We start from the raw sequence: 72,089 nt of genomic DNA, 5'->3' as shown, positions 1-72,089 counted from the left end.
TTCCTTCTCTTCTCTGATTGCTGTGGCTAAAACTTCCAAAACTATGTTGAATAAGAGTGGTGAGAATGGGCACCGTTGTCTTGTTCCTGATCTTAGTGGAAATGCTTTCAGTTTTTCACCATTGAGGATGATGTTTGCTGTGGGCTTGTCGTATATGGCCTTTATTATGTTGAGGAAAGTTCCCTCTATGCCTACTTTCTGCAGGGTTTTTATCATAAATGGGTGTTGAATTTTGTCAAAAGCTTTCTCTGCATCTATTGAGATGATCATATGGTTTTTCTCCTTCAATTTGTTAATATGGTTTATCACATTGATAGATTTGCGTATATTGAAGAATCCTTGCATTCCTGGAATAAACCCCACTTGATCATGGTGTATGATCCTTTTAATGTGCTGTTGGATTCTGTTTGCTAGTATTTTGTTGAGGATTTTTGCATCTATGTTCATCAGTGATATTGGTCTGTAGTTTTCTTTCTTTGTGACATCCTTGTCTGGTTTTGGTATCAAGGTGATGGTGGCCTCGTAGAAGGAGTTTGGGAGTGTTCCTCCCTCTGCTATATTTTGGAAGAGTTTGAGAAGGATAGGTGTTAGCTCTTCTCTAAATGTTTGATAGAATTCGCCTGTGAAGCCATCTGGTCCTGGGCTTTTCTTTGTTGGAAGATTTTTAATCACAGTTTCAATTTCAGTGCTTGTGATTGGTCTGTTCATATTTTCTATTTCTTCCTGATTCAGTCTTGGCAGGTTGTGCATTTCTAAGAATTTGTCCATTTCTTCCAGATTGTCCATTTTATTGGCATAGAGTTGCTTGTAGTAATCTCTCATGATCTCTTTTATTTCTGCAGTGTCAGTTGTTACCTCTCCCTTTTCATTTCTAATTCTATTGATTTGAGTCTTCTCCCTTTTTTTCTTGATGAGTCTGGCTAGTGGTTTATCTATTTTGTTTATCTTCTCAAAGAACCAGCTTTTAGTTTTATTGATCTTTGCTATTATTTCCTTCATTTCTTTTTCATTTATTTCTGATCTGATTTTTATGATTTCTTTCCTTCTGCTAGTTTTGGGGTTTTTTTGTTCTTCTTTCTCTAATTGCTTGAGGTGCAAGGTTAGGTTGTTTATTCTAGATGTTTCCTGCTTCTTAAGGTGGGCTTGTATTGCTATAAACTTCCCCCTTAGAACTGCTTTTGCTGCATCCCACAGGTTTTGGGTCGTTGTGTCTCCATTGTCATTTGTTTCTAGGTATTTTTTGATTTCCTCTTTGATTTCTTCAGTGATCACTTCATTATTAAGTAGTGTATTGTTTAGCCTCCATGTGTTTGTATTTTTTACAGATCTTTTCCTGTAATTGATATCTAGTCTCATGGCGTTGTGGTCAGAAAAGATACTTGATACAATTTCAATTTTCTTAAATTTACCAAGGCTTGATTTGTGACCCAAGATATGATCTATCCTGGAGAATGTCCCATGAGCACTTGAGAAAAATGTGTATTCTGTTGTTTTTGGATGGAGTGTCCTATAAATATCAATTAAGTCCATCTTGTTTAATGTATCATTTAAAGCTTGTGTTTCCTTATTTATTTTCATTTTGGATGATCTGTCCATGGGTGAAAGTGGGGTGTTAAAGTCCCCTACTATGAATGTGTTACTGTCGATTTCCCCTTTTATGGCTGTTAGTATTTGCCTTATGTATTGAGGTGCTCCTATGTTGGGTGCATAAATATTTACAATTGTTATATCTTCTTCTTGGATCGATCCCTTGATCATTATGTAGTGTCCTTCTTTGTCTCTTTTAATAGTCTTTATTTTAAAGTCTATTTTGTCTGATATGAGAATTGCTACTCCAGCTTTCTTTTGGTTTCCATTTGCATGGAATATCTTTTTCCATCCCCTTACTTTCAGTCTGTATGTGTCTCTAGGTCTGAAGTGGGTCTCTTGTAGACAGCAATATATAAGGGTCTTGTTTTTGTATCCATTCAGCTAATCTGTGTCTTTTGGTGGGAGCATTTAGTCCATTTACATTCAAGGTAATTATCGATATGTATGTTCCTATTCCCATTTTCTAAATTGTTTTGTGTTCGTTATTATAGGTCTTTTCCTTCTCTTGTGTTTCTTGCCTAGAGAAGATCCTTTAGCATTTGTTGTAAAGCTGGTTTGGTGGTGCTGAACTCTCTCAGCTTTTGCTTGTCTGTAAAGGTTTTAATTTCTCCATCAAATCTGAATGAGATCCTTGCTGGGTAGAGTAGTCTTGGCTGCAGGTTTTTCTCCTTCATCACTTTCAGTATGTCCTGCCACTCCCTTCTGGCTTGTAGGGTTTCTGCTGAGAGATCAGCTGTTAACCTTATGGGGATTCCCTTATGTGTTAGTTGTTGTTTTTCCCTTGCTGCTTTTAATATGCTTTCTTTGTATTTAATTTTTGACAGTTTGATTAATATGTGTCTTGGCATATTTCTCCTTGTATTTATCCTGTATGGGACTCTCTGTGCTTCCTGGACTTGATTAACTATTTCCTTTCCCATATTAGGGAAGTTTTCAACTATAATCTCTTCAAATATTTTCTCAGTCCCTTTCTTTTTCTCTTCTTCTTCTGGAACCCCTATAATTCGAATGTTGGTGTGTTTAATGTTGTCCCAGAAGTCCTTGAGACTGTCCTCAGTTCTTTTCATTCTTTTTTCTTTATTCTGCTCTGCAGTAGTTATTTCCACTATTTTATCTTCCAGGTCACTTATCCGTTCTTCTGCCTCAGTTATTCTGCTATTGATCCCATCTAGAGTATTTTTAATTTCATTTATTGTGTTGTTCATCGTTGCTTGTTTCATCTTTAGTTCTTCTAGGTCCTTGTTAACTGATTCTTGCATTTTGTCCATTCTATTGTCCATTCTATCTCCAAGATTTCGGATCAACCTTACTATCATTATTCTGAATTCTTTTTCAGGTAGGCTGCCTATTTCGTCTTCATTTGTTAGGTCTGGTGCATTTTTATCTTGCTCCTTTATCTGCTGTGTGTTTTTCTGTTTTCTCATTTTGCTTATCTTACTGTGTTTGGGGTCTCCTTTTTGCAGGCTGCAGGTTCGTAGTTCCTCCTGTTTTTGATGTCTGTCTCCAGTGGCTAAGGTTGGTTCAGTGGGTTGTGTAGGCTTCCTGGTGGTGGGGACTAGTGCCTGTGTTGTGGTGGATGAGGCTGGACCTTGTCTCTCTAGTGGGCAGGTTCACGTCTGGTGGTGTGTTTTGGGGTGTCTGTGGCCTTATTATTATTTTAGGCAGCCTCTCTGCTAATGGGTGGGGTTGTGTTCCTGTTTTGCTAGTTGTTTGGCACAGGTTGTCCAGCACTGTGGCTTGCTGGTCATTGAGTGAAGCTGGGTGCTGGTGTTAAGATGGAGGTCTCTGGGAGATTTTCGCCGTTTGATATTATGTGGAGCTGGGAGGTCTCTTGTGGACCAGTGTCCTGAAGTTGGCTCTCCTACCTCAGAGGCAGAGCCCTGACTCCTGGCTGGAGCACCAAGAGCCTTTCATCCACACGGCTCAGAATAAAAGGGAGAAAAAGTAGAGGGAATTAGTAGAAGTATGAGGAAAGAAAGAAGGAAAGGAGGGAAGGAAGGAGGGAAGGAAGGAAGGAAGGAAGGAAGAAAGAAAGAAGCAAAGAAGGCAAGAAGGAAAGAAAGGAGGGAGGGAGGGAGGGAGGAAGGAAGGGAGGGAAAGAAGGAAAAACAGAAAGAAAGAAGATACAGTAAAAATAAAATAAAGTATAATAAAGTTATTGAATTAAAAAATTCTTATTTAGGAAAAAAAAAAAGGGACGGATAGAACCTTAGGACAAATGTTGGAAGCAAAGCTATACAGACAAAATCTTACACAGAAGCGTACACATACACCCTCACTAAAAGAGGTAAAGGGGGAAAAATCATAAATCTTGCTGTCAGAGACCACCTCCTCAATTTGGGATGATTCGTTGTCTAAAGGAGGGAAGGAAGGAAGGAAAGAAAGAAAGAAAAAGAAAGAAAGGACGAAGGTAAAGTATAATAACGTTCTTAAAATTAAAATTGATTATTAAGAAAAAAATTTTAAGAAAAAACCATAGACGGATAGAACCCTAGGACAAATGGTGGAAGCAAGACTATACAGACAAGATCTCACACAGAAGCATACACATACACATTCACAAAAAGAGGAATAGGGAAAAAAATCATAGATCTTGCTCCCAAAGTCCACTTCCTTAATTTGGGATGATTGGCTGTCTATTCATGTATTCCACAGATGCAGGTACATCAAGTTGATTGTGGAGCTTTAATCCGCTGCTTCTGAGGCTGCTGGCAGAGATTTCTCTTTCTCTTCTTTGTTCTCACAGCTCACAGGGGCTCAGCTTTGGATTTGGCCCTGCCTCTGCGTGTAGGTCGCTGGAGGGCGTCTGTTTTTTGCTCAGACAGGACGGGGTTAAAGGAGCCGCTGATTCGGGGGTTCTGGCGTACTGAGGCCGGCGGGGAGGGAGGGGCACGGAATGCGGTGCGGGCCTGCGGCGGCAAAGTCCGGCGTGACCCTGCACCAGCCCGAGGCCCGCCGTGCGCTCTCCCGGGGAAGTCGTCCCCGGATCCCAGGAACCCGGCAGTGGCGGGCTGCACAGGCTCCGCGGAAGAGGGGCGTGGAGAGCAACCTGCGCTCGCACACAGGCCCCTTGGTGGCGGCAGCAGCAGCCCCAACGTCTCCCGCCCGCCTCTGGGGTCTGCGCTTTTAGCCGCAGCTCACGCCCGTCTCTGGAGTTCCTTTAAGCAGCGTTCTTAAACCCCTCTCCTCACGCACCAGGAAACAAAGAGGGAAGAAAAAGTCTCTTGCCTCTTCGGCAGGTGCAGACTTTTCCCCGGGCTCCCTCCCGGCTAGCTGTGGTGCACTAACCCCTTCAGGCTATGTTCAAGCCGCCAACCCCAGTCCTCTCCCTGCGCTCCGTCCGAAACCGAAACCCGAGCCTCAGAGCCTCAGCTCGCAGCCCCGCCCGCCCCGGCGGGTGAGCAGACAAGCCTCTCTGGGCTGGTGAGTGCCGGTCGGCACCGATCCTCTGTGCGGGAATCTCCCCGCTTTGCCCTCCGCACCCGCTGCTGTGCACTCCTCCGCGGCTTCGAAGCTCCCCCCTCCGCCTCCCGCAGTCTCCGCCCGCGAAGGGGCTTCCTAGTGTGTGGAAACTTTTCCTGCTTCACAGCTCCCTCCCACTGGTGCAGGTGCCGTCCCTATCCTTTTGTCTCTGTTTATTCTTTTTTTTCTTTTGCCCTACCCAGGTACGTGGGGAGTTTCTTGCCTTTTGGGAGGTCTGAGGTCTTCTGCCAGCCTTCAGTAGGCGTTCTGTAGGAGTTGTTCCACGTGTAGATGTATTTCTGGTGTATCTGTGGGGAGGAAGGTGATCTCCGCGTCTTACTCTTCCGCCATCTTCCTGCTCTCTCTATCATTGATTTTTGACAGTTTCATTTAGTGTGTCTTGGAGAAGGTCTTTTTGCATTGAGATGAGGGTGATTTATTAGCTTCATGAACTTGATTGTCTAAGTTTCTCCCCAGGTTTGGGACGTTCTCATCTATTATTTCTTTAAGTAAACTTTCTGCCCCTTCTCCCCCTCTTTTTCTTCTGGAGTCCCACTTATTTTAATATTTTATATTTGGTTTTCTTTGCTTTTTAAAATTCTTATTTCTTTGTTCTCTAATTCTGTTATTTCAAATTTCCTATCCTTCAGATCACTTATTATATCTTTCATTTGGTCTACTCTGTTGTAGATACAGTTTATTGCATTTTTCATTTCATTTATTGAATTCTTCAGCTCCAGAATTTCTGTTTGGTTCTTTTTAATGATTTCTGTTCCTTTGTTAAATTTCTCATTTTGTTTATGTATTGTTTTCCTGTTTCATTGAATTGTCTTTCTGTGCTTTCTTTGAGTTTCCTCGAAACTGCTATTATGAATTCTTTATCAGCTAGATCTGTGTCATTGAGTTTGGTTATTGGAAGATTCATTATTATCTTTTGGTGATGACATGATTTCTTTATTCTTCATGTTCCTTGAGGTTTTCTGTTACTGCTTTCACATTTGAAGTAGCAGTCACCTCTTACAAACTTTATTAGCTGTCTTCAAGTGGGGGATATTTTTCATTGGTCTTTCTTATACCTCGGGTTTTCCCAAATCTTGTATGGATACACCTGCTCTGCACTTCCAACTCCCTCTTGTAGCAGAATTTTTAACTTTTATGTCCTCTCTGGTTCTTACAAATTGCCAGGCTATTTGCTGGAAACCTCTCTTTTGTTTTCCAAAAGGTGGCACTATAGCTCAAGTGTGTGTTTTTTCCCCTGCCTAGAACCGTGGCCTGTTTTTCTGAAAACACTCTGTTTACCTCTGCACTTGGGGGTGCACACATGGAGCCAGCCACAGAATGGGGGAAGTGTGGGTTTAACACTCAGAGTTTTGGGAGTGCCCATGGGCCCAGTGGGAGGATCTTCCAGTGAAGTTCTCTCAGAGGCTTGTGGTCCAACTTCCTGTTGAAGTCCTGGGTACAGTGAGCAAGTAATGTCCCTTTAATGCCCTTCAATATTCTTATCTGCCTCTTTCCCAAAATACTCCCTTTCCCAAGTCATCGAGTTCTTGCCTCAGTCCTTTGGGTGCTTCTGGAGAGAAATGAGTCCAGCAGCATCCCACAAAGCTGGAGTAGCCAGGTACTCACTCACTGCTCTCCTTTTCCCCTATGGGAGAGGTCACCAGCTCGGTCACCCCCAAGGTTTTTTGCCTTAGGGGATGGGCAGCATTGGTAAAGTTCCTCTGACCCTCTTGAATGCATCCAAACTCAAGGAAAAATATAATTATTTAGAATGGTAAATAGCTTCTAAGCAGAGTATTCCTTATACAAAAAACTATTGTTCACTAACCTAGAAACTCACGTGGTAGATAAGAATTGTTCTAACGCTGAAAGTTTTATTACTGTTTTATTCATGGTCATTAAAGATTTTTTTGTTGCATTTATTTCAAGTTGAAACATTTTCCATATGATAACACTAGTTGCAAACAATGGTGATTGTAAAAATTATTGGTGCTTTAAAACATGTAACAGTTAATGTAACATATCTAGTTAAAAGCTTAATAAGATTTTTATTAAAGAAAGAATTTTGTTCATCCCCTATGAAAGCCAGATTGTCTTGATAAAATCAGGAAGGATTATTTTAAAATTTTCTTCCAATTGAGACAGAAACAAAAGTGAGTGTGATAGTTTTCCTAAATTTTAAATACAATGCAAAAGATTGTGTTTTATTTACATCTCCATCATGCAGAATCACATATAAATTATATGCATACATAGAAGCATCTCACTCCTTTCAATGGCTGCGTAGCATTCCACCATATTGGTGTACTCAAAATTGTTTAACAACAAGTGTTGTTGATGCCTCACAAGAAGATTGACCCCTCCCCACTAAAACACCAATGTTGCTCCTGTTGAAAAACATTGGGGGTTTTGGATTCATAACAAAATTCCACAATCATCAAATCACTCCCATGAAGCTCCATGAATGTTATTTGTTCTCCAGAAAGATTGTGAAATTTAGATATTACAGTAGCTGTTTGCCCACACTTTCACCAAGTTATTTTTAAATTTAAATGCAATATGGCAAACATATATATATGTGTGCAACGAAGTGCAGAGAGTAATTTTACAAACACAAAAGTACCCATTACCCAGATTTGCCACCTGCTGGTGTTTAGCATTCTCTTTATAGTCCTTACACTAACTGCATTAGAGCAACATACTAGAAAGTTAAGTGACATGCTGTGGATGACAGCGTATGGGTGGTTCCTGCCAATAGTGGGATTGGGGTTTGTAAGTGAAGCCTCAAGAAGGAAGTGCCATTTGAGCTGAGAAAGGATGAGTAGTCAAGGAAAAGTTTCCAGGGGGGCATTCCAGGTATGATCCATGGTACAGAAGAAAGAATGTGCAAAGGTATATACTTGGTAGTTATGATGAACAGTTCAGTGTTGCTTCAGTGTAAGGTACTTTGATGGATGATGTGAGAACTAATGAAGGGATAGGACCAGACAAGTGTCTGAGAGCCTAGAACCTGTGACCAGTCTATTCTTTGACTTTACTAAATTTATCTATTCTTGTTGATGGGCATTGTTTTGTTTTCAGCATTGGGTTATTATGAATGATGCTGCTATGAACATTTTGTATATTTATTTTTGGCGTACATACAAATTAATTGTTGTTAAGTATTATATATTTGCCTATGGGTACAATACAGGCTATCAGGATAACCTGTAGGCTATCAGGTATGTGTAAGTTCAGCCCTAGTAGATGCTGCTTAACAGTTTTTCAAAATGGCTGTACCGATTCACACCCCACTTACGCTACATCTTCACCAACTGTATTGTTAGTTTTACTTTCAGCCATTCCAGAAGGCATTGCATTATGTTTTTAGTCTGGATTTTCCCAATAAATAATTATGTTGAGCAGCATTTTATATACTAAGTAGTCATTTGGATAAAGTAGGGTCATATCTTTTTCTCACAGCATATGCTATATTTGGCTAAAACATATATATGAAATTTATGTATGTGTGCACTTATACACACTTATATGAAGAATATGGACCTGACTATTATTAGTGGCAATATTAAGCATTTGTTCTGTGCCATGTATACTTCTAAAGTGCCTCATTTATATGAACTCATTTAATCCTTATAAAACTTTAAAGGGTACATTTTCAAGCCAGTGAAGGATTCAAAATGCAGAAATATTAATATCACACCTATTTGTTATACTGGTTGTCAGTGGTTAATGGGATCCCTGATTATATGCATTTTCTTCTTTATGCTTGCTTGAAATATTGAACGTTACCAGCACCTCAGAGGACTTCTTATGCATGTAAAGGGATGAATATGTTACCTTCCCAGTGGTCACTAAAATTCCTCTTAGGACTGGTGTGGCAAACAAATTATGTGGCATTAATCCCTTGCACTCTGAGTCTTTGTATATTTCATAGATCATAAAGGTGTTATCTGATATAAGTGCAGAGACAAATGTTCCTAGGTCATTTGGTAAAGTATTTAGAAAAGAACAAAGTTATACTCCAGCACCTGCAGTATAGTTCCATTTAATTTTTTTATTGTATGCATAATGTATACATATGTGCATCTATGGGCATATACAGAAAAATAATGTAACTGAAAAATAGTCAAAGATAATGATAATAAGTATCAGGGCATCTTCTCCGAACTTCTGCCCTTCAAAATCTAGCTCCTTTGTCACATGACAAAGTCCTCTGAAAGTGCAGACACCTTTCCAGTCCTAAAGATGAAGTGGATGTGAAACAAGCATTATTTTGGTCTCCAGAAGAGCCTTCTGCCCCCTATAGAAAAACCTGCAAGGGGAAATATTGCACAATGTTAACAGCAATTGCCAGCAGGTGGTGGGTCTATTGGCTGCCTGTGCTTCCATTATATTTTCATGTGTCCACAATTTTAAGAAATTGTAAATGGTCACCAATGGAACAGAAATGAGACAGGCTGGGCACTGAGGTAATACATTAATTAGGAAATGGTTCAGACAACAGATAACGGGTTGGGGTAGATTGAAAGTATGTATGCCAGCAAGAATGTACCTTTTATCTGCAATTATATGGTTAAGAAGATGGACTTCACTAGAGGGACAAATGTTCCCAGAACATTAATAGTTATTTGGTGCTTTAATAGATATTTGGCTTAACATCTTTGTACTTAATGGTCTAGTTTTTGCTTTGCTTTGTTATAGATTTCTGTGGAGAGGGACAAATTTAGAGCATCGAGTGAGTGTATTTGTATGTATTAATTTTCATTAAACAAAGCAGATTGAACGACATTATATTGTGACATGTTTCTTAAAAGAATAATTACTACATAAATTGCTAAAATATGCATAGACAAAATACAAACACTACATTGAAACTGTAACAGCAGTTGTCATTGGAAGAGAGGAATACCAAAGAATTTCACTTTCCATGCCCTATACTTGTGTACTTATTTTTGTTTTTTACAAATGGAGCTTATGTTCTTTTTTTCATTTATTTTATTTTGGTAAAATACATAGAACATAAAATTTACCATATTCACCATTTTTAAGTGTACAATTCAGTGATATTAAAAATTCATAATGTTGTGCAACCATCATCACCATCCATCTCCAATTTTTTTCATCTTATAAAACTGAAACACTATACCCATTAAAAAATAACTCCTCATTTCCCTTCCTCCAGTTCCTGGCAACCACCATTCTACTTGCCATCTACTCTAAATACCTCATATAAATGAACTCATATAGTATTTGTCTTTTTATGACTGGCTTATTTCACATAGCATAATGTCCTAAAGGTTCATTCATGCTGTAGCATATGACAGAATTTCATCCATTTTACAGGCTGAATAATATCCCATTGTATGTATATACCACATTATCCATTCATCTGTCAGTGGACACATGTTGTCCCCAAATTTTAGCTATTGTGAATAATGCTGCTCTCTATGAATGTGGGTATACAAATATTTCTTCAAGACCCTGCTTTCAAAGTTTTTGGATAAATATCCAGATTTGCATCATATGGCAATTTCCTTTTTAATTTTCATGGAACCACCATACTGTTTTCCACAGTGGCTGTATCATTTTACATTCCCATCAACAATGCACAGGGTTCCAGTTTCTTCACATCCTCACAAACACTTGTTGTTTTCTGGGTTTTTTTCTTTCTGATATTAGTTATCCTAATGAGTATGAGGTGGTATCTCATTGTAGTTTTAATTTGCATTTCCCTAATAATGATGTTCAGCATTAGTGATGCTGAGCATCTTTTCATGTACTTATTGGACATTTGTATATTTTTTAGAGAAATGTCTATTCATGTCCTTTGCTCTGCTTATTTTTGAATCAGGTTGTTTGGTTTTTGTTTTTTAGGATATTAATTTCTTATTATATATGATTTGCAAATATTTTCTCTCATTCTGTGGGTTGCCTCTGTGGGTTTACTCTGCTGATACTATCTTTTGATGTACAAATTTAAAAATTTTCATGAAGTCCAATTTTTTAATTTTTTTCTTTTGTTATCTGTGTCTTTGGTGTCATATCGTAGAAATCACTGCCAAATCCAATGCTGTGAAGCTTTTGTTTTCTTTTTAGAGTTTTATTGTTTTAGATATTACATTTAGGTCGTTGATCCATTTTTAGTTAACATTTCCATATGTTGTTAGGTAAGGGTCCAACTTCATTCTTTTGCATGTGAATATCTAGTTTTCCCAGCACCATTTGTTGAAAAGACTTTTCTTTTCCCATTGAATAGTCTTGGCACCCTTGTCAAAAATCATTTGACTAGGGCTTCCCTGGTGGCGCAGTGGCTGAGAGTCCGCCTGCCGATGCAGGGGACATGGGTTCGTGCCCCAGTCCGGGAAGATACCACATGCCGTGGAGCGGCTAGGCCCGTGAGCCATGGCCGCTGAGCCTGCGCGTCTGGAGCCTGTGCTCCCCGACGGGAGAGACCACAACAGTGTGAGGCCCGTGTACTGCAAAAAAAAAAAAAAAATCATTTGACTAGATATATGAGTGTTTATTTCTGGGATCTCTATTCTTTTCCTTTTGTCTATATGTCTGTCTTTATACCATTACCACACTGGTTACTGTAGCTTTGTAGTAAGTTTTGAAATCAGGAAGTGTGAGTCCTCCAAATTTGTTCTTTCATTTCAAGGTTGTTTGGGCTATTTATGGTCCCTTGAGATTCTGTATTAATTTAAAGATAGATTTTTCTATACTTGTGGAAAACATCATTGGGATTTTGATAAGGATCACATTGAATCTATAAATTGTTTTGGATAGTGTTGACATTTGAACAATGTTATATCTTCCAATCCATGAATATGGGGTGTGTTTTCATTTGTCTATGTCTTCTTTCCTTTCTTTCAGCAATGTTCTGTTTTTATTGTTCAAGTCTTTAACATCCTTAATTTCTATTTTCTCATTCTTTTGATACTATCATAAATGAAATCATTCTCATAATTTCCTTTTCAGATTATTCATTGTTATAGTGTATAAACACAATTAATTTTTGCATGTTGACTTTGTATTCTGCTAATTTTCTGGATTCATTTATTAGTTCTAACAGTTTTCTGTAGAATCTTTAGCGTTTCTACATATAAGATCATATCATCTACAAACGGATAATTTTACTCCTTCCTTTCCAATTTGGATGCCTTTATTTATTTATTTTTCTTGCCTCATTGCTCTGGCTAGAACTTCTAGTACAATGTTGAATAGATGTGGTGAAAATAGACATACTTGCTTTGTTCCTTGCCTTAGAAAGAAAGCTTTCATTCTTTCACCATTGAGTATGATGCTTACCATGAGTTTCTCATATATGTCTTTTATTATGTTGAGGTAGATTCCTTCTATTCCTAGTTTATTGAGTATTTTTTATCATGAAATGATGTTGAATTTTGTAAAATGCTTTTCCTGCATCAATTGAAATAACTGTGTGGGGGTTTTTTTCTTTCATTATGTTGATGTGGTGAATTACATTGATCAATTTTTGTATGTTGAACAATACTTGAATTCCTGGATCTAATATAAACTGGATCGAGCTTCCTCAATTTGTGTTTCTCTGAGAAAGTCTTTATCTCTCCACTTCTGAAGGATAATTTCATTGGATACAGAATTCTAAACTAGTGATTTTTTCTTTTTAACCCTTCAAATGATTTACTTCACTCTCTTCTTGCTTTCATGGTTTTTGAAGAGAAGTCTGATGTAATTCTTATCCTTGCTCCTCTATAGGTTTTTTTCCCCTTCTTTGCATTCTTTCAATATTTTCTCTTTGACTTTGATTTCCTGAAGTTCAAATATGATATACATTGGTGTACATTGTTTGATATTTATACTGCTTGGTATTCCTGAGCTTTCTTGATCTGTGGTTTAATATCTGTCATTAATTTTGGAAAACTCTTATCCATTATTACTCAACTATTTCTTCTGTTCCTTTCTTCCTTTTAATTCTGGTATTCCTATTACATATATGTTACACCTTTTGTAATTGTCCCACAGTTCTTGGATATTCTATTCTATCATTTTCTTTCTTTTTTTCTTTTTACTTTTCAGTTTGGGAAGATTCTACTGACATATCTTTAATCTCACTGATTGTTTCCTCACCCATGCCCAGTCTATGGGCATGAGCCTATGAAAGACATTCTTCATTTCTCTTACAATGTTTTTGTTTTTAGCATTTACTTTTTTTTTTTCACATGGGCCCAGCTGCTCCACAACAAGTGGGATCCTCCCGGACCAGGGCATGAACCCGTGTCCCCTGCATCAGCAGGCGGACTCTCAACCACGGCACCACCAGGGAAGCCCTAGCATTTACTTTTGACTCTTTCAATCTCCATGCTTACATTACCAAACTGTTCTTGCATGTTGTCTACTTTACCTATTAGAGCTCTCACCATAAGTTCTTGGTCTGATAATTCCAAAGTCTATCATATCTGAGTCTGGTTCTAATACTTGCTCTCTCTCTCTCTCTTCAAACTATGTTTTTTTATATTTGTTATGACATAAGTTTTTGTTAAAAGCCAAACATAATGTACTGAGGAAAAAGAATTGAGATACATAGGCTTTTAGTGTGAGGCATATGTTTATCTGACTAGAAGTACACTGTTTTCACTGTTTGCTGTAGCTGTAGGTATCAGAGGTTAAAATTTCCTCTGGTGTCCTTGCTTTTGTCTTTCCTGTTGACTTTGGATTTTACTAGAGACTTCTTTTTAAGTAAGTGCTTATACATGCAATGTGCAATTTTTTTCCATTGTATCCCTCTCTTATTTTACAGGAAGCTTATTGGTGTGATGGTAAGATGTGGGGGGAAGGGAAGTGTTCTACTATCTTATGATTAAGTTTCAGTCTTCTAGTATGACTGTGCCATGGGCTGTGACCTTCAAAATTGCTCCTCAGTCCTGCCTGCGCAATTAGGTGAGTCAGGAATGCTAGAGGGGGATATTTCCCTTCCCCCACTTGAAAAACTGGAGAGAACAAGAGTTGGGTATTTTCCTTCCCCCACTTTAATTAGTTTCTTATGAGGGCAGGTCTTTTTAAGAAAAACAAATTCTTTGGGTGTATTTCAAAATGGCTACTTTTTCCCTCCCCTTGCTAGAAGCCTGAGGGTACTTTACTCTGATCTTCACTGTGAGGAACTGTATGGCTCTTGGAGATAAAACTCAAGAAAATGAGGAGGGACCCATAGACTGGGTCCACCAGAGTTTTTAACTCTTAAGCTTGTCCACACTGAGCCCCCAGAAGTTAATTATAGATTGTTTTCCTATCATGGTTCTGGCTCCAGCAGTGGTCTGCTCCTGAGTTTCTGCTCCAGTAAGTTGTAATTCTCTATATACACCTGTTTATCTCTCCAATTTGTGAGGACAGTAGTTTGCCCTGTGATCTCAATTCTCTGATGGTCTAAGAATTGTTGATTTTAAATTTGTAAGCTTTTTATTGTGTGAGAATGGGCATGGTGGCTTTCAAGCTCCTTACATGCTGAACTGGAAACCAAAAAGTGAAAGGTATACTTTTAATAAGGAAAGGCAAAAACAACAACATCAACAGCAAAGCAGTCTGCTTTATTTTATAACATAAGATTTTGCCACAGTATATATCAAATGAACCTACTTCTGTTTGAAATATACATAGAGATGAAAAAAGACTGTGGGAGGTTATACTTTAATGGTTTTCATTGGCTGATGTTTCCTAAAACAACTCATTTATTCATTCATTCACTGTGTATTTATGCAGTACCTCCTGTGTATCAAACACTGGTAGCCCAAATCAATACCCCAACATTAGATCTTCTTCTTGGACTTAAGTTCTATCTTTTCAAGACACCCAGGAAATACATGATTTTTGTTCCAATACCTGATTTTTGGTTTTGTTCTATACAATAATTTTCAAACTTTATTCAGAACTCTGGTAGATTCTGTGACCCTCCCCTTCTCTCAATTGCCCTGCTGATGAGTCAAGGGTCACACCACTGCTGTAGTTGCTGTCTCCTGGATATGAGAGGGAAGGAAAAGTGGAATTGTGAAGTGGAGGCAACCCTGAAATTTCTTAGGTTCTTTCTGCCTTCAATACCTCACAGATACTCCACTCCAATGCTGTAATTCTCCAGGGTAAGAAGTTTCTTCCTTCATCATTCAATACAGCCACTGATTCTTCTTTTTAGTCTCTCAGTTGGATAAATCAAATATTATTATGAACTGGCAAAGAATATTGGGGAACTTATCAGCAAAAGGGAGTAAAAAAACATCATATAGAATTCCTTATGCCCTTGATGAGTTAGTTGCCAAAAATAGCTGTGAAAAGGGAGGAAAACATGAAAGAGCATGGGAGGAGATAGAGCTTAAGCAGGAACACAAAACCTGGGAGTGTGAAGCATGGACTTTGAGGAATTCAGTGGGGAGAGACACTCATGACAAGGATCAGAGGTGCTCCTTCCTTTAGAGGGAAGGACTCAGGGTCAGCAACTCAGCCAGATTCCTGAGAGTAAAACATATTCCTCAGCCTCCTTTCTCATTCTCTTTGCTTAATAATTCACCTGTCTCATCTTTCATTAATTCAAAAAGTATTATGTTGCACTTTATGAAGTTGCTGATATGTGCCTGGTTTTTACTTAAAAATGGCAATTTAGTAGGACTGAATCTACTATCTCGTGGGACTTACCATGTGTCAGGCACTGGGCTAAATGTTGGATATGCCCTGGTGAATAAGACAGACATGGTCCCTCAGAGCATGAAATGTACAATCTAGTGGGGAAGAGAAACATTAAACAAACGTGTAATCCCAAATTATGAAAAAGAATGAGAACAAGGTTCTGTGAGGTATAATATGAGGAACTAGACCAGGGAATGATAGTAGGCATGCTATTTAAGTTGAATTCTAAAGGGCAAATGAGGAAATGAGTTAGTCGGGTGGGGGTGGGAAGAGGTGGCGGGGGAGTGATTAGCCTTTCAGGAGTCATAGCACATGCATGGGCTCTAGGGCAGGAAAGTCCTTGGCCCAGTTATAACCAAAGGAGGCCAGTGTAGCTGGATCTTATCAATAGAGGGGGAGAATGGCCTGGCTGAGTGGGAGAGGTGGCCAGGAACCAAGTCTTGCAGGACCTGAAGGCCATGGTAAGGATTCGTTTTGTTTTATTTTGTTTGAAAGTATTTAAATGTAATGGAGGCATTTAAGGTATGTAATTGAAAGGAGGAGCTTGTTCTAATTCTTCTTTAAAATATTCCTTGAATTCCCATATAGAGGCTGGATTGGAGAAGGGCAAGAGGAGAAACAGGACAGTTCACTGATCACTCAGTGCTCTAAAGTCTATGAAAGATACAAAAAAAATTATAAACCACAGTCTAAGATATCACAGCGGAAGCAGAACAAGAGGTGCCTGGACAGGTCTGCTATTGCACATAACAACTTCTGGTAAAAAAAAAAAATTGAAAAACTATGGGGTTCTCTCAGCTTAACAGGAGTACAAGAAGGGAGGTACTCACAGAGCCAAGGAAGCTGTCATGAGGGAGAAGGATCTGGGTTGAGCCTTGAAAGGTGGGTAGGATTGGAACATTTTTCCAGGAGAAGGAGTTCTGGAAAGAAATAATGAGAGAGAGAGAGTAGTCTAGCTCGGGTAGAGGTCATGAGCCTGCCAAGTAAGCAAGCAATGCCCAGTGGAAGTCCCTTCAAACCCCAATAAGATTAAAAGCTGAGACAACCAAAGCTTTTGCTTTTTAGAGGTGTTGTTAAACGACATTCAAGGCTGACTTTCTAACTACTTCTGGAGGAAGGGATGTCCGCAACACATTTGGAACTGGTTCACAGAGCAGGGCACAGAAGGGAGGTGTTATGTACGTGATGAAAGTGGAAACTCTGTGAAGAATTAATCTTCTTGGAATTCTCCCCACTGGGTTGTTCCTTGGGTATCTGTGGGCACAGACCCACATGACTTCCACTTAGCCTTGGTAACTGGTCTTACTGGACCTGGTACCTTGGAGAAACTGCCCCTTGTTTTGGTTTTTAATCGCAGGACTCCAGGGACGCCTCAGATTTCTATCAATTGGGGAGATTTTGCAAGTCACATTCAAGATTTCCTCTCTCTTCCTTTCTCTTTCTCCTCCTCCCTCCCCTCCCCCCCACCCTCTCTCTTTTTCCTTCCCCTGCATGTTGGCATGTTTGGGAAACTTCCGTTTTTTATGCTCTACCTCCTTTCCTTCCAAAGTTTATTCAGTGTGTCTTCTGGCTGTTTCATCTACCACTCAAGGCCTCTTGGAGGTCAGAGTGTTCTGAGCCATTCTTATTTTTAAGGCATCCAGTGTAGTATATGCTTACATAACATCAATTTCCCACTTCCTCACTAACAGAACTCCAAACATCAGGATGTCCTATCCACCTCATCTCACTGATAGCTTCTGGGGGCAAGTCCTAATTATTCTGAACCTATCAGGATCTGGAATTTCTCTGACAACTGTTACTGGTTGAGGGTGGCCAACAATCTTAAAATGGCCCAGTCAGATTGAAAAGGCCTTATATTCCATGGTTTGAAGAGAAGTTTTTTCCTTTTCTCCTGAGTGACAGAAACAGAGAAGAATGTACCCTCAGTCACCATAAGCAGCCTTCTAGTTGCATCAGGGGTAACCATCAGCCTTAGGAAGAAGCTAACACTTGGCAAGGCAGAAGCTGACCCGAAAATAATATCAAATATATTTTCTGACCACAGTGTTATGAAACTAGAAATCAAGAACAAGAGAAAAACTGGAAGACACACAGATATGTGGAAATTATACAACACATTCCTTAACAACCAATGGGTCAAAGAAGAAATCAGAAGCAAAATGAAAAACTATTTCAAAATAAATTAAAAAGGAAGCACAGCATACGAAATCATGTGAGATGCTGCAAAAGCAGTTTGAGAGGGAAGTTTATGCATATATTAAGAAACTAGAAAGAACTCAAATAAATCACCTAACTTTACATCTCAAGGAACTAAAAAAGAAGAACAAAGTAAGTCCAAAGTTAGCAGAAGAAAGGAAATAACAAAGACCAGAGCAGAGGTAAATGACACAGAGATGAGAAAAACAATAGAAAAAAATCAATGAAACTAAGAGTTAATTTTTGAAAACAGAAGCAAAATTGACAAACCTTTACCTAGACTAAAAAAAAAGAGAGAGAGAGAGAGAGAGAGAAGACCCAAATAAAATCAGAAACAAAAGAGGAGACATTACAACTGATACTACAGAAATGCATAAGATCAAGAGACTACTGTGAGGGGCTTCCCTGGTGGCACAGTGGTTGAGAGTCCGCCTGCCGATGCAGGGGACATGGGTTCATGCCCCGGTCCGGGAAGATCCCACATGCCGTGGAGCCATGGGAGGGAGACACAAGAGGGAGGGGATATGGGGATATATGTATACATATAGCTGATTCACTTTGTTATACAGCAGAAACTAATACAACATTGTAAAGCAATTATACTCCAATAAAGATGTTAAAAAAAAAAAGACAAGAGATAGCAAGTTTTGGCAAGAATGTGGAGAAAAGGGATCACTTGTACATTATTGGTGGGAATGTAACTTGGTTCAGCCACTGTGGAAATCAGTATGGATTTTCCTCATAAAATTAAAAATATAACTACTATGTCATCAGCAATCCCATTTTAGGTATATAACTAAAGGAAATGAAAACAGAATGTCAAAATGATATCGGCACTCCCATGTTTATTGCAGCATTATTCACAATAACCAAAATGTGGAAACAACCTAAGTGTCTGTCAAAGGATGTGTGCCTAGTGAGATAAGCCAGACAGAGAAAGACAAATACTGTATGATATCACTTATAGGTGGACTCTAAAAAAGCCAAACTCGTAGAAACAGAGAGTAGAATGATAGTTACCAGGGGCTACGGGTGGAGAAATTGGGGAGATGTTGTTAAAGGGTACAGGCTTGCATCCAGTAAATGAATAAATTTTGGAAATCTAATGCACAGCATAGTGATTATGTCAACAGTACGGTATTATCCTTCAAAATTGCTGAGAGATTAGATCTTATATGTACTCACCACAAAAGAGAAATGATAATTATGTGATGTGATAGAGGTTATAACTAAAACTATGGTGGTAATCATATTGCCAAATATAAATGTATCAAATCAACATGTTGTACACCTTAAAGTTAAACAACGTTATATATAAATTCTATCTCATTTTTTTTAAAAAAGAATGAATACTTGTATGTTTACTGACATGAATAATTATCCAAGGAATATTTTTAAAGGGGGGGAAAAAAGCAAGTGGAAGAACCATATACAGCTGTCTTTGCAGGGAGTTTGTTCCAGGACCCCCGCAGATACTAAATTCTGCAGATGCCCAAGTCCCTTATATAAAATAGTGTAGTATTTCCATATAACTTATGCACATCCTCCCATATACTTTAAATGTCATCAAGATAACTTATAATAACTAATACAATGTAAATGGTAAGTAAATAGCTGTGAATAAGATGTAAATGTTATGTAAATAGTTGCTGGAATGCGACAAATTCAAGATTTGCTCTTTGGAAGTTTCTGGAATTTTTTTCCCTGGATATTTTCTATCTGCAGTTGGTTGAGTCCAAGGATGCAGAACCTGCAGATACAGAGGACTGACTATATAGCATGTGATTTCATTAAAACATATAAATATATGGTATGTATTTTTCTACATGAATTGAAAGTAAAACTCTAAACTGTTTCATATTCTATGCTACTAGTGTTTGTGTTGTTTAAAAACACATGAACTAAGATTAAAAGAAATGTTCATCAGGCAGACCAATAAGCAACCGTTTTTATATCTATCCCAGTTAGGGTTTCTCTAATTTAACTGATTTTAGGAATGCGTGGGGTGACTTTTCAAAATACAGGCTCCCATGCTACATCCCAGACCTATTAAATTAGCAACTCTAGAAAAGAAATCTGTGTATCTACTTTTAAAATTGCTCTCAGTGGTGGCGGGGGGACCTTCAAGACGGAGGAGGAATAACACTTGGAGATCACCTTCTTCCTCACAAATGCATCAAAAATACATCTACACGTAGAACAGCTCCTACAGAACACTTACTGAACGCTGGCAGAAGACCTCAGACTTCCCAAAAGGCAAGAAACTCCCCCAAGTACCTCTGTAGGGCAAAAGAAAAAAGAAAAAACAGAGACAAAAGAATAGGGATGGGACCTGCACCTCTGGGAGGGAGCGGTGAAGGAGGAAAAGTTTCCACACACTTGGAAGCCCGTTCACTGGCAGAGATGGAGGCTGGTGGTGGGGAAGCTTCAGAGCCACAGAGGAGAGCACAGCAACAGGGGTGCAGAGGGCAAAGCGGAGAGATTCCTGCACAGAGGATCGGTGCCAACCAACACTCACCAGCCCGAGAGGCTTGTCTGCTCACCCGCCGGGGCAGGCGGGGGCTGGAAGCTGAGGTTCAGGCTTCGGAGGTCAGACCCCAGGGAGAGGACTGGGGTTGGCTGTGTGAACACAGCCTGAGGGGGCTAGTGCACCTCAGCTAGCAGGGAGGGAGTCCAGCAAAATGTCTGGATCTGCCGAAGAGGCAAGAGACCATTGTTTCGGGGTGCGCAAGGAGAGGCGATTCAGAGCACCGCCTAAATGAGCTCCAGAGACAGGCGCGAGCCACGGCTATCAGTGCAGACACCAGAGACGGGTATGAAATGCTAACGCTGCTGCTGCAGCCACCAAGAATCCTGTGTGCAAGCACAGGTTACTGTCCACACCTCCCCTGGGCCTGCCAGAGAGGCAAGAGACCATTGTTGCGGGGTATGCAAGGAGAGGGGTGGGCCCACCATAGGAACTTCCTGCTCCATGTGCCCACAGATGGCAGGGCACTGCCTACGTGAGCTCCAGAGGAGGGAGGGAGCCGCGGCTGTTATCTCGGACCCCACAGGAGGACACCACGACTGCTGCCACTGCCAACAAGGATCCTGTGTGCAAGCACGGGTCACTGCCCACAACTTCCTGGGAGCCTGTGCAGCCTGCCACTGCCGAGGATCCTGCAATCCGGGGCCAACTTCCACTGGAGAATGCATGGCGCACCTCACACTGTGGCAACATCCTGTTGGCCTCTGCTGCCGCAGGCACTCCCCACACATTCTTACTGTGACTGCTGTATCCCTTCCTCTCTCTGGCCTTAGTGAGCAGGTGGGCCTTAATCAGCCCTTGCTTTCGCCCCCTCTTGCCTGAGTGGGGAACAGACGCCTGAGGGCAGCCCACATGCAGAGGCAGAGCCAAAACCAAAGCTGAACCCCAGGATCTGTGAGACCAAAGAAGAGAAAGGGAAATATCCCCGTGCAGCCGCAAGAGCAGCAGATTAAATCCCCGCAATCAGTTTGGTAAATCCTGCATCTGTGGAATACCTGAATAGACAATGAGTGTTCCCACAATTGAGACTGTGGACCTCGGGGGCAACTGTGGAATTTGGGGGGAAGTACACACCAGAGTAAGGACAGATCAGAGTCTAAGCTGGCCTCGCAGTGCCCACAGCAGGTCCAGAAACCTACCTGGAAGTATTGGAGACCCTGTCAGCCACACGGCCAGGTGCCTGGGGAGTTTCTTGCCTTTTGGGAAGTCTGAGGTCTTCTGCCAGCATTCATTAGGTGTTCTGTAGGATTTATTCCACATGTAGATGTATTTCTGATGTATTTGTGGGGAGGAAGGCGATGTCCACATCTCACTCCTCTGCCACCTTGAAGGTCTCCTCCCAAAATATCTTTCAGAAGGCAACAATTTCCAGATGTCATAAACTGTTATACACCACCAATTACATTTTGTCACATCCACTCCCTGGGTATTAAATGATTCTGCTCCAAGGTCAAAGGACTCAGCTCAGTGCAGGACTCACTCCCTATATCTTCGATAATCCTTACCTTCAGTAGGTTGGCAGACAGATCACTTTAAAGACAGAAGAACGGGGTGGGGGACGAGGAGAAGATGGCGGAAGAGTAAGATGCGGAGATCACCTTCCTCCCCACAGATACACCAGAAATACATCTACACGTGAAACAACTCCTACAGAACACTTACTGAATGCTGGCAGAAGACCTCAGACCTCCCAAAAGGCAAGAAACTCCCCATGTACCTGGATAGGGCAAAAGAAAAAAAGAAAAAACAGACAAAAGAATAGGGACGGGACCTGCACCAGTGGGAGGGAGCAGTGAAGGAGGAAAGGTTTCCACATACTAGGAAGCCCCTTCGCAGGCGGATACTGCAGGTGGCAGAGGGGGGAGCTTCCAAGCTGTGGAGGAGAGCACAGCAACAGGGGTGCGGAGGGCAAAGCGGGGAGATTCTCGCACAGAGGACCGGTGCTGACCAGCACTCACCAGCTCGAGAGGCTTGTCTGCTCACCCGCCGGGGCGGGCGAGGCTGCGAGCTGAGGCTCGGGCTTTGGTCAGAGCGCAGGGAGAGGACTGGGGTGGGCGGCGTGAACACAGCCTGAAGGGGTTAGTGCACCACGGCTAGCCAGGAGGGAGTCCGGGAAAAGGTCTGGAGCTGCCGAAGAGGCAAGAGACTTTTTCTTCCCTCTTTGTTTCCTGGTACGCGAGGAGAGGGGATTGAGAGCACTGCTTAAAGGAACTCCAGAGACGGGCGCGAGCTGCGGCTAAAAGCGCGGACCCCAGAGACGGGCGGGAGACGCTAAGGCTGCCACTGCCGCCATCAAGGGGCCTGTGTGCGAGCACAGGTCACTATCCACACCTCCCTTCCGGGGAGCCTGTGCAACCCGCCACTGCCGTGTTCCCGGGATCCAGGGACAACTTCCCCAGAAGAACGCACGGCGGGCCTCAGGCAGGTGCAACGTCACGCCGGCCTCTGCTGCCGCAGGCTCGCCCCGCACTCCGCGCCCCTCCCTTCCCCCGGCCTGAGTAAGCCAGAGCCCCGGAATCAGCGGCTCCTTTATCCCCGTCTTGTCTGAGCAAACAACAGACGCCCTCCGGCGACCTACACGCAGAGGCAGGGCCAAATCCAAAGCTGAGCCCCTGGGAGCTATGAGAACAAAGAAGAGAAAGGGAAATCTCTCCCAGCAGCCTCAGAAGCAGCAGATTAAAGCTCCACAATCAACTTGATGTACCCTGCATCTGTGGAATACATGAGTAGACAACGAATCATCCCAAATTGAGGAGGTGGTCTCTGAGAGCAAGATTTATGATTTTTTCCCCTTTTCCTCTTTTTGTGAGTGTGTATGTGTATGCTTCTGTGTGAGATTTTGTCTGTATAGCTTTGCTTCCACCATTTGTCCTAGGGTTCTACCCGTCCATTTTTTTAAAAAAAAGTTTTTCTTAATAATTAATTTTAATAACTTTATTTTATTTTACTTTATCTTCTTTCTTTCTTTCTTTCTTTCTTTCTTTCTTTCTTTCTTTCTTTCTTTCTTTCTTTCTTTCTTTCTTTCTTTCTTTCCTTCCTTCCTTCCTTGCTTCCTTCGTTCCTTCCTTCCTTCCCTCCTTTAGACAACGAATCATCCCAAATTGAGGAGGTGGACTTTGAGAGCAAGATTTATGATTTTTTTCCCTTTTCCTCTTTTGGTGAGTGTGTGTGTGTGTACGCTTATGTGTGAGATTTTGTCTGTATAGCTTTGCTTCCACCATTTGTCCTAAGGTTATATTTGTCCATTTTTAAAAATTTTTTTCTTAAAAATCATTTTTTAATTTAATAACTTTATTTTATTTTATTTTACTTTATCTTCTTTCTTTCTTACTTTTTTCCTTCCTTCCCTCCTTCCTTCCTTCCTTGCTTCCTCCCACCATCACTCCCTCCCTCCCTCCCTTTCTTTCTTTCTTTCCTTCTTTCCTTTTCTTCTTTCTTTCTTTCTTTTTTCCTTCCTTCCTTCCTTCCTTCCTTCCCTCCTTTCTTACCTTCTTTCTTCCTACTTCAACAAATTCTTTCTCTCTACTTTTTCTCCCTTTTATTCTGAGCCATGTGGATGAAAGACTATTGGTGCTGCAGCCAGGATTCAGTGCTGTGCCTCTGAGGTGGGAGAGCCAGCCAACTTCAGGACACTGGTCAACAAGAGACCTCCCAGCTCCACATAATATCAAATGGTGAAAATCTCCCAGAGATCTCCATCTCAACACCAGCACCCAACTTCACTCAACGACCAGCAAGCTACAGTGCTGGACACCCTATGCCAAACAACTAGCAAAACAGGAACACAACCCCCACCCATTAGCAGAGAGGCTGCCTAAAATCATAATAAGGCCACAGACACCCCAAAACACACCACCAGATGTGGACCTGCTCACCAGAGAGACAAGATCCAGCCTCATCCACCAGAACACAGGCACTAGTCCCCTCCACCAGGAAGCCTACACAACCCACTGAAACAACTTTAGCCACTGGGGACAGACAGCAAAAACAACGGGAACTAGGAACCTGCAGCCTGCAAAAAGGAGACCTCAAACACAGTAAGATAAGCAAAATGAGAAGAAAGAAAAACACACCGCAGATGAAGGAGCAAGATAAAAACCCACCAGACCTAACAAATGAAGAGGAAATAGGCAGTCTACCTGAAAAAGAATTCAGAAAAATGATAGTAAAGATGATCCAAAATTGTGGAACTAGAATAGACAAAATGCAAGAAACATTTAACAAGGACCTAGAAGAACTAAAGATGAAACAAACAATGATTAACAACACAATAAATGAAATGAAAAATACTCTAGATGGGATCAACAGCAGAATAACTGAGGCAGAAGAACGGATAAGTGACCTGGAAGGCAAATACTAACAAACATAAAACAGAAAATCGACAGTAACACATTCATAGTAGGTGACTTTAACACCCCACTTTCACCAATGGACAGATCATCCAAAATGAAAATAAATAAGGAAACACATGCTTTAAATGATACATTAAACAAGATGGACTTAATTGATATTTATAGGAAACTCCATCCAAAAACAACAGAATACACATTTTTCTCAAGTGCTCATGGAACATTCTCCAGGATAGATCATATCTTGGGTCACAAAGCAAGCCTTGGTAAATTTAAGAAAATTGAAATTGTATCAAGTATCTTTTCCGACCACAACGCCATGAGACTAGATATCAATTACAGGAAAAGATCTGTAAAAAATACAAACACATGGAGGCTAAACAATACACTACTTAATAACGAAGTGATCTCTGAAGAAATCAAAGAGGAAATCAAAAAAATACCTAGAAACAAATGACAATGGAGACACGACGACCCAAAACCTATGGGATGCAGCAAAAGCAGTTCTAAGAGGGAAGTTTATGACAATACAAGCCCACCTTAAGAAACAGGAAACATCTTGAATAAACAACCTAACCTTGCACCTCAAGCAATTAGAGAAAGAAGAACAAAAAACCCCCAAAGTTAGCAGAAGGAAAGAAATCATAAAAATCAGATCAGAAATAAATGAAAAAGAAATGAAGGAAACAATAGCAAAGATCAATAAAACTAAAAGCTGGTTCTTTGAGAAGATAAACAAAATAGGTAAGCCATTAGGCAGACTCATCAAGAAAAAAAGGGAATAGACTCAGATCAATAGAATTAGAAATGAAAAAGGAGAAGTAACAACGGACACTGCAGAAATACAAAGGATCATGAGAGATTACTACAAGCAACTCTATACCAATAAAATGGACAACCTGGAAGAAATGGACAAATTCTTAGAAATGCACAACCTTCCAAGACTGAATCAGGAAGGAATAGAAAATATGAACAGACCAATCACAAGCATTGAAATTGAAACTGTGATTAAAAATCTTCCAAAAAAAAAATCTTCCAACAAACAAAAGCCAGGACCAGATGGCTTCACAGGCCAATTCTATCAAACATTTAAAGAAGAGCTAACACCTATCGTTCTCAAACTCTTCCAAAATATAGCAGAGGGAAGAACACTCCCAAATTCCTTCTACGAGGCCACCATAACCTTGATACCAAAACCAGAAAAGGATGTCACAAAGAAAGAAAACTACAGGCCAATATCACTGATGAACATAGATGAAAAATCCTCAATAAAATACTAGCAAAAAGAATCCAACAACACATTAAAAGGATCATACACCATGATCAAGTGGCTTTATTCCAGGAATGCAAGGATTCTTCAATATATGCAAATCAATCAATATGATAAACCATATTAACAAATTGAAGGAGAAAAACCATATGATCATCTCAGTAGATGCAGAGAAAGCTTTTGACAAAATTCAACACCCATTTATGATAAAAACCCTGCAGAAAGTAGGCATAGAGGGAACTTTCCTCAACATAATAAAGGCCATATACGACAAGCCCACAGCAAACATCATCCTCAATGGTGAAAACGTGAAAGCATTTGCACTAAGATCAGGAACAAGACAAGGTTGCCCACTCTCACCACTCTTATTCAACATAGTTTTGGAAGTTTTAGCCACAGCAATCAGAGAAGAGAAGGAAATAAGAGGAATCCAAATCGGAAAAGAAGAAGTAAAGCTGTCACTGTTTGCAGATGACATGATACTATACATAGAGAATCCTAAAGATGCTACCAGAAAACTACTAGAGCTAATCAATGAATTTGGTAAAGTTGCAGGATACAAAATTAATGCACAGAAATCTCTGGCATTCCTATACAGTAATGATGAAAAATCTGAAAGTGAAATCAAGAAAACACTTCCATTTACCATTGCAACAAAAAGAATAAAATATCTAGGAATAAACCTACCTAAGGAGACAAAAGACCTGTATGCAGAAAATTATAAGACACTGATGAAAGAAATTAAAGATGATACAAATAGATGGAGAGATATACCATGTTCTTGGATTGGAAGATTCCAAGATACTTGACCCTTCTTAACCTCAGCTTCTTAATTAGATACAGAGACAAAATAATTAGTCATACAACTCCAACTGTGAGAATTAAATGAAATTGAGATCTACTTCTGCACATCATCAGGGCTGATTGCTGGGTGGAAGGTTTGGAAAGCCGTTTCCTCAGCCATTTATGCACAGAATATTCAGGCTCATTCTATTCTAACAGCTCTATGTTCTAGGTCATGCCACAGCATTGTCAATGAGACATGCAGAAGGGGAAGAGTTGCATCTGTGCACTGGGGTTAGACCTTTTGGGGCCCCAATTATCTCACCAAATACCTCCCTTACTATTTAGCAACCAGAGCCACTTGCAGTTCTCTATTTCGACTCCTAATCTTCAGGAAGACAGAGACATTGTCTGAATTTTTTCATGGCCCTATCTTCCCTTCTTAGCACTTCGCTTGACATGCACTAGGTACATGAATGAATGAATAAGTGGATGAATGATAGTTATAGTTATATTCCACACATATATCTTTCTTCTCTGACAGTTTGTAACCCCTGGCAGGCCAGAGCCTTAGGCTTACAGCTAAGTCCAGTGGTTGGGACTCGGTGCTCTCACTGCAAGGGGCCCAGTTTGATCCCCAGTTGGGGAACTAAGATCCTGCAAGCCGCGCAACACAACCAAAAAAAAAAAAGAAAAAAAGATGGATGCATTATGTTGAACACAAATTATAGCTCAGTGAAGTTGGTGTTTAATATGTCTTTGTATCCCTTCCAGAATCTAGAGCTGTGTCATGATCATATGTGGAATCAACCTGTATTTTCAGATTGAACTGTACAGTTGGGTTTTTCGTTTGCTTGCTTGCATGCTTGTTTTTTTTGTTTCTTTTGGGTTTTTTTTTTTTGCCACAGCCAAGAATATTCTCAGGATCTCCTGACTTATACATCCAACCACATGCTCCCCACCCAGATTATTCATAGGCTCCACAAACGACATGGTCAAAACAGAACTGTCAGTTTCCTGGCATTGCACCAAAGCTGGTCCTCCATTCATTTCCCCATCGAAGAAAACCGCCCTAACCCAGCTGCAAAAATCCACATTCCAAGAGACACACTTAATTCCTCTCTATCCTTACCACAAACGTGGACTTCATCAACAAGTTCAGTACTTCCAAGATACATCTCATTTCAAACCCCATCTCACCCCTTCCATTGCTACGACTGTGGTCTACGAGACTGTAACCTCTCCCTGTCATGTGTGTAGTAGTCTCCTAATCTTGTCTCTTGATCTTACAGTTGCTCTATTTCCATCTGTCCTCCAAGGAACATTTAGAATGAGCTTTAATGAGGTAGATTATAATAATAATTCCCTTCCTTTCAGAAAGCACCCAATGGCTCCATCATAATAAGAACAAAACCCAGAGTCCTTCCCATGGCCCACAGGACCATTATTATTGGGCCCCTCCTACCATTCTCACCTCATTTTCTAACACTGTCCTCCCAATACACACTGCATACAAGCTGTTCCCTAAAACTGCCAAGCTTGCCCATATCTTAAGGCCTTTCGTCTTGCTCTTCCCTCTGCCTCGAGGGCTCAGCTCCTATATCTTCCCACTGCTGACTGTGTACTTCTTGTTATTTGAATATTAAATCTAAGTTACGTCTTCAGAAAATCCTTCCTTGCCTTCCCCACCCTAGTCATTCTCTGTCACATTTTCCCATATTATTTTCTTAATGGCTCTTAAATCTTGAGTGTATCAACCCCTGTAGAATGTGAGCTCCATGAGAACCATGACCCTGTCTGTCAGGTTCTCTGATTTATCTCCAGTGCCTATCACAGTGCCTCACATATCACTGGTAACCAATAAATATTTGTTGAATGAATGACTGAGTGAGTGAATGATGTAGATTTAGCATGCAAAGTTGTGAGGACTCAGGCATAGTCTGGGACATGGGATTTGGGAGGATGGGAGAGTGAGCTCAGGTGTCTCTGAAGCAGCAGTTTTGTTTGAACCCATGAAAACTGTGGTTGGAAAACTGGGTAGAAAGGACATGATAATTGAGGTGGTGCTTCTAGCTGCCTTGGGTGTGAAAGTGTAGCATATGTTCTATATCTATTCTCCTTCTTTCTTAATAAAAGAATCCTAAATTTATTTGGGACAGTGATATTTCCAGTAAAAGACCACATTTATAGCCTCCTTTGCAGCCAAGAATGGTCACATGACCAACTTTTACCTATTGAGGTGATGGCAGAAGTGTTGTATAGTAGTTCCAGGAAGGTGGCTAAAAGGGAGATGAATTTCTCAGACCCAGGTATTTCTCATACCATCTGTTGTGGACTGAACTGTGTCCTACCCAAATTCATATGTGGAAGCTTTACCCCCAATACCTCAGAATGTGACTGTGTTTGAAGATAGGACCTTTAAAGAGGTAATTAAATTAAAATGAGGCCATTAGGGTAGACACTAATCCAATATGATTGGTTTCCTTATAAGAGGAGTTTAGGACACATAAAGAGATACCAGGGTGTGTGCACAGAGGGACAGCCATGTGAAGAAGGAGTAAGAAGGAGGCCATTTGCAAGCCAAGGAGAGAGGCCTCAGAAGAAACCAAACCTGTGGACACCTGGATCTTGGACTTCCAACCTTTAAAACTGTGAGAAATAAATTTCTGTTGTTTAAGCTACTCAGCCTGTGGTGTCTTGTTATGGCAGCCATAGCAAACTAATACACCATCCGATAAGGTTTTCAAGTTTGACAGCTCATTAGAAACAACTGAGGTGAACCTTAAAGATACTGATGACTGGGCTTATCCCTAGAGGCTCTGATTCAGTTGGTTGAATCTGAGCATTAGAGGGGATCCTAATGGATATCCAGAGTTGAAAACCACACGTCTAGGAGAATAGTTTTTTGCACTCCATTGAGCAGGCTGAGAGTGATGAATCTAGCATCATTTAGAAGGCATCCCCCCGTATCTCCCTCCTTCCACTGTTTTTCCTCTACCCCATATGCCCCTTCTTCTTCTGCCCTATCCAGATCTCCACAGATGGACCCAGAGATGCCCCCACCTCTTAATCCTGTTCCATATCCAAGTTCAGTCCTAATTTAAGGAACATTTAATAGCTTCAGCCCCACTTCTGCCCTCCCTGTCAAGAAAAGTGAGTCTCGAGGGGCCTCACATTCTCTTACTCTGCCTGTTAGCCAGAGCCAGGGCAGCTCTCTAGAGGTAACTTCTTGCCTCTTAATCCAATTATAAAATGGATGAAAGACATGAACAGAGGGCAAACAGGCTTAGGAAAAGCTATTCAACATCTTTAGCCATCATGCAAATGCAAATTAAAGGCACAATGAAATGTTAAACCCACCTATCAGAATGGCTGAAAAAAACAGTGACAAAACCAAATGCAGGCAACACTGGATAAACTGAGTCACTCACACATTGCCAAAGGCAATGCAAAATGGTACAGGCCTTCTGGAAAACAATTTGGCAGGTTTTTCAAAACGAAACATGAGATTACCAAATGATACAGCAGTTGCACTCTGGGCAATTTACCCAGAGAAATGAAAATTTATGTTTACACAAAAACCTTTACATGAAGTTCATCACAGTTTTACTCACAATAGTTAAAAAGTGGAAATAGCCCAGATGTCTTTCAGCGGGGGAATGGGTAAGCAAACTGGGGTACATTCACACCATGGAATCCTATTCAGCAATAAAAAGGAACAGACGATAGACACACTTTAGAACTTGGATGGATCTCAGGAGAATTATGTTGAGTGAAAGAAATCCATTCCTAAAGGTAGTGTACTATATGATTCCATTTCTATGACATTTAGGAAATTATAATAGTGTTTGACAGAGTTTAGGGATGTGGGATCAGGAAGAAGGTGGGTGTGGCTATAAAGGCTAACATGAGGGAAACGTGTGGTGATGAAACAGTTTTTGATCTTGTTTGTGGTGATAGTTAGAACACCTACACTGCTGGTAAAAGTGCATGGAATTATATATATAAGTATTATGCACAAGTGTTCTAACACACAAATGAGTGCATGTAAAATGGCGAAATTGTGGTAAGCTCAGTGGATTGTACCAATGTCCATTTCTTAGTTTCGACACTGTACTAAAGTAATACAAGGTGTTATCATTAGGAGAAGGGTGAGCGATGGGTATACATGACCTCTGTACACATTTTTTTGCAACTTTTGGTAAATCAATAATTATTTCAAAATAAAATAGTTAAAAAAACAACACTGGAGTTGTGGGGAAAATACTCTTAGGTACAGAACCTAATAAATATGTTAACACAGTTTTAGACCTGTTAAATAATTAAGAAATCCATAATTAATGGAGTAAATATGGTACTTTACTTGCTAAATACGTTATATTTGTTTATAGAAGTGAACATCAGAACGGTCGCAACTTGTGGTACTGAAGTGGTGGGGAGAAGGTTATCGGGAGGCAAAGCTTGGATTTTAGGGTTGTCCAGGAATGGAGTCCTTACTCTATAATTTTCAAGCACTGTGTAGGTCGGATATAAATGCTAGAGACTGCCAGGGATGATGTGGGAGATGGGACCTTTTGGTCCTGGCCCCACTAACTCATGGTTGGGTCAGGGGAAGAGCAATCCAAGACACACAATATACAATGTGCAATGTTACTCTTTAATATAAAGATAAACAAGGATCATGCGTTGGAAAAATAAAAAACAATGGGCAGGCCTACACGGTAAACTTTGGCTTCCTGATTAGCTGGACTGCAAGCTTAGTCATGGATATGGCTTCAGTTAAGAGAAGAGAGGTGACAAATATGATGAGGATGAAAATGACATCTAAAGGCTCATTTGCAGAGTTTTGTTCTCAAGATCCCAGGTCAGTGGATGAGGGTCACATCTGGAATTTTGCCCTTGGACTGAAGAAAGTAAAGAGAAAGAATTGGGATGTCAGCAGAGCCAGCAGCCATGAGTGTCAACCCCAGGGCACCTGACTTCTGTCCACCTTCACCTTCCTGAAAGCCTAGAGGTCTATTTCTTCTTATCTCTGAATTCTCAGAATTCACTTTTTGATGAGTAAAGAAATTTTTAGTTCTGGTATAGTCTAGTCATTGTACTGAAAGCACCTCTAGTGGGGCAGGATAGATGACCTCCCTTAGGACCAAACTGGAGACACTTGACCACACAACTTCACTGCTACATCTATGCTGCAACAGCAAGCCTTCAAGTTTACCAACATGTATGTACCAGAATGAGCAGATGCCACTGCATGTAATGCTGAAAAAGAGGCGAAAAGCTAAATGCCTATCAATAATAGCTTATGGCTTCCTGGAATTCAATTGTTTAATATATTGATCTTAGAAAGAATAATGTAGCGTCACATATACTGAGAAGAAACTATGCTGGCACTAATAATAAAAGAAGTTTCAAAACAGTATATAAGATAGGATACCTGTATTTTATAATACATGGAAATGTATTAGTATGAAATTAGGGTATTTCTCACAAGTAAACGTTTGTAAGAAAAAATAGATTTAAAATAATTACCTGAAAATTCCCATTAATCACTCCTCTACTCCTCCCAGCTCCCTCCTATCCCCATGCAACCCCAGCACTCACTTCTGAGAACACTAGAGGTTCACCTCAGATGGGGTGGAGGATGCCTGCATGATGTCCTGCTGCTGCTGGGAGAGGGGGTCCATGGAGCTGGAGGTGGGTGTAGACAGTGGGATGGAGAACAAACTCTGGGTCTCACTGGGGTCGGCATCCCTCACAAACAGCTCGTCATTCACAATGCACAGACTGAAGGAAAAATGGGGCCTCAGACAACTGGTGGATGGACACCCACACCCCCAATACTGACTCAGCTCCCACTGGCACTCAGCAACCAGATTCCTTCCACGTCCCTCCTGTGTCTGTCTCCCAGGTTCCTTGACTGGTACCTCTGCCCCTCCCTACAGAGCCCACCTTTGGAGAGACTGTCTACCACCTTCACTTGATTTATAGGTTCATCCCCAACCCAGGGGCAATTTCGCATTTACCCTTTACCACAGTGCAAGGGGTGGACAGTCTGATCCCCATTCTCAGAAGATGACACTGAGTCACACAGAGGTCATGAGAATTGACCAAGGTCACACAGCGAGTGAGCGCTGGGTCAAGGAAAGAACCCATAGGCCGATTCCAGAGCCCACGCTCTTCCTAACCACTAGGCTACACTGCTCCTGGGATCTCCCTGCTGGCTTTCCACAATACTGAGTAAACCTAAGGTCTTTGTCACCACATTCCCACGCCCCTGAGCCCAGGCGGGGATGGGCATTCCCACCCACTATAGGGCTCTCACCTGGCGTAGTGGGCAGGGGTAGCGATGAAGGTCCGGGTGAAGGCACGCACACAGCCCTGAGAACTTCCTTCCACTTCAACAGCAAACAAACAACAGTACCCCTTACAGCTGCATGTGCTGTACACGCTCACACAGCGGTCCCCAGTCAGGGTGTGACTGGACACTCATGCTGAGAGGGCAGTTGTTCACGGGGGCCAGGGTGTTGGGTATGGGGAGGACAACTATAGGAGAAGTCTGCACCCAGTGACAGGGTCCCTGACAACCACTACAGAAGTCCACGGATGCGTTTTTCACAGCCGCCCAAGAGGTGGATACTACTACCCCATTTTGCAAATGAGGAAACTGAGAGGTTCAGTAACGGCCCAAGTTCTCAGAGTAAGGATCTGGGATGAGAGCCACCAAAATCCGCAGTCTGTGTCCCCAACGCCCAGGGTGTGCAGGGCAGACAGGCATGGACACAGCTCAGATCTGGGTTGTCTGTGGGAAGCCTGAGGGCAGGAGAACACAGTGGGGAAGGGAGAGGAAGGGGAAAGAAAGCGAAGGGAAGGGAAGGGGTCAGGGACGCTGGGTGGTTCTGGGAGTGAGCCTGGCCAGGGGGAGGCAGCAGTGGGGCATCTGCGCTGGGGGTCTACACACACTCACCTTCCTTGAACACCCCACTGACGGAGAAGCAGAGCATCGTTTCCTGAAAGGGAAGAGCCCAGGCGCCCAGTCACCACCTCCACCTCCCACCCACCTGCAGCTTCCTGGGCCCACGCGAGGGAGGAAGCAGGCGCTCACCGTCTGGAACCACGTGTCCACCACGAAGGAGCTGAAGGCATGCTGAGTCTTGGGCAACACACAGAGGGTGTGCACAATGACACGTTTTGTGTGCTTCAGCAGCTGGACCCGCAGGTCTGTGAGGGGAGGGGAAGCGAGCGAAGGTCAGGGGCTGCCACGCCCTGGGCCCTATGATTGACCCCTTCACCGCCCTTTCCCACCCAGTCTTCCCATCACACACTCACTGGGGTCCTTGAGCTTCTTCATATTCCTGCTGTCCTTGAAATACTCGCACAAGCTGCTTCTAGGAGAAAAAGAGCAACAGTGGGTGGTGGGTGTTTGCAGGAGCTGCCTGTGTCTGCTGGGGAGCCACACGGCCCGGGAGCAGAGGCTGTACTGTGATACTCACGGGGCTGGGTCCTTGGGGTGGAAGGGAATCGTCAGGGAGAAGCAGGCCTCCTCGTGATAAGCACCCGCGAGACCCTGTCTGTCTCCATAGTCATAGATCAAGTAGTACCTAAGGAGGAGCAATGAAGACAGTCTATCTCTGTGGTCTGGACCTCAAATGAGACTTGAAAACTCCCCTGAGCAGACCTGTGCTCAGGTGGCCTCACCTGTCCTAGACCTGCCCCCCTTGCTCAGCTTCCCAGAGATACTTACTGCTGCAGGAATTGCAGGACTAGGTTCTTCAGCTCATCAGATCCAAAGTAGCTTCCCTGGAATCAAAACAGTCCTCAGGACCATGGCTGACACCCCCTTCTCAGGCACCACTTAAAACCCGGCTTGATCCTCCGTCCTCACCTTGCAGCTTGGTAAGCGCTTGCAGGCTTCAAAACCACACTTAGCCAGTGGGGATGTCTCCTGGTCATCCTGGGGAAGAGAAGAGAATGTCAGCAGTGCAGACCAGGAGGTGGTGCTAGATGATCAGGGAAAAGGATGGGCCCAGGAGGGTGAGGGTCAGAGGTCAGGTGTGAAAGGGCCCTGGAAATTCCATGGGCAGGACTACAGTTTGGATCATCACCGTGGATTCCCCAAAGCCTATGAAGAATGTGCTTGAAGAAGATCCAGAGCGTTTGTCAGGCTCCCACAGGGACTGTACCATCCCCCTCCGCCCAGGACTTTGAAGGGTCAGTTTCAAAACTGTAAATGGGGCAAGACCTAATGGGGTTCAGAGTAGTATGTGGGTGCTGTCAGTGCCAGTTAGAGGAGTCAGTGAACAAGGAATACACTTACCAACGTTAGTAACTTGGGGAACAATTCCAGGATGGAGCTGCCAAAATCAAGACAAAACAGAAAAGTCAGTGAAACTGTGGCGGTGACCCTCTTCCTCATGGGAGCAAGTACACCCACACCACAGCGTCCCAGGCTTCCAGGGCCCTGAACACGTCCCCCATCGACTGACACAGAGGGAGGGCAGGCCCTCCCTCCCTCCCCGCCTCCCTCCCTCCCTTCCTCTCCTTCCCCTGGGTAGCTCCCCCGCAGACTGCCTGGACTCTCTTCTCCAGTGCCACAGGGACCAGCATTTCAAACCCATGTTGCAGGGCTTCCTTCCCCTCCCTTCCTGCCTCCAGAGCCCCACTGCAGGCTGTGGAGAGAAGAGGGAATGGGGTGTGTGCCCGAGGCTCTGCTACCTCACTGGCGGTCCAGCACTCTGCCAAGACCTGGACCAAGACCTGGACTTCCCCCTTGGATGGCCCAGGGTGCTGGGGCAGGGAGGTGAGTGAGGTGGGGCTCAGGGAGGGAGATGGAGGGGGATGAAGACAGAAAGGGAGTGAAGGTACGAGGGGATAGATGAGAGAGACATATGGGCCTAGACACAAGGGAGAGAGAGAAAACAAAGGGAAGGGAAAGAAGCTTTCCCGTGGTGGGGGTAAGGGAAGAAGAGAGGAGAAAGGGGAAATGGCGCCCCATTTGCAGCTCTTCACCTGCCCCAGAATGGCTCAGACACAGCACGTAAGAATGTAAAATATGCACATGTTGGGCTGGGGGCCCACTGGGTGCTGGTTGAAACTTTGGCAGCTTTCTGATGCAGAGAGGAGAGCATAGGGCCTGTAGTCCTCCCTGAGGTCCACGTCAGCTGCCCCTTGCAAACGGGCACTTTCGGGAGTAGCTCAGGCTGCCACCGGGTAACAGAGGATGCATCTGACCTTATGTTGGTTGACATATCAGGGAAGGTGGTGCACAGGGGGTTTCTGTCTGCACACATCCCTTCTGGCTCCAGCCGCTCACCCTTGTCCATCTCCCCTGCAGACTCCACCTGTGATTATGAGGAGGAACCACATGGGCCAGAGAAACAGAGCCAGGATGGCCGTGCACCCCTAGTCGCTTCCTTTTCCTACAAATCCATTTCCCTTCCTCTGTCACCACCACATGCGCCTTCCCACTTTCCCTTCAAAGACGGATCTGGGTACCACACCTCACCTCAGTGTTGGAGAGGTTCAAGTTCTTGGTGTTGGAAGCATTCGGCATAGTGTTGGACAGGCTGTGCAGCTGGTAGGGTTTCTTATTGCTCAGGTCCAAGGCCAAAAGCTATGATGAGGAAAGAGTTAGAGTGAGGACCCCAGCAGGGGATACCTGAGACAAATCTGCCTCTTCTACCTAATCTCTCCCACCATCACCACCTGCCCCAACATTGGGTCTAAGGTCCTCACCTTGGGCATATTCCCTGGATGGATCTGCAGGGAGGCGGCCATGCCAGTTCTAGGGTTTTGTGCCATTCCAGTATCACGGGTCATCAAGTCTCCAGGAAGACAGGAGGAGGGAAACGGGGACTGAGAGGCTCCTGGCTGGTACAGCTCCAGCACCAACCCCTCCCCGAGTTACCATTCCTGAGTATCCCTTTCCAGCTAGACCCCTCTGCCCTCACCTGCTCTACAATTACTGCTGTAGCCATACCAGGGTCAGAGCGGACTCTCTGGATGTCAAGAGATTGCTGGGAGGCATCATATTGTTCCTTCACGGGCAGCTGCAGAGTTAGGGATGGGGTTCAGGGGCTCTGAGTCTGAGGTGGTGATCGGGGGCAATAGGTGGGTCTGGCTGTGAGTGCACAGGTTGTGTTGAGTCTGCATTACCTTTATCTGCTCCACCTTTTCTGACCTCAGCTCCTTCAGCACAGAGTGGGGTGCATCACAGGGATCAACAAAGATAGATATCTGTTGAGAACACAAGAGGGGCTGGGTAAGCTCCAGGAAATCTGAGCCCTGGGATCAAGCAAGACCATGCCCCTGTCCTGCCCTCTTGCCCCCAGCTAGCCCTGCTCATGCCCTTGATACATACCCTTTCATTAGCCTCATTGTAAATCTTGCCGTTGACATTCTTCAGTGCGAAGGCAATGTTGGCATTCTCAACGAAGAACTGGGCCTGCATTTTCTCATAGTGAAACTGTAGGAAGAGTGACAAGAGAAGCACAGTATGAGACCAGAGCCATTTCTCATCTGGGCCTGCCATCTACCCCGTTTCCTCTCATCGGCCTCAATGTCCTCTCTTACTTCGACTGGGGTGAAGGGGACACTGCATTGCTTCTGAATCAAATTCAGCAGCCACTTCTCATCATATTTAATACCGAAGGGAATCTAGGAGCCAAAGAAATAATTGGGGAAAGAAAAGTGATACAGTGGAATCCAAGGTTAAGATAAGACCCAGCTGTGTCTTGCTTTAGGACCTTTTTTCAGGCTTTAGGTAATTTCTTAAGATAGGACAATATCTGTTCTCGCTAACTTTTACACCAGACATGGACTTCCTAAATACCCTTTCTTTCCATTTAAATACTTTTCCTGAAATAATCGACTTCATATCTTTCACATGTGCTTACTTTTATAAAGTTCTAAGAGATCCTACCTAAGGCAGACTTGGCCCGCCCCTCTGACGAGGACCCCAGAGACTCAACCTCCTCCCGCACTCAGCTTGAGCCAAACTGTGTCTTCTGGTGTGGAGTTGCTCCATCTCCTTGGCAGTAGTTTCCTCCTTTGCTTTTAGACAGCCTCTCCCATGCTCCCTGCAGTCAGTCTGCTCCCTTTATATTGCTTCTCTGAACCTGCCCTCACATGATCTAGGAAGTTAACTCCTAGGAATAACAAGACAGATTACCAACTCCACTGCCACGAGAGGAAAAGTTCCCAGCATCTCTACACGCGCCCAACATGACTCTCTCTGTCATCTTCTTCTACATGTTAGGTCCATTTAGCCAGCACACTCACTCTGATCTTGAACCAGCTCCCCAAGGTCTCATCCTGCCTGCTTCTCTCCATTCTTCTCTCTGGAGGCTTTTGCTCTGTCTCCTTGCTAACATGGGTTTCGTCTTGTTCCTGAAAATTGCCTCTCCGATGACAGGATGGAATGGCATAGGGAGCACTGTGGGGAAGTGGAGAGAAGAAAGTGGTCCGTATAGTCTTGGGAAGTCTTCTCTACATTTTCGCCAATGATAGCAGAGCTACAATAAAGACTGCTCAACCGTTAACCTGATCCCATCATTCCTCACTCTTCCAGGTTAGAGAGAAGAATGACATATTTAACTACAAGGTTTTGTTTTTCACTGGTTGATACTGGTCAGCCATGCTGCCTCGTCACTTACTATCTTGCTTGGATGTCCACGTGAGCATCACTTCTTAGTGATTCTCTATCTTGCTGCTGCTGGGATGAAGGATGAATACCAGACCTGACTTGTTCAGACCAATTGTTATACCTCCTTTGGTAAATACGCCAGCATCCGGCTCTTCTTTGTAAGGAGGTTACTTGCTTATTGTACCCTGAAATTGAGAATATTACATCAATGTTCTCAGTACCAGAAAAATTCCTGGGTAAATATCACGGCTAATGAAGAAACACCACCAACTTTAAAATCTAAATAGGAAATGATCATAGTTAGGAAGAAAAAAAAAAGGCTGAGAGACTTCACTGTGTTTCCTCTTCTCAGGAAATGAGAGGTAGGCAGCATTCACAGCCAAGAAGAAAACAAGCACAGAGGAAAGGGTCTGGACCCAGGGTTTAGTCTGTGATGTTAGTCCCTGCTCTGCTTGGATCAGGTTATGTGACCTGGGACAAGTGGCTTTTCATCTCTAACTTTCTCTTCTCTGCTCTGCTCTAGGGGGACAATAAAACCTACCCTGAAATCTAGCCTGGTGTGTTGGTTCAAGTGTCAAAGGTGATCTCCCTGCCTGATGGAAGAATTAGAGATATGAAATATAAATCTGATGAAAAGATCCAGAATGGAGCCTGGAGAGACATAACATGGAGAATACCAAAAGCGAGGGGGAGATAATTAAAGGTGATGCAGTGAACATACCTAACACATGGTTAATGTGAGTCCCGGAAAGAATGGGAGGGAACAGTGGAGAAGTGGTATTTGAAGAGATCTTGGTTGAGAAGTTTCCAAAAGTAACAAGATATCAACTCAGTGTAACAGTATTATTGTAACTGGAGAAAAAGTATGCTTTAAAGAAAAACATTCTTAAAGAAAAGGCATTTATTTCATCATCCTGTAACAAAAACTTGGAAAATTTGTGACCAGAAGACTCAAACTAAAAGAAATATTATAAGCTCTTTCTTGGGCAGAAGAAATATCCTCCCACGTGGAGGTGCATAGATACAGGAAAGAAAGACTAAGAACATTTGTGAATATGTAGGCAAATTTAAATGGGTGTTGATTATATAACACAATGATAGTAATTTCTTCTGGGGATTTAAATATATAGAGAATGAAAATGCATGACAATAAATTTGGAGGGAATATATGGAATCAAAGTGTCTCAAGGTCCCATAATTGTCTGAGGAGTTCTAAAGAGATAATTAACTAATATGAGACAGTGACAAGGCAAAAATGTACATTGTAATCTTAAGGGCAAGCACCACCAGAATGGCAAAAGAATGTTTAACTAGATAGCCACATGAGGTGACAATTTAACAGTTATAAAATATTAACCCTTTCAAAGGAAAGGAAAGGAAAAGGAACTTAGAAGAGGCAAAAATAAATATACAGTAACATGATATACATAAACCAAATTACATCTATTTTTACCTAAAAAGTTTCAGGCTAAATATTCCAAATAGAAAGACAGATATTATCAGACTGGACAAGAAACCTTCCATCAAATGCTCCTTAAAAGAGACACATGCAAAATTTAATCATCAGGAAAGTCTGAAAATTAAAACATGGCAAAATGTATACCTTCTCCACATTAACCTAAAGAAAGCTGGTATAACCACATTAGTAAAAGAAAAGGTACACTTTAAAGAAAAAAACATTACAAGAGAAAGAGGGAGATTTCCTTATGATAACAGGTGCATTGCAATAACAAGATATTAATACAAAATTCTGAGTTTGTATGCATGTCTTAAGACAAAGCCAAAATATGCAAAGCAAATACCGACAGAAATAAACAGCAAATGGAGAAATCCACAGTCACAGTGGGAAATTTTAACGCAGCTCACTGAGTGACCAATAAAGTGGCAGAGAAAAACTCAGCTACAGGGAGGAGATTTTAAAATGTGACGTAAATAAATTAACAAATGTATGTAATTGACATAGAACAATTCACATAACAATTACTCCTCAAACATTCCAGAATAGATCATATGTTGGGCAATAAAGCCAGCCTCAAGAACCTTTTCTGGGCTAATACAATTTACCCTGCCTAGTTAAAGTAAGATTCAAGGGTAATAGTGGGTTTTCTTCCCCTCTCCCACCTCTATTATTAATCCAAAGAATATTAGCTTATACTAACCCCATCCCCCGCCTAGGGGACCATTTCCACTCTCCAAGCCCTAGGTCACATGAATCAGGCCTTTTCCCTAACCAGGGGAAAAAATTCACCTCAGCTATGGCCATTTCCATAGGAGGGGAGGTTTTCCATGTGGAATCAGGATGGGAGTGTCAGAACCCATTTCCTCAAGAGAGTGGAAACTAGTCAGCCTGGGCCTTCTCCACCCCTTCTCTAAAGGGGGGGGTCATCTGGTTGGGGTCCTGTGGCTTGGGGTTAGGGAGGAAACCCAGAACCCCTCCTGCCCTATGGAGATCTGAGGAAAAGGTCTCATGCTGATCAACTCACCCATGGGGTGGCCTGAAGGCAGTGATCTGTCACCACCCTCCTCACAGGCTGCTCGTGAAGAGAATCTGTGGGTCTGGAGCTGGAGGTTTGGAGAATATCAGGAAGGGCTTCCGAAGAAGGAGAGTGCAAGCCCCAAACCACTTTGTCAGAGCCACACAAACAAGATGGAGTCCTAACAGGAAGTCCCTTCCCCAAGGGCACAGAGGAGGAGAGCCCTGGGAGCCAGAGGAGACTTAACGTCCTGTAATTACTGCCCCCTGAGTTTGCTACCAACCTAACACCCAGGGAACTCTTTCCAACTGTACCACCCTTGCAGAGGAGGCCATCTGGAATCAGGAGGCTTAGGGGACCTTGATACTTCTGGTTACAAACACAGGGAGCTCTGTATGCCAGACTCTGGATCAGCTACACTACATTGTGTTCCTTCATTCTGCAAACCCAGATAACTCTGTGTGCCAGCTGTAGGCCAGACTCTGTACTTGCTACATTGCCTCTGTTCTTTCACGAATTCCTCACAAGGGGACTCTGATATCAGAATCACCAACTTTCCAAGGTTGCTGAGGCTTACTGAGGTGCTGGAGCTTGTCTAGGGTCATTCAGATGCTACCTAGAGAAACAGAGACTGGAATTGAGCTCCATGGAATGGAAGATGACTTCTCCATGCATAACTTTACTAAATTCTTGGTGCAGTATAGGGGATTTTCTGAAGTTTACACAAAGTAACTGAATAGTCTAAAAATAATCAAATGGCTAGAATTAATTCTAACCCATTCCAGAGAGATAATACCAAAACAACAACAAAAGACACTTGAAAATATAAAGGAAATATCAAACAGAGTTTGGTGGGTCACTGTAATGACAGTGAGAACAAAGAACAAACAAACAAACAAAAACCCGTAGCCTCTCCTTTTTTAAAAAAAATGTAGTCACTTTAGGCAGATATCCCCTAGTGGCTAGAACCACAACTGTAGCTCTGAAAGTCTCAAATCAGAGGGATTTGTAAAGAGGGAAGGAGGGAGGAGCCTGGGCTCCAGTTTATGAGCCAGAACTTTGTGGAATTTTCCAATACCTTCTGGAATTTTCCACCACTTGCCCTCCTTCCCTTCCTAGATCTCTATGCCCTGAAGTCCAATGCCTGAGAGAGGTGAAGAAAAATCTGCACATGAGAGTGTGAACATCTGAGGTGAGGGAAATGTAAGACAGAAATGCATATGAATACACAGATACACTGTCAAGTCAAAAGTTGAAAATTCTGACTTTTTATGAAACAGTATCATGTGAACTCTTTGATAACATGGTAAATATACGTGAACTTTTTTTGTTAGTCGATTATTAGATCCTTTCAAGTGTTCCTCTTGACAGATTAGCCTAATCACAGAATCTTAAACGTTAAAAATGTATACTTAGAAAATAAAAATCATTCTGCACCTTCCATCTACGTGATCCCCTTACCATGACTCATAGATACCCAAGATATCCAATGTAAAAGGACTGGTGCACATTTTCCAGATGTGTTTCTCTTTAGGTGATGTGAATACCTAACTTAAAACATTTGTGTAGTTATGCAGTTCTGTACATATTCTTTTTAAATTTTGCCATTACAGGGACTTCCCTGGCGGTCCAGTGGTTAAGACTCTGCGCTGCCAATGCAGGGGACACAGTTTCGATCCCTGCTTGGGGAACTAAGATCCCGCATGCTGCAAGGTGCAAAAATAAATAAATAAACAAACAAATAAATAAATAAATAAAAATTCAATTTCATAAGCAATTTTATGCAAATTGATTTTTTCATTTATTATGAGATCTTTCGATTTTTGCTTCTTCAGTTAATGGTTTGGCATCTTTCCAGATCTTTACTGAAGAAGCATTTTTATTTTTAGATGAATTGAATTATTTGTGGTCATCTTTTGTTCCTTTCTCTGCTGATTAACAGAAATCCTGTTTGTTCTTGCACATGAGCACAAAATCTGTAATACTGTTTGAAATGTTGTCTCCAAGCTTTTCAAACTTTTAATTTTTTTTCTTTTGACAGTACAGAAATTGCTTTAATTTTCATGGATTTTTAAAATTTAAAAATAACACAGCTATGACAGAAAAAAATGAGTAATACATAGGGTTGCATCAAATACTAGTCCACTAGGAATTCTAGATTCAAAGCCTTGATGGCTTCAGGGCAAAATGGAAAAGAGCTTTAGACCAAATTCTACATTGGTGAATATTGGGTAAAATATTTGAATACTTGTTTGCTTATAGGAGACACCATGTAAAGTGCCTCTGGCCTAAAATAATTCCATAAATGATCATTTCCTTCCCTCCATAGAGGTTAATTTCCTCTGTTTCAACCTGAGCCCTACACAAATTCCTCAGGACAGTTCAATCTCTGTAGCCTCATATCCAGGCCTCCAGGCTCAAGGGAGTAGATTTCATCTACATCCCCTTCAAGATCAAGACATGGGGAGAGGGCTGTTTGAGTACCCTATCAGCGTGGCATTGACACTAGGACAACCAAAACGATATACGTGACCCAAGAAAAGCGTTTAACTCTGTCACAAACTTAATTAGAGAAATTGAAGGAAAGTTAGAAAAAGTCCATGTCTCCCAAACAGAAATGTCACATATAAAGGAATGCGAATTATTGGGAAAGTGTTTGGAACATATTTTATAGCCAAATGTTTAATATTATATTATATAAATATATCTGATTAGTAAAAGAGCATCATTTAAAGTCTATTAAAAAATTTAAATAACAACTATGAATCACAAACATATAAAGATTAAACAAATACAAAACAATTATATATGCATGTATGTATGGGTACATATATTTACATATGCATATACACATAAGCATACACATATAACATATGTATACATAGTATGTATACATATTGTGAGTAAATTTTGGAAGAATAAGTATATTCATGTAAACTTACTTATATAGTACTGTACACAGAGAAATACATCCGGGAAATATAAACTAAATTACCAACAATATACATCTTTCTATGTAAAAAGATGAAAACAAATAGAAAAATATTTTCTCTAGCATATACACATTCCTGCATTTCATTAGTTTTGGAAAGAAAGATATTAATTTGAAATCAGAAGAATAAATGATGCAAATTTTTATAACACTATAGTATATACCTAGCTGGGAATTTCATTGCAAAGAAATTATGTATGTGACTTAACTGTGTTTATATATAAATCTATATATTTTTTCACATTACCCTTGTCTCTCAATTATACATATAAACGTTTCCTGTCACTATTGGGAGGAAGGGGCTGAAGAAAATTCTTGCCACTAGACTTAATGTACCTGGGCTCTAACTCACCCTTAATGCTTCATTCGCCACAAAATCTTCCAGATATTACCATCCGATGGGCACCTTTCTCCCTTCCTCCTGCCAAGGCTTCCTGCTATGCGACATCCAAGCTGCCATTCCAGATATGCTCACCAGGTGGCACAGACCTCCAATTTCTGAATTTTCTCCAGTGAAAAATGTTATTTGGGAAAGGGAAAGAAAAATCTACTAAAAGTTACCTTGCATTGCGAGTGGTGGAAGAACATGTGAAATAAAATCACGCTCAAATTGCTTTACCTAACGATTTTCTTCTTCTCTATGGTTTCACAGATAGAAATCATAGTAATAATATAGGACTCCTCTTAGAGGGCTGGTGGTCAGTAAAGGCCTGAGGTGGGAGCAAGGAGGGCAGAAGGGGTTCAGGTACTTTCTACAACTGTCCTGTTAAGTTTCACAAAGTTTCTCCCAGCGTGACAAACTTCTGGGTAAGGGATTTGCACTCTGGATTTTCCAAATGGATGAACCAGGTTACAGGGTATTTCCTTCCTGTTATATCTGGCTAGTCTCCACTCTCTCCTCTTCTGCTGGCTAAAGCCTCCTTAGGCTCAGATCTCAGCTTAAACTTCACTTCACATGAGAAGTCTCAGACATACCCTACTGGTGTGATTACCACTAGGCATCTAGTAACTCCACCACCTTTACCATCTCCAGACACATGTTTCATGTGAAAGGGGACCAAAGACTGTGAGCTCACAATGTTTCATAGGCTGTAGCATCACACAGTGGACTTAAGATGCTGAAATTTTCAAATATCTTGTCTGAAGAGTTGCCTCAGATTCTCTCTGCCACTTTTGAGAGGGATGCTGGGGACACAGGTCAGTTCAGCAACGGAAATGCAGAGTTCTTCCACAGACAGCAATTGGAACGTGCAGTTCAGAGAAGCTGAGGAGGCTGTGGATTGATGCTCCTTCCTCTACAAGAGCCCATGAGAGTACTACAACGAGAGTCTGATTTTTAGCAGGCATAGTTTTGCATGGCAAAGACCAAATGAACCTTCCAGAGGTAAAATTGCAGGTTTGAAAGGTTTTGAATAATTTGCTGTGTGGAATACTCTTAAATATATTTCAAAATATTTAAATGAATTTGGAAAATAGTAAAAAAAAAAAATTAAGGAAGGAAGCAAAATGTTCCTTTAACCCCTGATGAGATATCATCATTTTTATATTCTCATCAATTATGTGTATAATAGGACACTGGCTTATCTTTTAATCTACACATAACACTTAATCCTTTTGACATAACTACAAACTCCATATTGTGACTCATTCTTTACTGATAAGGAAACCGAGCCTCAGATTTCAGGCCTGGCTGAGACTAAGGCACTTTTGTGACCTTCACTGTCTTGTGATTTCAATAAATCCTGACAAGGACCCTATGAGGGGGAGAATCCTCACTCCCGGGATGGGGAACCTGAGGTTTGGGACCTTAATGTTCCACATTGCCCCATGTCATGCTCCTACTCATTGGCTGATTCCAGACTGGAACCCACGTATTCTGAAGCCGAGGCCTTTACTCTTCCTACTGATTCACCAGGCCTTGCTTTATTTATTGGATATAATTTTATGGGCTTTGTTTACAACCATAACAGGAATTCACACTCAGTTTACACAATGTGGAAAATACATTCAAGGATGGAGGGAAATTGCAAATAACAGCAACACTACAAAACACTGACATACATAGTTAACTTTATGGTTTCCCTTGCTGACAACTGAAAACAATATAAAAGCTAGTTTCAATTTACTGTGACGATTTGAGACAAGTTTTGTTTTTATTTCCACTGTTTTCAAACCATATCACCATGCCACTCTCTCATTTTGTCCCAGCTTACCCTTCCCCCTCCCCGTATCCTCAAGTCCATTCTCTAGTAGGTCTGTGTCTTTATTCCCATCCTGCCCCTAGGTTCTTCATGACCATTATTTTTTTAGGTTCCGTATATATGTGATAGCATACGATAGTTGTTTTTCTCTTTCTGACATACTTCACTCTGTTTGACAGACTCTACGTCCATCCACCTCACTACAAATAACTCAGTTTTGTTTCTTTTTATGGCTGAGTAATATTCCATTGTATATATGTGCCACATCTTCTTTATCCATTCATCTGTTGCTGGACACTTAGGTTGCCTCCATGTCCTGGCTGTTGTAAATAGAGCTGCAATGAACATTTTGGTGCATGACTCTTTTTGAATTATGGTTTTCTCAGGGTATATGCCCAGTAGTGGGATTGCTGGGTCGTATGGTAGTTCTAGTTTTAGTTTTTTAAGAAACCTCCATACTGTTCTCCATAGTGGCTGTATCAATTTACATTCCCACCAACAGTGCAAGAGGGTTCCCTTTCCTCCACACCCTCTCCAGCATTTAGTTTTTGTAGATTTTTTGATGATGACCATTCTGACCAGTGTGAGATGATATCTTATTGTAGTTTTGATTTACATTTCCTTAATGATTAATGATGTTGAGCATTCTTTCATGTGTTTGTTGGCAATCTGTATATCCTCTTTGGAGAAATGTCTATTTAGGTCATCTGCCCATTTTTTGATTGGGTTGTTTGTTTTTTTGATATTGAGCTGCATAGCTAGTGGGAAACAGCTGCATAGAACAGGGAGATCAGCTCGGTGCTTTGTGACCACCTAGAGGGGTGGGATAGGGAGGGTGGGAGGGAGGGAGACACAAGAGGGAAGAGACATGGGGACATATGCATATGTATAACTGATTCACTTTGTTATAAAGCAGAAACTAGCACACCATTGTAAAGTAATTATACTCCAATAAAGATGTTAAAAAAAAGTATATATAATTGAGCTTCCATCAATACCCTGTTGAGAAATAGTTGCCTTTTGAAAGGACTCAACATTTTAAGCTAATGGGATAATCTTTAGTGGAGTAATTTGAGGCCTAGAATAGGTAAGAAGGAGGTATTTTAGGCTAGATTATTTGAAATTATAGCATTTAGATACACTGTGGTGTGTTTAGCTTAACAATATGTTCTCTGATAAAATATGTGCATGCATGTACACACACACTCATATACGTATTATAAATTCACTGATAAAAAGATATGCAGCACGCTATTTACAAATAATACAATATAAAATCTTCTTTATTATAAATTCATATAGCCAATTGATTCTCACAAAAGGCTTTCATTGATTTTGGTGCAATGTTTGTATCCATAAACAGACAGTGATGAACAAGTATAATTCCTACGTGAATGCTGATTGGTATTTTGTTTATGTTAATTAGTTTTATAAAAGGGAAACAATAAAGATGTATGTTGGAAACTATTATGTTCACTAGTTTTTCAATGACTAGTGATTTCTTTGCTGAACTGTATAATAGTTTCAGATCACAGGAGACTATTCCTCCAATTTATAATAATTTTAAATTGTTACAATTTGTAGCAAATTATACCTATAGACCCCCCCACACACAAAAAAACCCCATATCACCCAGATATTGCTTTTAACAGAAAAGAAAAGCTATATATCATTTCTCAATGGAAATGAATTAACAGCTGTAAGAATATCATTGGCCAAACCAAGTAGAAATACACGTTTCTCAAAAATAATTTATGTTCTCAAAATTACAGAGTTTCCTTTTAAATCATTACAATTAAAATCTGCATTACAACGTGTTTGCTAATAGGTAACAAACTATAGTAATTGAGGTCAGAATTAAGATGCTTTCATTCATAGTCATGGATATTTTGAGCAAAACCCTTGAATCTGATTAATTTGGTGATGCATCAAAACACAGTTTGACAAAAAGATAACCTACTGAGTGGGAGAAAAATATTTGCAAATGATATGACCAATAAAGGGTTAATATCCAAAACATATAAACAGCTCATACAACTCAATAGCAAAAAAACCAAACAAACTAATTACAAAATGGGCAGAAGACCTGAATAGACATGTTTCCAAAGAAGACAGATAGCCAACAGGTCATGGAAAGATGCTCAACATTGCTAATCATCAGAGAAATGAACATCAAAACCACAATGAGATATCACCTCACACTTGTCAGAATGGCTATCATCAAAAATTCTACAAATAACAAATGGCAAGGATGTAAAGAAAAGGGAACACTTGTACACTGTTGTTGAGAATGTAAATTGGTGCAGACACTATGGAAAGCAGTATGGAGGCTCCTCAGAAAGCTAAAAATAGAACTCCCATATGATCTAGCAATTCCACTCCTGGGTCTATTTCCAAAGAAAACAAAAACACATTGGAAAAGATACGTGCACCCCAATGTTCATAGCAGCCTTATTTATAATAGTCAAGATATGGAAGCAACCTAAGTGTCCATCAACAGATGAATGGTTATTGAAGATGTATATATATAATGGAATGTCATTCAGCCATAAAAAATAATGGAATTTTGCCATTTGCAACAACATAGATGGACTTGGAACATATTATGCTTAACAACATAAATTAGACAAAGACAAATACTGTATGATATCACTTATGTGTGGAATCTAAACTATAAAATGAACTAGTGAATTTAACAAAAAAGAAACAGACTCACAGATACAGAGAACAAACTAGTGGTTACCAGTGGGTAACCATTACCTTATAGCACAGTGGTGCCCAATTTTGCTCACTAAGTGGGCAGAGGGAAGGGAGGAGGGGCAAGATAGGGGTAGGGAGTTAAGAGGTACAAAATACCATGTATACAATAAAAAAGCTACGAGGGTATATTGCACAGCACAGGGAAACATCGCCATTATTTTATGATAACTTTAAATGGAGTATAATCTATAAAAATGTTGAATCACTATGTTGTACACCTGAAACTGATATAAATCAACTAATGATTATGCTTGCAAAAATACTAGTGGCCTTTAAACATATCACAATATCAAAATTAGGTAACATTTGTTTTGGCCCAGGCAACATTTATTCATAAAACTATTATGTGACATTTTCATCCCTATTGTACAGATGAAATAGATAAGAAACTAAGATGTTAAGTACTTTGCGTAAGCTCACAAACTTAAAAAGGGACCCATCAAGGATTTTGAATCCAAATAACAAGGATGCACAGCCCATGAATACATAAGGTGATAGAACTTGAGACATGGAAGCACACAGATATTATCAAGTTTCAGCCAGAGAAACCCACACTGACACACACTTACGTGTACAGATCCAGTGTCAAAAATTGTAATCAGATTATTTTCTGTATGAATCAGTATTCTTTGAATACATTTCTAAAACAATAAAACCATAACTACTTTATCTGTGAAAGTATTTTGTGTTTTCAAATTTTCATCAATAAATTTTTCTGTTTATAGAATTTCAAGCAATATAAAACTGTACATGTATAAAATTAAATTACCCTGAATCTCCCTCCTGCCTGATTACTGTCTCCTGACCCAAAGGTGTCTATTATCAACAGACAGGTGCATGTTCTCCAGATGTGTTTCTCTATAGGTGAATTATTATCATAATCACAGATACACAAAAATATTTATTCATACATATATTTTTTTCAATATTGGAATCATCTTATTCATATTTTGCAACTTGCTTTATTGCATCAAAAATAGTATCTCTTTATGTTTTCATTTGTATTTCATTAGCTGTGTTTTTAAATGTTTCTAAGACATGTATATTGCTCTTTGAATGAATTCTGTTTATATTTATATTAGTCAGCTATTGGTGAAAAATAAATTACTCAAAAATTTAGATGTTTAAAATAACAAATATATAATACTACACCATTTCTTTGGATCAAGAATCAGGGAGAAGCTAAAGTGGAAGGCTCTGGCTCAGGGTCTCTCACAAGGCTGCAATCAAGGCAAAGGTAGCTGGTTACTGGCAGGTCTCAGGGCCTCACTGCTTCTGGCCAGAGACATGGGTTCCTTGTTACTTGGGTAGCTCACAACATGGCAGCTGGCTTCTCTCAGAATGAGCGTGAGACCAACAAGGAAGACACAGCCTCTTTGTAACCTTGTCTCAAAATTGAACCCCATCTCTTCTCATATATTCTAGCCATTAAAGAAAGTCACTAACTCCAGCCCACACACAATAGGCCAAATTATATAAGGAAGTGAATGCCAGAAGGTGAAGATCATTAGAGACTGTTTTAGGGGCTGCCTACCACAACATCATTAGATTATCTGTTTATATTGGTTCCTGGGAATGCTTCAATATCATGAGAGTTCACTTCATATAATTTTCAAGTATTTACTCCAGCCTTGTCAAGCAAGTTTTAATGATTATTTTGTAATACAGTCTTTTAAATTTTAATATTATAATTTAAAAGTAATATGGCTCATTATATTTAAAAAATTGATAGCCTTGGCAGCATGAATATGAGCACTGAAAGAAATTAGGATTAGGACATGTCCTGGTGGCTTCAGGACACAATAGGAGAAGCTTTAGTGAAGTCCAGGTTACACTACTAAGCAGGCATTAACAAAGAAGTTTCCCCCTTTTATCTAACTTCTCCAAACTTCCTATACTCTGATGTAAACAGTGGATTTAATAATACTTTACTCAAATAAATGTGAAGATTAAAGGATATACAATTTAGAGTTCCACTTGCATAAAATAGTTTTGTCAACATTAATATCTTACTCTTCAGACCACCTATCCTAGAGGAAGCACCTGTTCTGACTGAGAACTTGTCTACCACCTTAAAACCAGTCAATTCACTTGGTCCCTATTCACAGGTGTCTTGGCCCCAGGGACAGGATTTCATTTCTGTCATCGTCATCATCATCACCAAGAGGGGTTTTTGAGTGAGTGCCCATAGGGGAGTGTAAAATGACCGGTCCTTAAGCCCTATCACCTATATAAGAGATCGCTGGATATACACAGTGTATCTCAACTTACTTTCATTATTACTCCCTCAAGGAGGCTCTTTAGACAGTTTTTCTTTGCCAACACTTTACTGCATAGAATGTGAAATTTTAATACCATAGATGTAGTTTACATCTATTTATGTACTGTGGACCTTTGGAGGGCCATAAACCATTGTAATGTCTACTTCCTTCCCCTATTCTCAAGAACCAATTTTCAGATTCTTGGTGGGAGGCCATATTGGCTTCACTGAGGATGAATGGAAAATTGTGATGGAGACAAAACCTGGAACGCAATCCCTGCCCATTATGTGGTGTGCCATTCAGGAATGCTTGCTTAGCCTCTGTTAGCCTGCCCTTTTTCTTCTGCAAAAGGGCACCCATTATGCTTTCCTTACAGGACTATAGGGAGGAGTAAATGGGGAACCCTCCACAGAGTATATGACACATTGTAGGACTTCAAGAAATGTGAGACATGGCCCACTTTTCTCCTCCCTCCTAGAAAGTGATGACTGTTATCTAAGCCTCCTCCTGTTGAGCCTTCAGGTAGCTGTAGCCACTACCTTTGCCTTGACTGCAGCCTTGTGAGAGACCCTGAGACATATCTGCCATAGAAATCACCTGGAAACATGGCAGTCAGAAATAGCACATATTCACACTTCCATACTAAAGGAGGTTTGGGGCCATTTCTGTGTTGCAGGATGGCTTTGCTGAGGAATCCAGGGTGAGGTAAGAAGATCATCAAACCATTTTCTTTAATTCCTCATCATTTTATGCCCCTTTATTTTACCTTTTAGATTGATATTGGAAAAGCAGTTTCCCATTGAGCCCCCAGATGAAGAGAGTGCAGATAAAGGGGAGGCAGGAATCACAAACCCTTGACTTTGACACCAGACCCATTACCCTCTACAGGACCATGCACTAGGATTTCATCTGCACCATCAGCTTCTTCAAAGAAAGGGGATGGGGAGTGAATATTACCTCAGTGGGCACAGTTTAGAAACATGTAAAACTACAAGTTTTAAGTTCTAGAAGGTCATCATCTGTCAAGGAGACTGTTGGATGCCCTTTGGGGAGGGTAGGAGGTAGATCCCATTCCTGTTCCTTAAAAGATGCCTCTGGAAGATTGATCTTCCATTAGTGAATGAATCTGTCATCTGTCAATGGGAATAATGATGCCATCCTCCCAGAGTTGTTGTGAGAATAATGTAAGGTATATAATTGTGTGCATGTTTCAGCTATAAACATATAAATACTATCATAGAGCTAGTTCCCTTTAGCGACCTTTTTAAAATCTGAAAATAGTGGGTTTTTTGAGATTTCTCTAGTAAAGTGACTGTGGGGCTGCTTTCATATGACTCCATGCTGCCCTGACCATTCTTTCACGTATTTCCTGGGGCACAGGTGCCCAAGAAGTTCTGTAGCCAGTGTCCAAGAGTGCAGCAGCTGATGGGGACCTCACTATTTCTTCTCTCATAGATATTGCCAATGTCTCTGCAAAGAGGTTGTACCAATCTGTCCTCCACCAGCAGTGAATGGAGTTATTGTATCCCCACATTTTCCACTTAAAGAGGATGCAGCATAAACATAAAGTCACTGATCAGATTTTCTTTTCAAATTCTGGAATTATTTCAGGATATATTCTGAGGCACAAATGTGAGATATGCCATTTATAGGGAACTATAACAAAGAAAGATTAAAATAATCTAACGTTCTAGCACCAGGATATCAGATTAGCAAATAATAAAAACGTAAAACCCATCATGGACTCAGATCTGCAAAAACAGGTGCTCTCGTCTTGTGGTTGTTTGTGCTAAATACTAATAAGATTACAAAGGTCAACTAAACAGTAAATATTAAAAATATTCAATGTCCATACTCTTTGACAAAGAAGTCCCACTTGTGGGATCTTGTCTTCCTCAGGCAGCCGGGTGAGACCCCTGCCATCATGACCCATCTGTCCACACTGTTCAGGGTTGAACCATCAACACAGGTGACTCAATGTCTTCGGGCCCCCTGACTGCTTGATTCAAAGGAGAAAATCTCTCTTACTGCTGGTTGCCCAGCCTTGATGAACCATCCACAGAACCACCACAAGCACTGATATGGAGCAGTGCTAGGTCCCTGCTCCTGGAGGGACATGTAGATCTCTGACCTCATCCCAGTGTGGGAGAAATCTCCCTTCTTCTCCCTCTCCAGGCTCTCAGAAGCCCTCCGCTCTGTAGCAGGTAGAAACAGCCCAATCCTTACTGTAAGTTTAAGGTTTTACAAAAGATGGAAGAAACACAGGTGTCAGACAGCCTCTGCTCCAAACCCTGTCACAAACTTCCCTGGAGGCAAGGGGAAGGGGCATCAAGCCTGGCTCCCTGCTGAAGGGAAGGTAAACACAGGGAGAACAGAGGTGATCACCTCAGCAGTATGTATCCTGATACATTTTGTACAGATCGGTCACCAGCAACTAAAGGTGCCCAGGCTGCCGGTTATATCCATAGTTATGGCAGTGGGCTTGGGGAGAAACCTCTTTGCCACCTGTTTCTGGTGAGAAGCCCATGCTTTTTTGTCACATACATCGTGAGGACAAGACAGCCATACCTCACCACCAGCACCTTGGTTCTCCTCCACAAAGCATTCTTTGTGTCGGGTTGCCTGATAAAATCAGGACACGCAATTAAATTTGAATTCCAGAGAACTAAGGGATAATTTTTAGCATAAGTATGTCAAATGAAATGTGATTTTGTTTATCTGAAATTGAAATTTAACTTGGTGTCTTTTATTTTTATTTGCTAAATCTGGACACCCTGGAGTAGGAGACTGTGAATCTAAGTTTAACAGCCCCAGTTGAGCCCACCAATCAGCACCAATCATCCATGTGAGTACACCTTCTTGGATGTCCTAGCTGAATTAAGCCTCCAGATGACTGTGACCTAAAGTGACAGAAACCATGTGGAGCAGAAAAACACTCAACTGAGCTGAGTCAACATACTGAATCCTGAGAGATAATAAATGACTATTATTTGTGGGACTTTATTAAGTAGAAATGGATATCCAAAACATGTATTTGGGGTGTACTTTTTTTCTGTGGTCTGTAATCATTGGAAAGGATAGGGATTCACTGATTCCTGAAGCCTTGGTAGGACTTCATTATAGTTTCGGCTATAGATTGCATATAGCTTTATATGTGGGTATCAATTTCTGAATATTTCTATTCCTTCTTGAAGGGATTTCCATAGGAAATTTTCATGACATATGATTTTCACCCTACTTTTGGAATTTAGAACCTAATTCCAATCCCCCTCCACAGGAGGAGTCTCCAATGCAATCTCCTGTGTTAAGGAACAGAGAGGTTGTTGCTACAATTGGCTCCATAAACCACATGGAACACCATACCCTCAGAACGTTGCTTGGTGAGTAATAGAACAAAGGGTGTTTACTCACTTTGAAAAGTGATTCTCAGATTGTTTCCTGAAACACTCTCCTGCTACAGGGATAACCTTTGGCAAGGAAGTTACTTTCCTTGAGCACATATAGACAGAGCTTCTTCACCAGCAGCAAATAGCTCTGCATTGTAGTCTTTGGCCTTTATGACTGTCTCATGAAGCACTTTTAGTTGGTCAAGTCAGTATAATTCTGGGGTTTATTAAAAAAGAAGCCCAATTGCCTGCAAATCTAAGTCATTTTCTCCAATATCACCTTTATAAGTAATAGAATTGATGTTTTGTTCTTTTTATTCTTTTGTCATAGTTCTTGAGTTAGAGCCCAGATGTGGATAAAAGGTATGTTTGGGGGACCCCTTAAAGACACAAGCATTTTGTAACGGATCATAGGAAAAGTTGGGGAGCCAGCAAGACTCAGAAAAGGGGAGAAGAGCTGTGGATCTATTGTTAGACTCACCCCTGAGAACAGAGTAAACATGTGCTCTATAAAGGCAGCTTGCTTCAAGAATTTTGAAGGGAAAGGGTATGGGCTGTGTGTCCCTCCTTCCAAAGTCACTCATCAGGTAAGTGATTCCCACAATAGAGAAGTGAATTACAGAGAGGCTAGAAGTATTTTGGTCATGGATGTCCCTCCTCATGGAAGAAAACATCAGGAATGGAGAATAAGAATTTCCCCAACAGAAACCAATTGTATGGGGAATTGACTAGGTTTCTTTCTGCCTATTAAATGATTATATTTTTCTAGGCCTGCCTCCCTGAAGCACCTCTGAATGTTTCTTTAAATGACTTAATAAATATATAAATAAATAAGTGACTTTTTTCCAACTTCCTAGATCATTCAATCACACGATTATAGACATTCTCTTAATGTTCTACCATAGATGACGAACTTCTGTTAGCCCTCTGAGGGCTAGCTCATCTCCAAGAATCCTAGGATATTTCCCTGGGTCTCTGTATACTGAGAGTAACTCCGCTCTTGTCTCTTTAAAGCAAACATATTCCTGACAACAGGGACGTTTTTTTCCATCAGCCTGGGCAGAGTTCGCCAATTTTCCGGATCCCAGTCTAGTGCCTCTAATTAGTATGCTTTCTCTGGTGGTAGCCAGAGCTAAGGTCCTCTGCTTTCACCGAAATCCAGGGAGTGGAGGAGTGTGCAAGAGGCATTTCCGGTGTGGGGGATTAGCCTGCGCCTCGCGGTTGCCATGGAAACCTGACGTCAATAAGGCGACCGTGACGACTTTTCTGCAGAGACTGACGTGACCTGATGAGTAGCACAGGTCCCGCCTTCAGGTGTTTGGGACTCAGCTGAGGGTGTGCGTCCCGGCGGTGGTGGCTGGACCGCCCTAGGGTGTGGGGAGACAAAGGGATCCGCTTCCAAGTCGCCTCTTTCCCGCTTTGGGGCTAGGTGCCTCCGCTGTCTCGTAGGTAAAGCCATTGGGGTCCCGCCCAGCCCCAGTGGGTGCGGTGTCCTGCTCCAGGGGTGTCCTGGAGCCACTTTCCTTCTAAAGGCAGGGGCGCGGGAGGTGACACAGGTAACGACTCTAAGCCTCAGCTTTCCCCTCTGTAAAATGGGGATAACAGTGCTTTCCCCACAGGATCGCTGTGAACATTCAGTGATAACACATGAGTAAGCCTATAGTCCTGTGGTTATTGTGGGATCATGAATGTTTGGCCACTTCTTATTTATTATCAACTTCGTTGTTGGGGGAGAGATGAGGAAAGAAAAAGAAAAAGGCCCTGGTGAGAAACCCATTGTAACATCTGGTAGTTAGGATCACTGCTCAGTTGTTTCACTGTCTATGTCACTAACCCAGTGCCTAGCACGGTGCAGGGCACACAGTTACCAGTAAAGCATGGTAATTGCTGGATCTGTCTCTCCCTGTGCAGCTTCTCATGCCGGTGGCCTTGGTCATATCAGGTGTCTGAAGGGGGCAGGTTCTGAGCATGTGTCCTGATGGCTGCTGGAGCTTCTACTCCCGATTCAAGGGCAGCAGTCTTCAGGAAACCACAACACTTCACTTACTGGTGGAATATGACGCCTGGCTCTAGTGAGTTCATAGATCTGGACAAAAGCATGTTATAAAATAGCTCCTGTGAGATTCTAGCCTAAAAGTAGAGAAGCTACTTTGATCTCATGGGAAAGAGGTTTAGCAGGTGGAATGTCATTCCCTCAGCAGCTACTTGCTTTCTAGTAGTCCTGAGGCCCATCTTAGAAATGCCTTATTTGTGCAAAAGCAATGAATTCTATAGCTTGAGGGAGCTGCTTGATGTTTAATATGCATTTGCAATAAGTTTACATATATATTTTCTAACTGTGTAAATAATAGTCAGTGATTCTCACGTATGTCTGTCAGATGGGTATTGAAATATGCAATTGCCTTTTCCGTGCCAGCCAGACAGGGGTCCATACGGCGTTGTTCTGTATTCCCATCGGAACTTAAAGGGAAACTTTCACAATGTCCGGAGTCTTGATGTCCTGCAAATGAAGGAGAAGGATGTCCTCAAATTCCTTGCAGCAGAAACCCACTTAGGTGGCACCAACCTTGACTTCCAAATGGAACAGTACATCTACAAAAGGAAAAGTGATGGCATCTACATCATAAATCTGAAGGGAACCTGGGAGAAGCTTCTGTTGGAGGCTCGTGCCATTGTTGCCATTGAAAACCCAGCTGATGTCAGTGTCATATCCTCCAGGAATACTGGCCAGCGAGCTGGGCTGAAGTTTGCTGCTGCCACTGGAGCCACTCCTATTACTGGCTGCTTCACTCCTGGAACCTTCACTAACCAGATCCAGGCAGCGTTCCGGGAGCCAAGACTTCTAGTGATTACTGATCCCAGGGCTGACCACCAGCCTCTCACTGGGGCCTCTTATGCTAACCTGACTACCATTGCTCTGTGTAACGCAGACTCTCCTCTGCGATATGTGGACATTGCCATCCCATGCAACAACAAGGGAGCTCACTCAGTGGGTCTGATGTGGTGGATGCTTGCCTGGGAAGTTCTGCGCATGCGTGGCACCATCTCCCGTGAACACCCATGGGAGGTCATGCCTGATCTCTACTTCTACAGAGATCCTGAAGAGATTGAAAAGGAAGAGCAGGCGGCAGCTGAGAAGGCTGTGGCCAAGGAGGAATTTCAAGGTGAATGGACTGCTCCAGCTCCTGAGTTCACTGCTACTCAGCCTGAGGTGGCGGACTGGTCTGAAGGTGTGCAGGTGCCTTCTGTGCCTATTCAGCAGTTCTCCACTGAAGACTGGAGTGCTCAGCCTGCCACTGAAGACTGGTCTGCAGCTCCCACTGCTCAGGCCATTGAGTGGGTAGGAACAACCACTGAGTGGTCTGAAACTGTTCTTCCACAAACTCAAAATGGAAATAGGTTGATGGAAAATAAACAGTTTCTAAAAAAACAAAAGAAATATGCTACGTTGTTTTTCCTAGCAATCTGTGATTGTACCATGGATTCTTCCCTGATCACCACATTTTTATCCATTGCGTAACAAAATGTTTAAATGCCAAAATGTTTCCAAGTGTTAGTATAAAATGTCAGTTATGAGGATTTAGTATTTTGAAAAATAATAATTACTCTAGAGCTTCCCTATTATAATAATATTCAGCCATATCCCCTAAAATAACCGGATATTCTAAAATATCTTTATGATTATTTTCCAAGAAATAATAGTTTTAGTCTGTACTTCAGAAGGACATGTGCATCAACTTTCACTAAATATTTCAACATACCTCATTGCAAAAGATGATTTCTATTTTGGTAATATGTGGTGTAGATGAATTTGGTGAGACATGGTGTGGACCTATTAATATGATAAGAGCATATTGATGAGTATTGTTCTCCTGGTTATTTTAATTGCATCAAAGACTTAGAAAAATATATTTTAAATGCTTTATTGACCTATGATTGACATACAATACATGGCACACATTTGAACTGTATGCTTTAATACGGTTTTGTATATGTCTACATCATGAAACCAACACTACAGCAGAGATAATGAACTTCCTCGTGCCCCTTTGTAATCTCCCACCCACCTGCCTCTGGCCTCCAACTTCCTCCCCTGGACCTTTCCTGTTCCCAGGCAACCACTGAACTTCTGTCACTATTAATTAATTTCATTGTGATTTTATGTAAATAGAATTGTATAGAATGTACTTTTTTCCTAGCTTCTTTCATTCAGCCTATTTCTAGATTTACCCATTTGTTGCCTGTATAGATAGTTTCTTTTTATTGCTGAGTAGTATTCTATTATACAGATATATCACAGTTTGTTTTATCCATTAACCTGGTGAGGGATATGAGGTTGTTTCCAACATGAAGCTCTTTTAAATAAAACTGGTATGAACATTTGGGTTTAAGTCTTTACAGGGACACATGCTTTCTTTCTGTAGGGTAAATACTTAGGGGTTCAATGGCTGGAGCATATGGTAGATGTAAGATTAATGTTGTAAGAAATTACCAAACTGGTTCTGAAGTGGTTATACCATTTTTCATTCCCATCAGCAGTGTATGAGGGTTTGATCCTCCACAATATCGTCAGTGCTTAGTATGGTCAGCATTTTTAATTTTGGCCATTCTCATAGGGGTGTAGTGATATCTCACTGTAATTTTAATTTACATTTCCATATTGACGAATAATGTTGATCACATTTTCATGTACCGATTTGCCATTTATATAATTTCTTAGGTGAAGTGTTGGTTCAAATCAGTCACATGCCAGAGAGGTCATACACAAAACAGACCTGGAAAGTAGAAAGGAATTAGCAAACAGTTTGGTGAGTCACTGTAATAAGGGTAGGAAAAAAAAGAAAATCATGGCTTTTCCTTTGTAAAATGTAGTCAGTGTTGATAGATACCCCCCTGGTGGTCAGATCTAGAACTGTAGCTCTGAAAGTCTCAAGGCAGCAGGCAATGGAAGGGGAAGGGAGGGAGAAAAGGGTATGAAATAACCGGCCCACAGTCTTCAAAAATGTCGAGGTCATGAAAGTCAAGACAAAACGGAGGAACTTTGCTAGACTGTGGAAAACTAAAGAGACACCACAGTACAAGATTCTGTCCTGGATCCTTTTGCTATGAAAGACATCGTTAAGACAACTGGCAAAACTTGAACAGGGTCTGAGGATTAGCTTGTGATACATTTTATTAATGATAATTTCATGATTTTGATGGTTGTCTTCTGGTTATATAGGAGAATGGCCTTGTCTGTAAGACATACACTCTAAAGTATTTGGGAGCTATGGGGCATCGTGTTGGCAACTTGCTCTCATATGGTCCAGGGAAGGGGGTGGGGCAGGGGATTCTTTGTTTTATACCAGCAAATTTTCTGTAAGTCTGTGATTTGTTTTTAACAACAACCAAAATCAAGGAGCATGTCTTGTTTTCATCAGAAACATGGGCTCATTTATATAGATAAGGGCTGAAAGGAACTCCTTTGGGTTTTACAACAATGATGCCATTGGTGACCTTGTTGAGAGCAGATTCAGCTGAATGGAGAGGCAATAGACAGGGGTGGGTTGAGGAATGACAGGGAGGTTAGAAAGTGGAGACGGTGAATATAGTTCCCCCTGCTTTGAGAAGTTTGTTGTTTATGAAAATGAGGAGAGAGGGGAGGATGTGGCTTAGGAATATTGATTTGTAGGGAAGGATTTTTGGTATATTTGTTTAGCTATTCATTGGAAGGAGAAACATAAGCCAGTTCGTATTAATTTTGAAAAGGAAAGGCCTTGTAAAGAAAATAGAGAGTTCAAGGTCTAAAAGTTGATGAAGATAAGAAATGCTCAGCCTTTAGTTTTTCTGACTCTTCTGCATTGCCAGGACAGTGAACAAACACTGAATTCAGTATTTTCAGGTGGCTGGGTGTGGAGGATGTTCTCCTACGAAAAGGTCTTTCTATACAGCTCTTCATATAACATACAATATATATAAATTATACATACACCAAATTACAGCATTGGATATTTCCAGGGTTGCGGCGAAATATAGATGTTATGTACACTTCCGTGTTGTTCGAATTTATCTTACATCCAAGATTTACTACTTACGTAATTATAATAAAAATAACATTTTAAAACAGGAGGTTTGAATTTGGTCTTAAATTTATTTGCAAATTTTTTGTTGTAGAGAGAGATTTACTTTTCTGAAAATATGTCCATAATTAATAGTGAAGGGGCTGGGGAGGAAGCAAATTAGAAACTACGTATAGCATCATCCCAAATTTTACTTATCAGACAGGATCAGAGACTGCACAGGTAATAGCAGTGGAAGCACAGGGTCTTGTGCCACATTTCACATCCAGAAAAGTCCATCAAGTGGGTTTAAGGGAACCCCTGGTGCTCCCTCATCCCCACCTAATCTGTTGTCCTCAACTGTGAGGTTCAAGTTGCAATTCCAGTTCTCCTCACCAGCTGGTGAAGACCTCTACTTTCTAAATTTTCCCCAAGCATATAATATTTCTTTAGCAAGGAAAGAAAACCAAAGCAATAAAGATTTTTGTTTGTTTAAATAGGCTTTATTTTGTAGAGCAGTTTTAGGTTCAAGGAAAAATTGAGCAGAAAGTACAGAGAGTTCCCATGTACCCCTTGCTCCCACAAACCCACACAATTCCCCTCCTACTGTCAATATCCCACCTCAGAGTGCTACATTTGTCACAATCAATAAACCTATATCTATACACCCTTTATTACCCAAAGTCCATATTTCACGTTGTCAAAAGTATAAACATTTTTAAAAATAATTTTTACAAAGCAGGTTCTAAAACTGGAAGTATGAAACAAGCCTCTATCTCATATACAATTAGGTAAAAGTTGTAAAGATGTATGATCACTGCCAGAGGCTGATCGTTCCAAAACTGACATTTCATTCATCCTTTCACTACATATTTATGAGCAATCTCTATGTGCCAGGCACTGGCAACCTGTATTCAAACTCCTATTTCACACCTCTCTCTCTCTGTTCAGCCCTAAACTTATCTATACAACTGCCTACTTAGTGTCCCTGTCCTTTACAACTGCAAGATTCTAGCAGAGTTTTCACATCGAATAAGTTTACATGAGCCCTAGAAGGTGACTGACTGTCTGCAGGGGAGTCAGCGTGCTAGTGTAGAATGAGAAAAATCAGGGTTAGAATCCCTGTAATGCCTCTTACCAAGCTATGTGGCCTTGAAAATTGTTACGAAATACTTGCACTATTCCTTAAATGGTATAGTGTTTTATGAATATATGTATGTATGTATGTATGAGTTTCCAGCTGTTATGTGCCTAAGCATGAAATGTCTGAGTCTTAGGACATGAATAAGCTCTACTTGAAATTATAAAATTGTTCCCCCAAATGTTTGCACCTTTTTAAACTGCCACCAACAGTGGGTGAAAATTCTCAATTTATACATCATACTCCTAACAAAAAAATAAAACAAAAACAAACCAGAACTTTGGTATTTAGAGAATTTTAAAATAAGTCTTCCTCAACTGATGACTCTGAAATATTGCTTTCTGTTGTTTTCACCTCCATTTCCCTAATTACTGATATAATTAACCACCTTTTCTGATATTTATTGTTTTTTATGCATTAAGAATATGAAACCTTCACTGGTTAATGGCCTCATTCTTTTGTCATGCCCTTCTTGAGAAAATATTGTGTGCCAGGCAATGCCAGTCAAAATCATCAGAGGAGATGGGCTTTGAGCTAAATCGTACAGGAAGAGTAGGATTGTGAGAGGAAGTGGAATACATATATGGGCATTCCTGGCTATGCACAGGGCATGGAAGAGGAAATGTACCCAATGTGCTTGGGGTACACAGCCAGGAGACAGTCTGATATGGCTGAAGTGCAGCCGACAAGGAGGGATGGGGCAGTTGATGAGGAACTCTGACTCACTTTGCAGCATCCAAAAACTATTAAGTGGCCATCTTTAGCCCTTATGAAAACAGAGCAGAAAGGGACCTTAGCAGTTACCTAGTCCAGCAACTTCAGTTTGCAGAGAGAGTAATGAGACTCAGAAAGAGTAAAGTAGAACATGGCCACCATGCATGTGTTAGGCACCTAATGGGATCAAGGTACGCAGGCTCCAATTCACATTTCATTCCAGACTTCTTACATGAGCTCTAATCCTGTGTATCTATCAGAAATCTTCAACTGAAGGAAGATAAATCCCCTGGTAACCTGTACCACTCAGCACGGATTCCCCTACCCAAAAAAGCATAAGCTCAATCATTCCTCATCCTTGCAAGGCTACCATCTAAAAGAGAAGTCCAAGTGGGAGAGTGGCGAGACTATGGTCACTAGATTCAGACAACCCTTGGTGAGAAGATCTCCTCAGCCTTTTACTAACTGTGGGGCCTGGGAATGATATTTAACTGCTCTGACCCTCAGCCTTCCTCATTTTTAAACCACCAGTGTTGGGCACCTAGTGGGGCACTTCAGGAGATGCCAATTTGCTTCCCACTTTGACTCTTCCCTTCTTAAAAGAGGTGTCCTGGACATGAACTGAAAAGCTTGACTACTAGAGGGAATACTTGAAAATGTAACAATAAAGGGATATGCATGCAAATTCATTACCTGCCCACGTGAGTTTCTGTGCCAATTTGTTATGTTAGAATTGGCTGCCTGATGGAGTCCTGGAGAAAGAATGTTATTATAGGGACTTCCCTGGTGGCGCAGTGGTTAAGAATCCGCCTGCCAATGCAGCGTACATGGGTTCGATCCCTGGTCCGGGAAGATCCCACATGTCACGGAGCAACTAAGCCCGTTTGCCACAGCTACTGAGCCTGTGCTCTAGAGCCCGTGAGCCACAACTGCTGAGCCCGAGTGCCACAACTACTGAAGCCCGTGCGCCTAGAGCCCGTGCTCTGCAACAAGAGAAGCCACTGCAATGAGAAACCTGTGCACCGCAATGAAGAGTAGCCCCAGCTCGCCGCAACTAGAGAAAGCCCGTGTGCAGAAACAAAGACCCAACACAGCCAAAAAAAATAAATTTAAAAAAAGGAATGTCATTATATCATTTGCATTTAATTGAAGGATCTCCAGTCGAGTCTAGGATAGGAGAAGAAAATCTCCCCCACCCCTCTATTTCATAAGCTCTCCAGTTGTCTTATTTTGACTTCTAGATTTAGCATCAGGAAAGTTTGTGAACTTTGATCTTGAGGCACAGAAGCTGATAAGGAAGCACACAGTGTGTTATTGACTTGGCTAAGTAGAACACTGAAATGAGAGTCAGGGGTTCCCATCATAAAGGCACTTTGGAGAGGTCACTCCCACCAGCCGCATTGATTAAACAAGATAAAAATATTGAGTTCTCCTAGCCACTCAAGAATGTTACCACTCAGAATACCAGGACAAGGGACTTCTCTGGTGGTCCAGCGGTTAAGACTCTGTGCTCCCAGTGCAGGAGGCCCAGGTTTGATCCCTCGTCAGGGAACTAGATCCCGTATGCCACAACTAAAACCTGGAGCAGCCAAATAAATAAATATATTAAAAAAAAGAATACCAAGACAAAATCATCATCACCTTCTGGATACAAAATACTCATTTGATGTTTTGTGTATTAAGTCAATTTATGAATAATTTACAGGAGTGAAAAGAAAAGGGATAACAGAGGACAACTAAATCAGAACATTTAACAAGAATTTAAACATATCAAACCCAAATTTTATTCCTCACTTTCCTGGCTTTGAATATAGGTATACACAAATAGCCATCATCCTGTGAATGTAACTTACTCATCAACTCTCATGCCTGAATCTGGAATATATACATCTTGTAGATACCGATTCTTCACTTCTATCTCACTTACATCCCCAATAAATTCTGTCTTACCACCACTCTGGTTCATCTTGTACTTAAATCATCAAAACAAAATTTTTCAAAACTTTGACAGCTCATAATTTCATTTAAGGGAAGACAGCCATTGTCTTGCTCCATAGTTGCAAAACATTTTCATTTTTAGATTGATGAACACCAATTAGAATGATGAATCCAATGACTTTTTTCCACTTATACATGATCTATTTCCTTCTAATTACCTGATTTCAGCATTTGTCTACTTAGAAACTTACTGATTAAATGTTGGACATATATTAAATATATGATATCATAAAGATGACAGAAAGTTTCCCCATGTCCTTTGAGCAAAACACGGCATTTCTAGTTCTTGTCACAACATATTGTATGACTAGTGTCAAACTGATGGAGAACACCATTTATCATTTTGGTCCTTAGAAGTACATTATTCACTGGTTGATTTTTGAGTTTGAGAAAGTTCATCTAAGATACTGTCGTTTGAAGACTCACAGTTTGATATTGCTGTCACTGTACTTACATCTTCTGATTTAATAACCATAAAATGAATTCCTCTCTCAATTTCCGTCTGTATGGGAAGAAAATGGAAAAAAAATCCCACCTGTGTTCAGTGAAAGCTGGATTAAATAAATGCAAAGATGGAGTCTTTTGACTTCTTTTATACCTTCTTGAAAGATAGTGTAATACTTTGGACAATGCAGTAAAAAACTAAATGGTGATGTGATATGACTTGTTTCAGTATTGCGTCATTCTTAATGTAAGCTAGTCCATCATTCTTGCATTATCTCAATTTTTTTAGTCTTTTTAGTATACCTGGGAATAATTAGCTAACAATAAAATAATTCTTAGGATGATGAATAGCAAAATGTCTCAAGATATAGAAAAAATAAGATCAATAAGATCCCATATGTTAATTTTACAAAAGGGCCCAGTTGTCCCACGTGGTGTGTGCAAGGTAGAATGAACACACCATCTCTATTATTATTATCTCTATTTAAAAATAAGAGATAATATTCTCCTCATTCTTAGGAAGATTTCTAAGAAAGAATAGAAAACATAAAATAGCAATCCTTAAAAATACTTAGAAATGCTCAAAGAAAAGCTCAAAAACAAAAATTGGTTGCAGTGGACCCTGATAGTTTGTTTACCAAGAGTTAAATGAGATCCCATCTGGAAAAGCAACCTGAGGTCCTAGATGAACACTGTGCTTCCCAGTAATTACACCAGCAGTCAAACTGAAGATATCATAGAACTCTGCATAATAGGTAACAGACTAATGGTATAGAAGCAATTTCCCCTAGGAAAACACCATTTTTAAAATTGAAGTATAGTTGATTTACAATATTGTGTTAGTTTCAGGTGTACAGCAAAGTGATTCCATTATATATGTACATATATATATAAATTCTTTTTCAGATTCTTTTCCATTATAGTTTATTACAAGATATTGAATATAGTTTCCTGTGCTATACAGTACATCCTTGTTGTTTACCTATTTTATATATGGTAGTTTGCATCTTTTAATCCTATACTCCCAATTTATCCCTTCCCCCACTTTCCCCTTTGGTAACCATAAGTTTGTCTTCTATGTCTATGAGTCTGTTTCTGTTTTGTAAATAAGTTCATTTGTACTATTTTTTAGATTCCACATGTAAGTGATATCACACAATATATGTCTTTGTCTGGCTTACTTCACTTAGTATGATAATCTCTAGGTCCATCCATGTTGCTGCAAATGGCATTATTTCATTCGTTTTATGGTTGAGTAATATTCCATTTATATATATATATATATATATATACACACACATATATATCACATCTTCTTTATCCATTCATCTGTTGATGGGCATTTAGGTTGCTTCCATGTCTTGACTGTTGTAAATAGTGCTGCTATGAACATTCGGGTGCATGTATCTTTTTGAATTAGAGTTTTCGTCTTTTCCGGATATATATCCAAGAGTGGGATTGCTGGATCATATGATAACTCTATTTTTAGTTTTTTAAGGAACCTCCATACTGTTCTCCATAGTGGCTGCACCAATTTACATTCCTACCAACAGTGTAGGAGGGCTCCCTTTTCTCTACACCCTCTCCAGCATTTATTATTTGTAGACTTTTTGATTATGGCCATTCTAACCAGTGTGAGGTGATACCTCGTTGTAGTTTTGATTTGCATTTCTCTAATGATTAGCAATATTGAGCATCTTTTCATGTGCCTGTTGGCCATCTGTATGTCTTCTTTAGAGAAATGTCTATTTAGGTCTTCTACCCATTTTTTGATTGGGCTGTTTGTTTTGATATTGAGTTGTATGAGCTGTTAGCATATTTTGGAAATTAATCCCTTGTTGGTTGCATCATTTGCAAATATTTTCTCCCAGTCTGTAGGTTGTCTTTTCATTTTGTTTACGGTTTCCTTTGCTGTGCAAAAGTTTATGTTTGATTGGGTCCCATTTGTTTATTTTTGATTTTATTTCTTTTGCCTTGGGAGACTGACCTAAGAAAATATTGCTACAATTTATGTCTGAGAATGAGAAAAACAGCATTTTAAAAGGTATTTGTTGGTCTAAGCATGAAGCACAGGCCACTTTTATAAGAATCATCTGGGCTCTTGTTAAAATCGCAACTTTTAAGACCTTACCCTAGACCTTTCCCTGGAGTTTGAGGTTCAAGAATCTGTATTTTGAACAATTTCTCTGGTAGATTCTGATGTTCACTATAGTTTGAGAACTGCTGGATAGCAAATGTCCAAGATTTCTTTAAATATTTTGCATACTGTGATCTCTGATTCCAATGTCAGTTGGTTTTGCCATTCAACTTTAATTATGTTTCTGTTTTGGTGTATCTGGTAGGTAACAATTGAGACATGCAGCACTTGTTTACTGAGTCCTTAAGACAGGAAAGGCCCTTCCCCTTATGGGGTTTACATTCTCTTTTGGATACACATAAAATAAAAAAATAACTAATGTAATTTCAGTGAGTGAAGAATGCCATGAAGTAAATAAAAAAGAGAAATGGGATCAAAAATAATATTTATGGAGAAGGCAGTCAAGGATTTCCAGGGCCACCCAGTTTGACAACTTCAAAGACCATCACTTACTTTGACTACACCATACATGATGATCCCTGGAGCTGTGCCATGCTTTGTCACTAGAGAAGGCCATGCTATGGACGTGACTTTTCAGCTGAGACTTGGATGATAAGAATGAGTTGAGGGTGTGTGTGAAGAACCTTTGATATTAGCCTACGGAACAGCACACTCTGATGTGGGAGTGAGTATGACTTGTTCCAGAAAAAGACAAAAACCAGTGTGGGAGCCTGGTGGGAAAAGTGGGGAGAGACAAAGCAGAAAGAAAGCTATTGTAAGATATGGGAAGAAAACTCAGGCCTAGCAGGCAATTTTACCACATTTCCATAGTCAGTATACTTCTTCAATATCTGAGACCACTGGGGCACAACATCTATTCTGTGCACAAACCTTCAACACTCTCTCACACCTCAACATTCTCAACTGCTCTTTTGGCTTCTTGCTTTTTTGGAAAAATAAATGCTATCACAGAAGAGATTGTCTATATGTCCCCCAGCACCAAACATACCAATTTACCTGCCTCAGCACCTATGCTCACTACTTTCCCTGCAGTGACAAATCTTCCTATGGTAGCCCTTCTCCTAGCAATGGATCACCTACTCCAGGACTCTGATTGTGTGATTATCCCCATTTTCCCTTGAGCCAGCAATATTCCTCTTTCTACTAGATGAGTGAATATATGCATGAATGAACAAACAGATGAACTCATGAAAGATTTGAGAGTGGGGTTGGGGGTATAGAGGGAGGTGTTAGTGTGATTCTCAGATGTTTCACCTGATTATCTGTGTGACAGGTAGTGATATTAACTGGGATGAGCAACATGTAATGGATCCTTTCTGGAGGGAACATGATGGGCCATCCTGATTTCTCAGTACCTTTGTACACCCAAGTGGGAAAGTTAAGAATGCAGCAAGATATTTAGATCAGAGACTGAGCTAGAGAGGGAAATGCAGGAATCATATGTGGATGGACAGCAATTGAAGATATAAGTATAGATGAGATGGCTGCCAAAGGAGAGAACATGGCATGAAAGGGAAAGGTGGGCATGTGCTTTACAAGCCTGAGGAGACCCAAAGCTTTCACCTCGGCTGTCCTTCAGGCTCAGGCAAGTAGGAAGTGAAGACTAATGCAGAGTTGTAAATGGCCTGGCTAAGACTGAATGAGTTCCCCAGCAAGGACCAATTTGCAAAGACTGGGAGAATGTTTCTTCTTTTTTCTTCTTTAACTTTTATTGACTCCAGGTATTTAAAGTAACTGTCAAAACATCAGCTGACCACTAAGCTTAGGCAACAGACTTTAATTGACACACATGATAAAGAATACAGACTTTACAAAAATTGTTTTAAAAAAATCACTAAACAAACAATCAACCACAAACCAATAGCCAGCAACAACAAATCTTGGGGAGAGGGAAGAATATGATTTCCAGAGTCACCACATAGTAATATTCAAAATGTCCAGTTTCAATAACAAAAAATTATGAGGCACACAAACAAAGTACAGCTTATTCACAGGAAAAAAATTAATAGAAACTGTCCCTCAAAACTGTAAATCAGGGCTTCCCTGGTGGTGCAGTGGTTAAGAATCTGCCTCCCAGTGCAGGAGACACGGGTTCGAGCCCTGGTCCGGGAAGATCCCACATGACACGGAGCAACTAAGCCCATGCACCACAACTACTGAGCCTGAGCTCTAGAGCCCACGAGCCACAACTACTGACCCTGCATGCCACAACTACTGAGGCCCAAGTGCCTAGAGCCCGTGCTCCACCACAAGAGAAGCCACCGCAATGAGAAGCCTGCACACCTCAATCAAGAGTAGCCCCTGCTTGCCCCAACTAGAGAAAGTCTGTGCGCAGCAACGAAGACCCAACACAGCCAAAAATATATATATATATATATATATATATATATAAGACTTTAAATCAACTGCCTTTAATATGACCAAAATGGTAAAGAAAAAGAACTAAAATAAACCAGGTGAATGATGTTTTGCCAAACAGGGGATATCAGGAAGAAATTATAAAAAAAAAAAACAATAGAAATTCTGGAGCTGAAAAGTACAGTAGCTGAAATGAAAAATTCAGTAGCAAGGTTCAACGTCAGATGTAGACAGGCAGCAGAAAGAATCAGGGAACTTTAAGATAAGTCTATTGAAATTACCCAGTCTGAGGAGCAAAAAGAAAAAGGAGAAAGAGAGAAAGAAGAAAGATTATTTGAAGAAATGATGGGTAAAACTTTTAAAATTTAAGGACAGTCACAAATACATCCAAGAAGCTCAACAAATTTAAAGCAGGATACACTCACCAAGACACGTTACAGTCAAATTCTCAAAACCAAAGACAAAGAGAGTATCCTGAAAGCAGCAGTAGGTATCAGGTTTTATTTGGACCCTGGTCCAGGCAAACTGTTAAAAAAACTATAACAGAATTGGGAATTTGAACACGGATTGGACATTAAATGATACTAATGGATGATTAATTGTTAGGTGTGATAATGGTATTATGATTGTCAGTAAAAAAGAGTCCTTGTAGATGTGCACTTTGAAATACTTATGCACAAAGTGATATTATGTCTGGAATTTGCTTCAAAAATAATCTCTAAGGGTGGGAAGTGGGTGAGGATATAGATGAAATAAGATCAGCCATGAGTTGTTCCAGTACACTTTCAGTTGTTGTGTACACTGGGTGACGAGTACATTGCCTTTCATTATACTATTCTATTTTTGCATGTTTGAAATTTTTCCATAACAAAAAATAAAGTTAATGTAAACTATAAATAGAAGGAATTTTTAATCAAAAACAGGAACAAAACAATAAAGTGTTAAGAATAATTAGAAACAACTCCATCTCCTTGATTCACTTACTGTTGCCCCCACCATGCATTTGCGTATAGAGAAAACGAGAAAACAGTGGGCATTGGTAACAAGGAGGACAACAGTTTGGGGGTGGGGTGTTTGGGGCACCTTGCTCATCATAGATATTCTTGCATTAATTTTGTTTTTTGAGAACATTGCATTAAAGTGCGATTTATCTTCAGTACAGAGGGGTTTTGCACCCCCTAAAATGTTACGCCTGAATCCTGGAAGGGGGAGGGGTGTATCCTGGGAGCAGAGGAGGGCAAAGGCAAGTCCCCTGAAGAGCAGTGGGAATGGCCAATGGCCCCCTGGGAAGATACTGTCCTTCTACGGCCGTTAGAGAAAGGCCCAGGAACACACAAAAAAAGGAGAGCTTCGGGGCCCAGGCCGGTGCTTGGACAAGTGACACGGGGTGCAGAGGGGTGCGCACGGCCGGCTCCGCGCGACCGGCCGGCTCGGCGCGACCCCGTAGTGCAGGAGAGGGCGTGGCAAGGGCGTGGCGTCCCGCGGTGACGGAGGCCTCACGTGAACGGCCAGCGCCGACTGGCGCTCGCCGCGCTCTAACGGTAGACCAAGCTGTTGCTCGCTGCCTTCTCGGTCCCTGCGGGAGTGCGGGCCGGGGTCGGCCCCCAAAAATAAGAGGCGCGGGAGGAGCAGGTAAGGGACCCGGAGGGGGGTCCCCAGAGGTGGCGTTGGCGAACGGACACGGCCTGCGGACCCCTCCCCGGGGATCCGGTTGCCCCGGGGCGGAGACCGCAGCCCCCATGCCCCCTGCGGCCTAGCGTTTGGCCACAGAAAACGGTAGGCCTTCTCTGGGGGCGGGCCGCGCGGCCCTGAGGCGACTGCCTGCTTCTCGCAACACAGCGAGCTTTTCCGACACCCCCGCCCCGCCCCCTTTCTTCTCGGGGTAGAAAATGGTGGTCGGCGCGGGGGCGGCTGAGGATGGGAGCGGGGGACGCTGGGTGGGGGTGGCCGGGGGTGGGAGATGCGGGGCTGAGAAGGGGCCGAGCGTCCGGATGCAGCAGCCCCCCTTCCCCCACCCTTACTCTCTGCAGGTCTGCGAGTCGAAGTGTTGCGGCGGCGCACTTGCAGCAAGAATCGGGAGGAGCAGGAGACCGCGAGGATAGGCCCAGGTCTGTGCGGGGGACAGTTGGGATGTGGGGGGAACGTGTGGATAGCCCTAAGAAGCCCCAAATACTGCCCCCTACCCCATCCTCCATTTTGGTGCTTGCAGAGACGTGGGCATGGATAGGCAGGGCAAATGGTGGGTTTTGGGCGAGGGAGGGGGAGAGCTTGGACTGGGGGCCCCCTAGAGGGCATAAGGAGCCTCTCAGGTGGGAAAACGAAAATTTGAAGAGCCTTTACATCCGGGGCTGGAAGTCTTGAGAGGTGCTTAGTAGGGCCTCTGTCCTCGGTGCTGATCAGTCCACCCAGAAAATAGTCCATTCTCTTGTCTTTTGTCTTCTAGGAGCAATGGCGTCCAAAGAGGAACAAGCAGTAAAAAATCTCAACATGGAAAATACCCAACAGGAAAAGGAAGGCGGGGACCAGGCCCCTTTGCAGAATGGAGAGGAATCACGCGATTTAGGAGGGGGTAGAGGCCAGAAGCCTGGAGGAAATGTCAGGCTGGGACGGATTAGACGACTTGTCCCTAATTTTCGATGGGCCATACCCAGCAGGCATATTGATCACAATGAAGTGGGGGATGATGTAGAAAAGCACGTAGGGCAGATGATGGAAATCAGGAGAAAGACTAAGAAGCAGCAAATGAGGCA

At 41.4% G+C, this 72,089-nt stretch overlaps 3 protein-coding genes across 3 annotated transcripts in view; 2 read left to right on the top strand and 1 right to left on the bottom strand.

The window, feature by feature from the left end:
* Window positions 1-31,597: 31,597 nt before the first annotated feature.
* On the bottom strand, window positions 31,598-42,633 carry NXF3 (nuclear RNA export factor 3; the record flags this gene model as incomplete). The annotated part of the gene is given in 23 exon segments (XM_067723983.1): window positions 31,598-31,734; window positions 32,458-32,617; window positions 33,156-33,228; window positions 33,798-33,840; window positions 33,936-34,051; window positions 34,160-34,218; window positions 34,324-34,431; window positions 34,575-34,630; window positions 34,716-34,784; window positions 35,148-35,184; window positions 36,062-36,171; window positions 36,336-36,443; window positions 36,566-36,654; window positions 36,810-36,879; window positions 36,986-37,066; window positions 37,191-37,295; window positions 37,403-37,486; window positions 38,111-38,264; window positions 38,485-38,648; window positions 38,679-38,691; window positions 42,176-42,209; window positions 42,560-42,596; window positions 42,598-42,633. Coding segments are annotated over 23 exon segments (1,845 nt in total), but the record flags the coding sequence as incomplete, so codon positions are not given.
* A 10,923-nt stretch (window positions 42,634-53,556) lies between these two features.
* LOC137216613 (small ribosomal subunit protein uS2-like) lies at window positions 53,557-58,083 on the top strand. The gene is made up of 4 exons (XM_067722697.1): window positions 53,557-53,676; window positions 54,440-54,542; window positions 55,845-55,997; window positions 56,969-58,083. Exons 1-4 carry the CDS (start codon window positions 53,557-53,559, stop codon window positions 58,066-58,068), a joined length of 1,476 nt encoding a protein of 491 aa, XP_067578798.1. The 3' UTR covers window positions 58,069-58,083.
* Window positions 58,084-70,813: 12,730 nt separating this feature from the next.
* Window positions 70,814-72,089, top strand: part of BEX4 (brain expressed X-linked 4) — a 1,578-nt gene continuing 302 nt past the window's right edge. The window contains exons 1-3 of the mRNA XM_067724002.1: window positions 70,814-70,971; window positions 71,370-71,447; window positions 71,783-72,089. The exon at window positions 71,783-72,089 is cut by the window's right edge and continues 302 nt beyond it. Coding sequence (XP_067580103.1) covers window positions 71,788-72,089 — 302 coding nt within the window. The 5' untranslated portion in view covers window positions 70,814-70,971; window positions 71,370-71,447; window positions 71,783-71,787. The remainder of the gene's footprint in view (window positions 70,972-71,369; window positions 71,448-71,782) is intronic.

This window comes from Pseudorca crassidens, chromosome X (assembly GCF_039906515.1).
Source record: "Pseudorca crassidens isolate mPseCra1 chromosome X, mPseCra1.hap1, whole genome shotgun sequence".
Lineage (NCBI taxonomy): Eukaryota > Metazoa > Chordata > Mammalia > Artiodactyla > Delphinidae > Pseudorca > Pseudorca crassidens.
The sequence above is the reverse complement of the archived record's forward strand: the minus strand, read 5'-3'. Positions and strand labels throughout refer to the sequence as shown.

Bases quoted from the DNA above. Each gene is read 5' to 3' on its own strand.
- LOC137216613 (XM_067722697.1), top strand. From the start codon at position 53,557: ATGTATCCTGATACATTTTGTACAGATCGGTCACCAGCAACTAAAGGT. The intron at 53,677-54,439 runs GTGAGAAGCCCA...CCCCCTCCACAG, and splicing joins CTCTTTGCCACCTGTTTCTG to GAGGAGTCTCCAATGCAATC. The intron at 54,543-55,844 runs GTGAGTAATAGA...CCTGATGAGTAG, and splicing joins TACCCTCAGAACGTTGCTTG to CACAGGTCCCGCCTTCAGGT.